At 32.8% G+C, this 60,948-nt stretch overlaps 1 protein-coding gene and 1 long non-coding RNA gene across 3 annotated transcripts; one reads left to right on the top strand and one right to left on the bottom strand.

Annotated features, from left to right (window-relative positions):
• The first annotated feature begins 25,218 nt into the window (after nucleotides 1-25,218).
• LOC107442122 (pancreatic triacylglycerol lipase-like) lies at nucleotides 25,219-60,395 on the top strand. 2 transcript variants are annotated; one of them, XM_087167771.1, is made up of 8 exons: nucleotides 25,219-25,338; nucleotides 29,339-29,634; nucleotides 37,426-37,572; nucleotides 46,283-46,412; nucleotides 50,535-50,645; nucleotides 53,391-53,513; nucleotides 57,137-57,412; nucleotides 59,977-60,394. In XM_087167771.1, the coding sequence occupies exons 2-8, from the start codon at nucleotides 29,467-29,469 to the stop codon at nucleotides 60,009-60,011; spliced, it is 990 nt and encodes a 329-aa protein (XP_087023897.1). In that variant the 5' UTR covers nucleotides 25,219-25,338; nucleotides 29,339-29,466; the 3' UTR covers nucleotides 60,012-60,394. The 2 variants fall into 2 exon arrangements, with proteins under 2 accessions (XP_087023897.1, XP_087023896.1); XM_087167770.1 differs by lacking the exon at nucleotides 25,219-25,338 and adding an exon at nucleotides 25,527-25,734 and having other exon boundaries at nucleotides 59,977-60,395.
• LOC147807048 (uncharacterized) lies at nucleotides 41,992-45,194 on the bottom strand. The gene is made up of 2 exons (XR_015435486.1): nucleotides 44,841-45,194; nucleotides 41,992-42,391 (listed from the first exon to the last, which is right to left on the bottom strand). It is a non-coding gene; the product is annotated as an uncharacterized LOC147807048 (long non-coding RNA).
• Nucleotides 60,396-60,948: the final 553 nt, after the last annotated feature.

The following is a 60,948-nucleotide window of genomic DNA, read 5'->3' on the forward strand; positions in this document are numbered from 1 at the left end:
AAAAAGAACAAAACGTAATTGGCGGTACAGAAAAACAATCTTCAAATTTGACATAGAAAATTCTAAAAACAAATGCTTTCGTCAATAATATTTTTTTATTAGAATCTTCCTTGAACATTTCTCTAAAAATGTGTAAAATTTTATATTTTTTTATCCAATTGTTTTTGCGTTGTAAAGGTTAAATTCCTGAGAGGCGATAATCTTTGAAATACCGGCAGCAACAGTAGAATCTTTTATTTTAATATCGAGTGAAAATTAATTATTATACTAGCTGAATACCCGTTGTTTGTACAGGGATTAATATAAAAATCAATCAATTAAAACTGAGCAGCACTACAAAATCATGTACAAAACTAGAAGGCATATGCCGAGCCAGTTGAGGAGTTTAGCGGAAAAACCAGGTAAGTGACGTTTTTTAGGGATATTTATGAATCAGTGAAAATTACATGAAATGGTTGTATCAATATGGGTATGTTTAATATAACAGAATTGTCTTTACTTTAATTATTGTTCTGTTACGAAGCAGAGACGCCATTTTCAAAAAGATTCGAAAGCTTCAAGTTGGATTGATGGAGAATTTTATAAGATTATTTGCTCTCGAGATTTAGCAATTTTAATAAATCAGAAATTGATTCTTTATCTTTATCTGTTCAGAATCTTCATCTTTAAGCTACCCGAATAAATTTTGCCGCCAAAGAAATTTAAATAACGAAGACATTGTTTTATTTTTTATTTATTCTTTATTTACTTTATTTATTTCTTTATTATTTTGATTTTTATTCTTATCCGTATTTTTTTAATATTGCTAAACTGATGATTAAACAAAAAAGAATTAGAATTTCTTTATTTTTTATCCAATAAGTCAAATTTCTAAAGGCACACAAATTTTACTTTCATGTTTTGAAAATGAAATCATTTTCGTGAATATCGGGCAACCACGCTTATGCTTGAAAACATCAGTGTAAGGCAGGGTTGTCAAACTCGCCGCCTGCGGGCCGCATGCGGCCCGAGATGAACATTTTTGCGGCTCTGTCAATATATCCGACACAAAGTAAAAATAAAATGGAAATATTAATTAGAATAGAAACTAGCATATAAAATTGTAATATACTTTATTTATAAACTATACGGATCATTTTAAATTGCATGAGCGAAAATGTAAAATTCTAATTGGCTTGCGGCACTTGCCATTCCAGGGAAACTGCATCGTATCAAAAATACGCATAAAAAATTTCTAATCTTAGAACAGAATTTGAAACAAGGTTTAAAGATTTTAATTCTTTGGAAGACAAATTTTGTTTGTTTTCTTCGATTTTCTCAATAAATATAGACTCAGAACCCAGTAATATGCAAATGGAAGTCATTGAGATTCAGTGCGACTCAAATTTGAAGGCAAAATTCATTGAAGTCGGTGTGCCTGAATTTTACAAATATTTACCTGCTAAGTTTGAAAATACTCGAAAATTCGCATATGAAATTTTTTCCATGTTTGGAAGTACTTATATCAGTGCGAGCAATTATTTTCTGTTATGAATGGAAATAAATCTCCTGTCCTAAACCGTATTAACGTTCACGCTAGGTCAATTTTTAAAGTAGTCTCAGCCAATAAAATTTCTCCCGCAATAGGAAAGATAGTAGCAGAGAAGAGATGTCAAATATCAAACAATAATTTTACTTTATATATGTTTATTACAATGTACTATTGAAAATAAAAATATTTGTTTCTATGAACACTGATTTTTTTTTTTTTTTTTTTTTTTTTTTTTGCGGCCCACCTAAAGTTAAGCATTGCTTATTTGGCCCAAGTTAGCTTTTGAGTTTGACACCCCTGGTGTAGGGGAATACTGGTTAAATATATATCAAGGCATGGGGCACTTAATCCTAAAAAAAAAATTTTTTTAACATTTAAAAAAAAAGCATCAGTGTACTGAATACCGGGCAGTCATAGGCGTAGTATTGGGGGAGTGGCACGTGCCTCCCCAAATAATTTTCTAAAACTTCATAATTTTTTTAAAATAATTTACTTTTTAAAACCAAAATCTCCAACAAAATTTAAAAGTTTAGAAACTTGAAAAATTAAGCATTTTCAAAGGTTTATGACGGAAGAAAAAAAAAACTTTCTTAAAAACTAGTTTAAGATTATTTTTTTTAAAGTTATTACAGTTCGTACTCAGTGAGATAAAATTTAAGAACAATCAAACAATTTTTCAGTGAAACATAATTTAAGTATAATTTTTTTTTTACATAATAAATGTAGGCAGTGGTATAATTTAGTTTACTCACAATATAATTTTTTTTAGTAGTAATTACTATTTATCAACAATTTACATTACGGTCAAAAGTTATTCAGTACCATTTTAATTTACTAGGAGGATAGGCTCACCAACCCCGGTAGTTGCCTTTCAATCATCTTTGTTTTTTATTATTCTTAAAAAACGATATTTAAAAAATCATTTTTTAATCATAGTTATGTAATGTATAAAAATAACAATTTCGTGTAAGAGCATTTTGTTAATATGTTGATCGCAAAAAAATGATATAAAAAATCTTCAACTGGACTTGGAAAAAAAAATACAGAACGTGTAGGGTAAACTAACCAGTAAAGGAACACTTAAGCTTCGCTTGCCTTTTAAAAAATCATATCAATTTCAAAATTCGTAATTTTAGTTAAATGACAGTGTCAACATATTTGCTACTAATTGCAAATTATGTAAAAAATTGTAGAGAACTTACATAATATTGTTTTAAAGTTTTGGAGGTTCAAATAACAAGTAGTAAAAAGACCAAGTGAAAGAACAGCTCTTACCAGTGAATGAACACCCAGTAAAGGAACACTTAATTTTGGTTATTTTTTAATGCTCTTTATGAATTTATAAGTCATACAAATATTTAAAAACAAGCCTATTCTTGAAATTATAACGTATAAATACTTGGAAAATGTTAACTTTTTTTGTAATCATGAATTGAAAATTAAAGTGTCAACATATTAACACATACTGTTCATTCACTGGGAAATCTATGTCCAGTAAAGGAACATGCCTGTTCCCTCACTGGTTAGAAGTTGTTTTTCGTATTTTTAACATACTTTTGATGCGGAACATCACTAAATGTACAAGAAAATTTAAAGTTTATCTTTTATTTTCATTAACTTAGAAAAAAAAAACAGTAAAGGAACACTTGTTCCTTTACTGGTTTTTCATCGTTTGGTGATCCAGTGAATAAACACCCCCATATTTCAGTACTTTATTATGCTATGATGCTTAAAAAAAATAAAACGTAACTTCAATAACTACATTTTGAATTCTCTTTCTCACAGTGAGAAAAATATAACTATTACCTTCAATTAATTCCACTTCAAACATATAAATACAAACACTCACCTTATAATTTTTTCAAAGAAACAAGGTGTTGCAGAGATAATAACAAATTCAAAAAATTTTTCCAGAGAAGTCTATTTGACCAGGTAATCCAAAGCATTGCTAGATGACTTCCTATTGTTTGGCAGTAAGCTATTGTTGCCAATCAATCTAAAGAAAAACTTTCAAATTCTTATTTTTAATCAATATATATGAAATGTTCCTTCACTGGTTGGTTTACCCTAGCAAGCTAAGAAGAAATAAATGTAAAATAATTTTACTTGTTAACTACATATAATGATAACCTACAGAGATTGGACAAAAATATGGAACCACTTCTATAACTCAAAGTAAACAATCTTTCGTTTAGCAGCAAATGTCTCTGAAGATTTTCTGTGACAAACTTTTCCGGCGCAGTTTGAGAGATCAGGCTTGAAGCTTTCAGAAATGGCGTCTTTTTTACGCGTTCAAAAGTTGCATCGAACAAAATAAGCGTAGGAAGTTAAAATCTAGTTTCATTTTTCAAAACCACTGTAATTTCAAAACCATTCTAATATGAATATCACAATCCTATACTGATTTCAAAATTGCTGTTATTAAAGCTAGAAAGAAGAACTTCATCTCCTCATTTTGATCAATCCGAATTTGGCATCTGTAAAAAGGACATTTCAAGAAGATTCAAACATGATCTTTCAAACTATATGTCAACAGTTTTGCCATGTAAAATCTTCTAAAGCATTTGCTGCTGAGAAGAATATTGCTGAAAGAATATTATATAACTGCTTAAATTGGAAACGGTTTTTATCTCTCTAAAGTCTTCAATGTTTTTAAAAGTTTCGATACAAATATTAAGATTTATATCTGAAAACATCAAATGACTCTCGCACTCATTTTTGCTTTAATATTATATTTATTAGCTTTTCTATTGCTTTTGAAATCAAGTGAAGTGTGAGCTTATAAAATAAAAATCTCGAGAGAGATAAATAAGTATTTCTTCAAAAAGAGTAAACAGTTATTAATTAAATCAACAAAAAAAAACATAAAATAACATTTGTAATTTCTTAAAATTGCAATAACTTTCGAACAAATTTTGAATTTCTAAAACATTTGCAATACATTTATAAATAAGAGTAAACCTTTCAACACAAATTCAAATTTAGCAATTGATCATTCTTGAACTAATAACAGAATTATTTTTAAGTTGCATAATTTGCAAATTATTTTTTAATATCCTTCAACATTTTTTACCCGATTTCGTAATTTAAATTTTCTTAATCTTTCAGTTTTTGAGCAGCAAAACTAAATGAAACGTAAAACAAAAATACAATTTTAAAAAAACCATAAAAGGATTTAAAACGAATTGATTTTTTTTTAAAAAATCTCGTGTTAAGTTTCTAACTAAAAATGATAGTTCTAGAACAAATTTCAAATCTGTACCTCAACAGTTACATTCCCTCGGCATGTGCGGAGTGACGAGCATGGTGTTTTTCGCCGCTGCAAGTTTAGCAGTTTATAAATCTCGGAAAAATTATAATTTTTTTCTTTTTATTCTATGGCAAACTTTACACAACCAACACACATCGTGATTCCAAGTTTCTTAGCCAAAATATAGGCGTTAGAGGCTCTCACAGCTTTTTAACATAGGGAAAGCCTGATTTCATAGCAGCAAACAATTTTTGCATATTTTAATCTCGAAGTTTAAATTCTGATTCATTTTTTAAAAAAAAGTTTTATTAAATTTTGAGAGATTTTTTTAATATTTCTATAATTATTACGAATAAAATCCATTTCATACGATACATAATTTTTTCACTATTTAATTTATATGCATCGCTTTTTTGGCATTTTACATCAGAATGTGTGATAAACAATTTTATTTCTTTATCGGACAGCTTTTAAAAGATTGGAAAATATGCATAACAGTGGCAGATAATTCTTGAACGTGCACTTTGTAAACTTAAAAATTATAACTTTGTACGTAAAAATTCTACTATATATATACACACACATATATATAAATATACATACATGCATATACATATATGTGTATGTATAGATATAATAGAATTTTACTTATATATACAGTATTTTCGTAAAGTTATCCAATGATACCAAACTCCTCTCTCTATCCTCGGGACAGAGTGAGGCATTTTTGAAATTTGAATATGAACACCAATTTCTTATTGCAGATTCGGATTCTCCAGAAAAATAATTCTATTTGACAAATAAGTTTATGCATTTAGCTTCACAGATGGGACTGTAACCGAGAAAATTAAAATAGGGTACAAAACGTTTAAAATGCTGAATCTCGAGATCTATCAGACTAAGAATATAAAAATAAACAGGTTTCAAATTTTCTTAAAAATAATTTTTAAAAAAAAACACCGAAAAATTTTTCAATTTTTTTAATTAAAAATTTTTTAATTTTATTTCAATTTTTTCTCAAAAGAGTATTGAATACATTCATTTTATCGGCATATTTGACCGTTTCCAAACGTTTTTTACGCTGTATATATTTCATGCTTTTTCCCATATCGCGTAAAATACCCTCTAACTGAACTCACCAATTGTCTGGAGTACTGTCGATAACTCTTGTTAAACTATTGCAAGTTAGGAAAATCTTTTAGGGTAGGATTTGAATCTTGGTCGGTAAGAAAAGTATCAAAAGCTCCCCTCTTGGAATTTTTTCTTGTTGCCATAGTAGTCGACAATTACAGACTCTTTGACAGGAGGAAGTCTTTTGTTTGACAGACAAACAATGTCATGCATTATAGACTTGGTTAGACAGACCACATAGAGTATACTGCTTGAACATGGAAAAAAAATTTAAAAATGAGAGTGAAATCAGTGCGCTTTCCCAACCCCCGTCCCCAAATTTTTTTTACGCTGCGCCTCGTCTGTGGAAGGGTAGCCCCCCTCCCAAACCAGTTATACTCCTTTTCTAGAATTAGTTTCTTTGAAAGACATACAAATAAAAAACTATACGCATCCCAAGTAAGCGTTTTGCTTTCTAGTATTTTATTTCCTTCCTTTTTCATCTTGCAGATTTTTTCTGCGCCTCGTCTGTGGAAGGATAGTCCCCCTCCCAAACCAGTTATACTCCTTTTCTAGAATTTGTTTCTTTGAAAGATATACAAATAAAAAGCTATACCCATCCCAAGTAAGCGTTTTGCTTTCTAGTATTTTATTTTCTTCCTTTTTCATCTTGCAGATTATTTCTGCGCCTCGTCTGTGGAAGGATAGTCCCCCTCCCAAACCAGTTATACTCCTTTTCTAGAATTTGTTTCTTTGAAAGATATACAAATAAAAAGCTATACATATCCCAAGTAAGCGTTTTGCTTTCTAGTATTTTATTTTCTTCCTTTCTCATATTGCAGATTATTTCTGCGCCTCGTCTGTGGAAGGATAGTCCCCCTCCCAAACCAGTTATACTCCTTTTCTAGAATTTGTTTCTTTGAAAGATATACAAATAAAAAGCTATACCCATCCCAAGTAAGCGTGTTGCTTTCAAGTATTTTATTTTATTCCTTTTTTGTCTGGCAGATTATTTCAGCGCCTCGTCTGTGGTAGGGTAGCCCCCTCACAAACCAGTTATACTCCTTTTCTAGAATTTGTTTCTATGAAACATACACAAATACAAAGCTATACCCATGCCAAGTAAGCGGTTGTTTGATAGTATTTTATTTTCTTCCTTTTTCATCTTGCAGATAATTTCTGCGCCTCGTCTGTGGAAGGATAGTCCCCCTCCCAAACCAGTTATACTCCTTTTCTTAAATTTTTTCCTTTGAAAGATATACAAATGAGAAGCTATACCCATGCCAAGTAAGCGTTTTGCTTTCTAGTATTTTATTTTCTTCCTTTTTCATCTTGCATATTATTTCTGCGCCTCGTCTGTGGAAGGATAGTCCCCCTCCCAAACCAGTTATACTCCTTTTCTAGAATTTGTTTCTTTGAAAGATATACAAATAAAAAACTTCAACCATGCCAAGTAAGCGTGTTGCTTTCAAGTATTTTATTTTATTCCTTTTTCGTCTGGCAGATTATTTCAGCGCCTCGTCTGTGGAGGGGTAGCCCCCCTCCCGAACCAGTTATACTCCTTTTCTAGAATTTGTTTCTTTGAAAGATATACAAATAAAAAGCTATACCCATGCCAAGTAAGCGTTTCGCTTTCTAGTATTTTATTTTCTTCCTTTTTCATCTGGCAGATTATTTCTGCGCCTCGTCTGTGGAAGGATAGTCCCCCTCCCAAACCAGTTATACTCCTTTTCTAGAATTTGTTTCTTTGAAAGATATACAAATACAAAGCTATACCCATGCTATGTAAGCGGTTGTTTGATAGTATTTTATTTTCTTCCTTTTTCATCTTGCAAATAATTTCTGCGCCTCGTCTGTGGAAGGATAGTCCCCCTCCCAAACCAGTTATACTCATTTTCTTAAATTTTTTCCATTGAAAGATATACAAATCAGAAGCTATACCCATGCCAAGTAAGCGTTTTGCTTTCTAGTATTTTATTTTCCTTCCTTTTTCATCTTGCAGATTATTTCTGCGCCTCGTCTGTGGAAGGATAGTCCCCCTCCCAAACCAGTTATACTCCTTTTCTAGAATTTGTTTCTTTGAAAGATATACAAATACAAAGCTATACCAATGCCAAGAAAGCGGTTGTTTGATAGTATTTTATTTTCTTCCTTTTTCATCTTGCAGAAAATTTCTGCGCCTCGTCTGTGGAAGGATAGTCCCCCTCCCAAACCAGTTATACTCCTTTTCTTAAATTTATTCCTTTGAAAGATATACAAATAAAAAGCTATACCCATGCCAAGTAAGCGTTTTGCTTTCTAGTATTTTATTTTCTTCCTTTTTCATCTTGCAGATTATTTCTGCGCCTCGTCTGTGGAAGGATAGTCCCCCTTCCAAAACAGTTATACTCCTTTTCTAGAATTTGTTTCATTGAAAGATATACAAATAAAAAGCTATACCCATCCCAAGTAAGCGTGTTGCTTTCAAGTATTTTATTTTATTCCTTTTTCATCTGGCAGATTATTTCTGCGCCTCGTCTGTGGAGGGGTAGCCCCCCTCCCAAACCAGTTATACTCCTTTTCTAGAATTTGTTTCTTTGGAAGATATACAAATAAAAAGCTATACCCATGCCAAGTAAGCGGTTGTTTGATAGTATTTTATTTTCTTCCTTTTTCATCTTGCAGATAATTTCTGCGCCTCGTCTGTGGAAGGATAGTCCCCCTCCCAAACCAGTTATACTCCTTTTCTTAAATTTTTTCCTTTGAAAGATATACAAATGAGAAGCTATACCCATGCCAAGTAAGCGTTTTGCTTTCTAGTATTTTATTTTCTTCCTTTTTCATCTTGCATATTATTTCTGCGCCTCGTCTGTGGAAGGATAGTCCCCCTCCCAAACCAGTTATACTCCTTTTCTAGAATTTGTTTCTTTGAAAGATATACAAATAAAAAACTTCACCCATGCCAAGTAAGCGTGTTGCTTTCAAGTATTTTATTTTATTCCTTTTTCGTCTGGCAGATTATTTCAGCGCCTCGTCTGTGGAGGGGTAGCCCCCCTCCCGAACCAGTTATACTCCTTTTCTAGAATTTGTTTCTTTGAAAGATATACAAATAAAAAGCTATACCCATGCCAAGTAAGCGTTTCGCTTTCTAGTATTTTATTTTCTTCCTTTTTCATCTGGCAGATTATTTCTGCGCCTCGTCTGTGGAAGGATAGTCCCCCTCCCAAACCAGTTATACTCCTTTTCTAGAATTTGTTTCTTTGAAAGATATACAAATACAAAGCTATACCCATGCTATGTAAGAGGATGTTTGATAGTATTTTATTTTCTTCCTTTTTCATCTTGCAAATAATTTCTGCGCCTCGTCTGTGGAAGGATAGTCCCCCTCCCAAACCAGTTATACTCATTTTCTTAAATTTTTTCCTTTGAAAGATATACAAATCAGAAGCTATACCCATGCCAAGTAAGCGTTTTGCTTTCTAGTATTTTATTTTCCTTCCTTTTTCATCTTGCAGATTATTTCTGCGCCTCGTCTGTGGAAGGATAGTCCCCCTCCTAAACCAGTTATACTCCTTTTCTAGAATTTGTTTCTTTGAAAGATATAAAAATGAAAAGCTGTACCCATCCCAAGAAAGCGTTTTGCTTTCTAGTAATTTTTTTTCTACCTTTTTCATCTTGCAGATTATTTCTGCGCCTCGTCTGTGGAAGGATAGTCCCCCTCCCAAACCAGTTATACTCCTTTTCTAGAATTTGTTTCTATGAAACATACACAAATACAAAGCTATACCCATGCCATGTAAGCGGTTGTTTGATAGTATTTTATTTTCTTCCTTTTTCATCTTGCAGATTATTTCTGCGCCATGTCTGTGGAAGGATATAGTCCCCCTCCCAAACCAGTTATACTCCTTTTCTAGAATTTGTTTCTTTGAAAGATATAAAAATAAAAAGCTATACCCATACCAAGTAAGCGTTTTGCTTTCAAGTATTTTATTTTCTTCCTTTTTCATTTTGCAGATTATTTCTGCGCCTCGTCTGTGGAAGGGTAGTCCCCCTCCCAAACCAGTTATACTCCTTTTCTTAATTTTTTTCCTTTGAAAGATATACAAATAAAAAGCTATACCCATGCCAAGTAAGCGTTTTGCTTTCTAGTATTTTATTTTCTTCCTTTTTCATTTTGCAGATTATTTCTGCGCCTCCTCTGTGGAAGGATAGTCCCCCTCCCAAACCAGTTATACTCCTTTTCTTAAATTTTTTCCTTTGAAAGATATACAAATAAAAAGCTATACCCATACCAAGTAAGCGTTTTGCTTTCTAGTATTTTATTTTATTCCTTTTTCGTCTGGCAGATTATTTCAGCGCCTCGTCTGTGGAGGGGTAGCCCCCCTCCCGAACCAGTTATACTCCTTTTCTAGAATTTGTTTCTTTGAAAGATATACAAATAAAAAGCTATACCCATGCCAAGTAAGCGTTTCGCTTTCTAGTATTTTATTTTCTTCCTTTTTCATCTGGCAGATTATTTCTGCGCCTCGTCTGTGGAAGGATAGTCCCCCTCCCAAACCAGTTATACTCCTTTTCTAGAATTTGTTTCTTTGAAAGATGTACAAATACAAAGCTATACCCATGCCATGTAAGCTGTCGTTTGATAGTATTTTATTTTCTTCCTTTTTCATCTTGCAGATAATTTCTGCGCCTCGTCTGTGGAAGGATAGTCCCCCTCCCAAACCAGTTATACTCCTTTTCTACAATTTGTTTCTTTGAAAGATATAAAAATAAAAAGCTGTACCCATCCCAAGAAAGCGTTTTGCTTTCTAGTATTTTAGTTTCTTCCTTTCTCATTTTGCAGATTATTTCTGCGCCTCGTCTGTGGTAGGGTAGCCCCCCTCACAAACCAGTTAAACTCCTTTTCCAGAATTTGTTTCTATGAAACATACACAAATACAAAGCTATACCCATGCCAAGTAAGCGGTTGTTTGATAGCATTTTATTTACTTCCTTTTTCATCTTGCAGATTATTTCTGCGCCATGTCTGTGGAAGGATATAGTCCCCCTCCCAAACCAGTTATACTCCTTTTCTAGAATTTGTTTCTTTGAAAGATATACAAATAAAAAGCTATACCCATGCCAAGTAAGCGTTTCGCTTTCTAGTATTTTATTTTCTTCCTTTTTCATCTGGCAGATTATTTCTGCGCCTCGTCTGTGGAAAGATAGTCCCCCTCCCAAACCAGTTATACTCCTTTTCTAGAATTTGTTTCTTTGAAAGATATACAAATACAAAGCTATACCCATGCCATGTAAGCTGTCGTTTGATAGTATTTTATTTTCTTCCTTTTTCATCTTGCAGATAATTTCTGCGCCTCGTCTGTGGAAGGATAGTCCCCCTCCCAAACCAGTTATACTCCTTTTCTAGAATTTGTTTCTTTGAAAGATATAAAAATAAAATGTTGTACCCATCCCAAGAAAGCGTTTTGCTTTCTAGTATTTTAGTTTCTTCCTTTCTCATTTTGCAGATTATTTCTGCGCCTCGTCTGTGGTAGGGTAGCCCCCCTCACAAACCAGTTAAACTCCTTTTCTAGAATTTGTTTCTATGAAACATACACAAATACAAAGCTATACCCATGCCAAGTAAGCGGTTGTTTGATAGCATTTTATTTACTTCCTTTTTCATTTTGCAGATTATTTCTGCGCCATGTCTGTGGAAGGATATAGTCCCTCTCCCAAACCAGTTTTACTCCTTTTCTAGAATTAGCCTCTTTGAAAGATATACAAATAAAAAGCTATACCCATCCCAAGTAAGCGTTTTGCTTTCTAGTATTTTATTTTCTTCCTTTTTCATCTAGCAGATTATTTCTGCGCCTCGTCTGTGGAAGGATAGTCCCCCTCCCAAACCAGTTATACTCCTTTTCTTAAATTTTTTCCTTTGAAAGATATACAAATAAAAGGCTATACCCATGCCAAGTAAGCGTTTTGCTTTCTAGAATTTTATTTTCTTCCTTTTTCATCTTGCAGATTATTTCTGCGCCTCGTCTGTGGAAGGATAGTCCCCCTCCCAAACCAGTTATACTCCTTTTCTAGAATTTGCTTCTTTGAAAGATATACAAATAAAAAGCTATACCCATGCCAAGTAAGCGTTTCGCTTTCTAGTATTTTATTTTCTTCCTTTTTCATCTGGCAGATTATTTCTGCGCCTCGTCTGTGGAAAGATAGTCCCCCTCCCAAACCAGTTATACTCCTTTTCTAGAATTTGTTTCTTTGAAAGATATACAAATACAAAGCTATACCCATGCCATGTAAGCTTTTGTTTGATAGTATTTTACTTTCTTCCTTTTTCATCTTGCAGATAATTTCTGCGCCTCGTCTGTGGAAGGATAGTCCCCCTCCCAAACCAGTTATACTCATTTTCTTAAATTTTTTCCTTTGAAAGATATACAAATCAGAAGCTATACCCATGCCAAGTAAGCGTTTTGCTTTCTAGTATTTTATTTTCCTTCCTTTTTCATCTTGCAGATTATTTCTGCGCCTCGTCTGTGGAAGGATAGTCCCCCTCCCAAACCAGTTATACTCCTTTTCTAGAATTTGTTTCTTTGAAAGATATAAAAATAAAAAGCTGTACCCATCCCAAGAAAGCGTTTTGCTTTCTAGTAATTTTTTTTCTTCCTTTTTCATCTTGCAGATTATTTCTGCGCCTCGTCTGTGGAAGGATAGTCCCCCTCCCAAACCAGTTATACTCCTTTTCTATAATTTGTTTCTATGAAACATACACAAATACAAAGCTATACCCATGCCATGTAAGCGGTTGTTTGATAGTATTTTATTTTCTTCCTTTTTCATCTTGCAGATTATTTCTGCGCCATGTCTGTGGAAGGATATAGTCCCCCTCCCAAACCAGTTATACTCCTTTTCTAGAATTTGCCTCTTTGAAAGATATACAAATAAAAAGCTATACCCATACCAAGCAAGCGTTTTGCTTTCTAGTATTTTATTTTCTTCCTTTTTCATTTTGCAGATTATTTCTGCGCCTCGTCTGTGGAAGGATAGTCCCCCTCCCAAACCAGTTATACTTCTTTTCTTAAATTTTTTCCTTTGAAAGATATACAAATAAAAAGCTATACCCATGCCAAGTAAGCGTTTTGCTTTCTAGTATTTTATTTTCTTCCTTTTTCATTTTGCAGATTATTTCTGCGCCTCGTCTGTGGAAGGATAGTCCCCCTCCCAAACCAGTTATACTCCTTTTCTAGAATTTGTTTCTTTGAAAGATATAAAAATAAAAAGCTGTACCCATCCCAAGAAAGCGTTTTGCTTTCTAGTATTTTTTTTTCTTACTTTTTCATCTTGCAGATTATTTCTGCGCCTCGTCTGTGGAAGGATAGTCCCCCTCCCAAACCAGTTATACTCCTTTTCTAGAATTTAGTTCTTTGAAAGATATACAAATAAAAAGCTATACCCATCCCAAGTAAGCGTGTTGCTTTCAAGTATTTTTTTTTATTCCTTTTTCGTCTGGCAGATTATTTCAGCACCTCGTCTGTGGAGGGGTAGCCTGTCAGACTATGAATTTCGATGAACAAGGTTCGAGTAAGAGTCAGAGATCACGAGTTCGAAATACCTCTGAAGGAGGGAGTTCGAACATTTAAAAATAATTTAACGACAGAATTTGCATAGTATTAATTTTGAGTGTGTAAGTACCCTCATTATGCAACTGTTATATTGTATATATATGACAAATCAAGATTGGATTTGGAGTTTTGTTTCTTTTGATTTTCATGACTGTATGTACTAAAAACGTTACCTCATGTTATGGAGAGGATTGTTTTTCCCTTATGATGTTTCAGTTAAGTTATGATTTTTCTTGCTTAATAAAATTTATGATTAGTTAAAAGATGACTTTTTCATTATGCTTGCTGGGCATTTTCCACAACGCACTAAACTCTGTCAGCAAGGTTATGGGCCATACCTGCCCAGCTTAATTAAGCTTTTGTCGTCTTTAGAAGCAAGTTTATTACAAAGCTACTGGGGCCGTGTAGACAGATTGAAGATGGCCGAAAGTGACAGCAGCTCCATATTGGGATTTACAAAGCTCAACAGTTTCAATTACAGTAATTGGAAAGTAAATATGAAAGTGTTACTCATCGATAAAGGATCTTGGGAATTTGTTGGTGGTACAGAGAAGCCATTACCAACTGATGCAACAGACAGAGACTTACGCTCTTATGAAGTGCGAAAAGCTAGAAGTTACTCTACTATATTCCAAGGAATTGATGAGCAGTTTCAACCGCTGATAGCCGACACAGAGGACGGAAAGACAGCGTGGACTATTTTAAAAGAAAACTTTGAACCTACCTCCCGAGCACGGTTAGCCGGACTTATTGATGAATTCTTTGAATTGAAGTTTGATCCAGAGAAGGAGACTATTGGCATTTTCTGCAAGTTTGTAAATGAAAAAAGGAAACAGATTCATGACGCAGGTTTTGTAATGCCAGAAAAGCTCACATGTTTCCAATTAATTAGAAGATTGCCAGCAGATTGTGACAACTTAGTTCAAATGCTTTATCGACTAGAAGATAAAGATTTTTCGATTTCTAATGTTGAAAAGGAGCTCCTAATCGAATCTGGAAGGATACAACAAAAGCAGAAAGACAGAGGAGAGGACATAGTCGCCGATGCTTATACTACTTCATCTACTAGAAAGCAAGCCTATCGGAAGTTGAATGGAAATAAAAGCAGTGGTCGCGTCCTGGGCAATGATACAACAACAACAATTATGTGTTCCTACTGCAATAAGAAAGGACATAGTGCGGAAAGATGTTTCCTGAAGAAGAAAACCACGAAACGGAATTCTAAAACTCAAGATTCCAAGGAAACTTTTTACAGTGATTTGACTACGATAAGAGATGCTGAAATTCGCCAAAGGAAAGACAAGCAGTTTGTTGAATTCCTGATTGACACTGCCAGCACAGCTCACTTCTGTACTCAAAGAGACTACTTTAGTAACTTCAAGACTTTGAATCCTAGTCAAGTACTTGTTGGAGATAAAAATAGTAAGTCTGATATTTTTGGTATTGGTGATATACATTTTAATGTTAAAGATAGAGATAAATTTGTTCCCATAAAATTAGAAAATGTATATTTTGCACCGAATATGCGTAGAAATTTAATAAGCGGTTCGAATATGGATTTAGCAGGGATTACTGTAAAATGGGGTAACAACAAAATGACTGTATTTGGTAAAAACCATAATTATTTATTTACTGTACCTAGAATTGATAAGTTGTATATACTTAAAGGCTATGTTGAAAAAGTGGTAGTAACTAAAGAATTGGCATTTAGTACAGGTCTAGATAGGGAATTGGTTCATAGACGATTTTGCCATTTAAATGTTGCAATGCTAAATCATATGAGTCAAAACAATGTTGTGAATGGTTTAGATAATTTGTGTGGTAAATTTGATACTTGTAATACTTGTAAAATAACTAAATCGACTAGAACTAGTTTTAAAGTAAATCACGTTATAATGACTAAAAGTGTATTAGAGAAAGTACATATGGATGTTTGGGGTAAAAGTCCAGTAAATTCAGTTGGCGGAGCTGAATATTTCGTATCTGTAATAGATGATTTCTCTCGTTATGTTGAAATTTTTACTATAAAACATAAACATGAAGTTTTTAATTGCTTTAAACTGTATTTAGCAAAATATGAAAGACAATTAAATGTTAAACTTAAATCTGTAAGGTGTGATAACGGCATGGAATTTTGTAATGTAAAATTTCAAGATTTTCTTAATGAATTAGGTATACGTATGGAGAGAACTTCAGTATACACTCCAGAACAAAATGGGGTAGCCGAATCTTATAACAGAGTAGCTGGAGAGGGAATACGCTCAATGTTAGCCGATAGTGGTTTAAAAGGTAGATTTTGGGCAGAAGCACTGCATTGTTTTGTTCACGTAAAGAATCGTAGTGAACACAAACTACTGGAAGGTAAAACACCGTTTGAAATTTTCTATGGTTATAAACCGTCAGTTAAACATTTCAAAGTATTTGGATCTTTAGCGTATGCTCATATCCCTAAAGTTCAGAGAAACAAACTACAACCAAATGCAAAAGTAGGAATTGTAACTGGATATGCAGTCAATACTAAAGGTTATAGAATTTACTTGCCTAAAGATAGGAAAACTATAGAAACTATACACGTAAAAATTGATGAAAGTAAAAACGGAGTTAAAACACTATTTGGTAAACCTAGTAATGAAAACTTTTTATTTATAAATCTGAATTCAGACATCAATTTTGATGATAACAATGAAAATGAAATAGATAAGGTTCATGCTAAATCTCCAAATTTAAAATTAAAACCTTTAAAAATAACAGAATGGACTAGAGTTGAGAGACCGCGTAATAAAAGTAGCAGAATAGATGTTTACTATTACCCTCCAGGCGATAAAACTAGATTAAGATCAAACAACCAAGCTAAAGAATATTGTGATAAAAACCAAATTGAGTATGATCATTCTAAATTTAATTTTAAAGCTTTAAGCAAAACTCAAAATTTAACTTCTTCCCATAGTGACACTGATAGCGAAAGTGAAGATTCGCCATCTAATTCTTTTGTAGATAATCAGATAAGTGATATATGTGAAGGTGAGGTATATAATGCAGAAATACCGAAAAACTTTTCCGATGCACAAAAACTACCGGAAAGAAATCAGTGGAATAAGGCAATGGAAAAAGAGTTAAATATTATGAACGAAAGAAAGGTATGGGAAATAGTTGATAAACCTCCCAATGCTAAAGTAATAGGAAATAGGTGGGTTTATGCAGTAAAAAGAGATGAAAACAATAATGTTAAACAATACAAAGCTAGACTTGTAGCACAAGGTTTTAGACAACAGCATGGTGTTGACTTTCTTGATGTATTTTCACCAGTTGTGAATTTTTCTGTTATTAGATTACTATTTATTATTCTTGTATCAATGTTATGTTGGAAATATGCACAGCTAGATGTGAAAGCTGCATATTTGTATGGAAATCTTAGTGAGGTAATTTATATGAAGCAACCTCCAGGTTTTGAAATTGAAGGTGAAATGAATAAAGTATGTTTACTTAAAAAGTCGATATATGGACTTAAACAATCAGGTAGAGAATGGAATGCTGAGTTAGATACTACATTAAAATCGATTGGTTTCGAAAAATTCAAATGTTGTAATTGTGTGTATAAAATGAATAACATTATTTTATTAGTATACGTTGATGACATGGTGTTATTTTGTAAGACTAAAACTATTTTAGATGAAACTATTGAATTGATTAAGAGTAAACTTGATATTCAAAATTTAGGAAAAGTCAAATATTTGTTAGGTGTTAACTTTGAGAACAAAAACGGTAATTTGTATTTACATCAAAAAACTTATATTGAAAAATTATGTAAACGATTTAATGAATTACCTAAAACTCATGTTACGTTACCAATTAAAGTAGGTTTTAAATTGCCAAATAAAGTAAATGAAATTGTTGAAAATAAAATAATGAAGAAATTTCCTTATCGTACATTGATAGGGTGCTTATCTTTTATAGCAAATCGTAGCAGACCAGATATTTCATATGCTGTGAACGTTACGTCACAATTCTCGAATTGCTATAATTACCAACATTGGACTGTAGTTGTAGATTTAATGAATTATGTAATAAATACTAAAGAACATAAACTTTGTTTATCAAATCTTAATAATTCTTCTTTGATAGCTTATTCAGATGCAAATTGGGGTTGTCATTTAACAAACAGATTTTCTACATCAGGTTATTTGATATGCTTAGCAGGTATTCCTTTTAGTTGGAAATGTAGCAAACAAAAATGTATTGCATTAAGTAGCATGGAATCAGAATTTATAGCTTTAACAGATACGGTTAAAGAACTTTTATGGTTTACAAACATATGTAATGAGTTAAACATAATATCAAAAATTGAAAAACCTGTTTTGTATTGTGACAATCAATCTGCAATTTATTATTGTAAAAATAATGTTGAAAATTTAAAGACGAAGCATATTGATATAAGATTTCATTTCGTGAGAAATTTGCTTAATGAGGGAAAATTCGAAATTAAGTACATTAAAAGTAAAAGTAATTTGGCTGATTTTTTGACTAAGGCCTTAACTAGGACTGAATTAAATAAAATTAAAGGAATTTATTTTGAAATGTTCGATGGGTCCGCATGTCAGACTATGAATTTCGATGAACAAGGTTCGAGTAAGAGTCAGAGATCACGAGTTCGAAAAACCTCTGAAGGAGGGAGTTCGAACATTTAAAAATAATTTAACGACAGAATTTGCATAGTATTAATTTTGAGTGTGTAAGTACCCTCATTATGCAACTGTTATATTGTATATATATGACAAATCAAGATTGGATTTGGAGTTTTGTTTCTTTTGATTTTCATGACTGTATGTATTAAAAACGTTACCTCATGTTATGGAGAGGATTGTTTTTCCTTTATGATGTTTCAGTTAAGTTATGATTTTTCTTGCTTAATAAAATTTATGATTAGTTAAAAGATGACTTTTTCATTATGCTTGCTGGGCATTTTCCACAACGCACTAAACTCTGCCAGCATAGCCCCCCTCCCAAACCAGTTATACTCCTTTTCTAGAATTTGTTTCTTTGAAAGATATACAAATAAAAAGCTATACCCATGCCAAGTAAGCGTTTCGCTTTCTAGTATTTTATTTTCTTCCTTTTTCATCTTGCAGATAATTTCTGCGCTTCGTCTGTGGAAGGATAGTCCCCCTCCCAAACCAGTTATACTCCTTTTCTTAAATTTTTTCCTTTGAAAGATATACAAATGAGAAGCTATACCCATGCCAAGTAAGCGTTTTGCTTTCTAGTATTTTATTTTCTTCCTTTTTCATCTTGCAGATTATTTCTGCGCCTCGTCTGTGGAAGGATAGTCCCCCTCCCAAACCAGTTATACTCCTTTTCTTGAATTTGTTTCTTTGAAAGATATAAAAATAAAAAGCTATACCCATCCCAAGAAAGCGTTTTGCTTTCTAGTATTTTTTTTTCTTCCTTTTTCATCTTGCAGATTATTTCAGCACCTCGTCTGTAGAAGGATAGTCCCCCTCCCAAACCAGTTATACTCCTTTTCTAGAATTTGTTTCTTTGAAAGATATACAAATAAAAAGCTATACCCATCCCAAGTAAGCGTTTTGCTTTCTAGTATTTTATTTTCTTCCTTTTTCATCTTGCAGATTATTTCTGCGCCATGTCTGTGGAAGGATATAGTACCCCTCCCAAACCAGTTATACTCCTTTTCTAGAATTTGCCTCTTTGAAAGATATACAAATAAAAAGCTATACCCATGCCAAGTAAGCGTTTTGCTTTCTAGTATTTTTTTTTCTTCCTTTTTCATCTTGCAGATTATTTCTGCGCCTCGTCTGTGGAAGGATAGTCCCCCTCCCAAACCAGATATACTCCTTTTCCAGAATTTGTTTCTTTGAAAGATATACAAATAAAAAGCTATACCCATCCCAAGTAAGCGTGTTGCTTTCAAGTATTTTATTTTATTCCTTTTTCGTCTGGCTGATTATTTCTGCTCCTCGTCTGTGGAGGGGTAGCCCCCCTCCAAAACCAGTTATACTCCTTTTCTAGAATTTGTTTCTTTGAAAGAAATACAAATAAAAAGCTATACCCATGCCAAGTAAGCGTTTCGCTTTCTAGTATTTTATTTTCTTCCTTTTTCATCTGGCAGATTATTTCTGCGCCTCGTCTGTGGAAGGATAGTCCCCCTCCCAAACCAGTTATACTCCTTTTCTAGAATTTGTTTCTTTGAAAGATATACAAATACAAAGCTATACCCATGCCATGTAAGCGGTTGTTTGATAGTATTTTATTTTCTTCCTTTTTCATCTTGCAGATAATTTCTGCTCCTCGTCTGTGGAAGGATAGTCCCCCTCCCAAGCCAGTTATACTCCTTTTCTTAAATTTTTTCCTTTGAAAGATATACAAATGAGAAGCTATACCCATGCCAAGTAAGCGTTTTGCTTTCTAATATTTTATTTTCCTCCTTTTTCATCTTGCAGATTATTTCTGCTCCTCGTCTGTGGAAGGATAGTCCCCCTCCCAAACCAGTTATACTCCTTTTCTAGAATTTGTTTCTTTGAAAGATATAAAAATAAAAAGCTGTACCCATCCCAAGAAAACGTTTTGCTTTCTAGTATTTTTTTTTCTTCCTTTTTCATCTTGCAGATTATTTCTGCGCCTCGTCTGTGGAAGGATAGTCCCCCTCCCAAACCAGTTATACTCCTTTTCTAGAATTTGTTTCTTTGAAAGATATACAAATAAAAAGCTATACCCATCCCAAGTAAGCGTGTTGCTTTCTAGTGTTTTATTTTCTTCCTTTCTCATTTTGCAGATTATTTCTGCGCCTCGTCTGTGGTAGGGTTGCCCCCCTCACAAACCAGTTTTACTCCTTTTCTAGAATTTGTTTCTATCGCTTAGGAAAATTTGCCGTAAAAAATGCCATAGGATATTCCTATGGGGTTTTGCCTATGGTAAAATTTTGCCATATACGTATGACAAAATTTTGCCATACATGTATGGCAAAAGTGTATGGCAAAAAATTTTTTTTGTATGGTAAAATTTTGCCATACATGTATGGCAAAATTTTGCCATTGGCAAAACCCCATAGGAACATCCTATGGCATTTTTTATATGGTAAAATTTAGCCATACATATATGGCAAATTTTGCCATAGGCAAAACCCCATAGGAATATCCTATGGCATTTTTTATATGGCAAATTTTTGCCATAAAACTAAGATGTGCTACAGTTTATGAAGAAATATTTTTCCATAGGCTATGGTACACCTTTGCCATACAGCTATGGCAACATTTCTCGTTGATATTTTACCATACATCAAAAAATAAATACTTACGAGTATCTTTCGCAATGGATATGCAAAACTTAATGATTGTAGAATAAATATATATCCAGAAAGCTTTTTTCAAAATTTCTTTGATAAACTTCCCCTGTTTTACTTGCAGAATCCTTTTTGAATGCTGTTCTTATTCAAATAAATTTCAAACGGTTAATACTAATTGTTAGAAAAGGGGTCCGGTGGTCAGAGCGAGTGGGGAAAATATTGGTTATGTTGATTAGGAACAATATATATTGAGTACAGGCAACCAATATTTGTTAAAGCTGTAAAAAACAAGAAAATAGAAAGTGGGTCCGGAGGTCGGAGCGAGTGTAAAAAACGTTAATTTGATTTATTGGTAACATAATTAGTTAGATAAGCGTCAAATATTAGAGGAACCTAAGAGAAAGCGAAGTAAAATAATGGTCCGATGGTCGGAGCGAGTAGGAAATTTTTTTAAATTTTGATATGTGATACTAAGCTAAAAATTAAACAGACTACTAAAACAATAAAATACTATGAAAACTCAAAAGATAAAGAGTGGGGCCGGTGGTCGAAGCGAAATTAGTTTAAAATTGACCAAACGGGACAAAAGCCGAATATGTAACTGTGCAACCAGTGGTGGCAAGTGAACAAAATTTTATCCATAAAAAAGATGGTATTAGACTATGAAAAGCTAAGAATAGAAAACAGGCTAAATTAGTTGATCCCCTATTAGAGAGGGACATAAAACTCAGAAAATTTATGTTGAGTTGTGTTAAGCACAGTTAGAAAAGAGAACGCAATATAGAAACATTGGTAAATACAAAACTTGTTTAAGGCATGATTAAAATAGGTAAAATTTGTAATTGCTATTGACAAATTGACACTTGGTCAGGGATAGTAAATAAAAATTAATTGGGTATAGGGAATCGCTTTGACGAAAAAGTTGTAAGCTTAAGGAAAGATTAAATTATTAAAAAGCATTTTTTGTAACAGCAGCAAATGATTTGGGCTGGGACTGTCCCGTTAATGATATCGAAGCAAAAAAATTGTCAAACAGTAATCCAGCAAATCTAGTTAAGTGATGACCCTAAGGCAGTGATTCTCAACCTTTTTTTTGTTGCGGCACACTTTTAACGATTTCGAAATTTGACGGCACACAATGAAAATATATATATATATGCACTTTTCTTTAATTTAAACTTTACTCATAATAAAAAAAAAAGCATTATAATTTTTATTGTATCATTTCTAAACACGCATTAGCGGCACATTTTAAGAATTTGGCGGCACACAAAAGTGCCGCGGCACAGTGGTTGAGAATCACTGCCCTAAGGTATGTATAAATATGCAACAGAACATTGTACAAATATATGTGGATACTTAAGAAATATTAGTTGTAAGATAGTAAAACACAGAGACATGATAAATAAAAAATTTAATGGCAAGCAAAAATTAAACACCAAATAGAAATATAAAGCCCTAACATATGTAAGATAATGTAAAAAAGCATTGCAAGAACCCAAGTGGAATTAAAATCAAAAACTAATGAGAATGTAAACACAGACTTTGATATTGATATATGACAGCAATAAAATGAAATTGTCACCGAACAAGTTAAAAGAATTAAAAAAATTCTAATTATTAAAGAAATGATGGATCTGGCTTAATGAAAAGCACTTAACTGCGTTTTTCATCATGAGATTGTTTACAAATTGCTATGGGGAATAGAACACCATTAATAATAGAAAAGTGATGTGACTTTAAAAATTTATATAAAATCAGAGGGAGGGGATAAAATAAAAAGCAAAATGTCGTTTAATCAGAAACAGTTGGGAAAAAGAAATATAAAAATTTTAGATAAAAATATAAACTGCAAGATATTAATTAAAGTTGTAACGTATCAAGCTATATTAAGAAACAGTTCTATGTTTTATTAAAAAAACGTTTATTTCACACCACAACACATACAGTAACAAATATAAAGTACCCGTAACGGGATAGTGAAAAGATCATAAAACAACAAGAAAAACCCGTAACGGGATATAATGAAACTCACCCGTAGCGGGATAGATAAAATATTATAAAACAAACTAGATAAAGTGTCCGTAACGGGATATATGAGAACCTAAATTCCACACAAAACTAATTCTAAAAAATCAACAGCTCTCTGGTGTTCTAATTTTATCGTCTGCTTTTATTTTTTTAGATTTATCTCTTTATATGCTTATTTTATTTTATTTATGCTTTTGCCAGCCCGTTATTTTTTTAATATTTTTACTTTTATTCATGCTTTTGCAAACCAATTATCTTTCTTATATTTTCAAACTTTTATAAAGTGTACCAAGTCAGCGTTAACAAACGGCAAAATTTAACACAGCGAAAACCTATACCCAATCGCGACATATTTTGAAAAGATACAAATAATAAAAGTACCAGACCACCGGAAATTAGAAACTTAATAAATTCAGATAGATAATCACATAGGCGTTTGCAACAAAATGTTTTTGACCAAGAATGAGATCGAAAAAATATTAAAATAAGTAGCCAAAGTTAGCGAAAGATTCCACTTGTAGTGGATGACACGTTAATATGGCGGTCTGATACTCTAAGCCTAAATCAATGGAACATCGAACTTCAAACACTCAATGAGAAAATTGGCCATCCGGAGGCAGGAAAAGACTCACCTGGAATGCCTCGTGGGATTACAAGTTAAATTTAATTAACTTCGGGGTGAAAAAAATGGATATTTATTTCTTTTAGAAGATGTTTTTGAGGACTCCATAGGAGTTGTTGTTTCGTTGGTGGGGATATAGATCAGCTTTTCCCTAAGGTACACTGCCATACAAATCTTGATGGTTACCATTGGCCTATGACAGGGATGGGCGAACTTTTTTGGTCGAGGGCCAAAAATTGAGAAAAAAATTGTTTTGCGGACCAAGTAAAAACTTCAAAATTTAAATTTTTAAAAAAACCAATATTTAAGTTTTAATTTAAGTATTTAGTGAGATGAATGAAATTTCGATTTCATTTTTATATGAGTAGTTCCTTATATGAGGTTCGAAGTGAGATATGCTTACTTTAAGGAACGAGGCTAATTGCTTGTCTGTTAGTCTACTTCTAAAATGATTGTTTATATTTAAGATTATTTTATTTTATTTTTAATATTTTATTTTTATATTTAAGATTATTTAAGATTATTTAAGATATATTTAAGATTAAGCAAACATAGCACTGATTTCCTGAGCATGAAATATTAAGATTATAGGTACTAGCTTTGGGTAATGATTTGTAAAACTCAAACATTGGCATATTTAGAAACAACTGTATCAGATGATTGCTAGATTGTTCTCTCGTTGTAGCTTAAAATGCGCAGTCTGCCACACGTGAAGCATAATTCACCTATATTAGATTCCATAAGTTTGCTCCTCGAGAAAGACAAACGCCAATCTACAGCTATTCTATAAAGAACTTCTGCTTTCAACATTTTACCAATTGAAGCTCTCTGTGCTATTTCCATCAATTTATTTGTAGAACAAAAATAGAGAAAGTAAAAAGGTCATCAGTACTTTGTTAAAAAAGAAAGAACATAAATAGCTTTAAAAAAGTCGACAAGAAAATAGATGCATATTTTTATATTTACCCTGGATCGGCAAGTTAAAATTCTATCCGCGGGCCGGATAAAACCTTCCGACGGGCCACAGTTGGCCCGCGGGCCGTAGTTTGCCCATCTCTGGCCTATGGTATACTGCCATACAAATTTCTATGGTTGCCATAGGCCAATGGTGATGTGCCATACAAATCCTTATGGTTTCCATTGGCGTATGGTATACTGCCATACAAATTTCTATGGTTGCCATAGGAGAATGGTGACGTGCCATATAAATGCCATACAGGTCTCTATGGTTACCATAGGGCTATGGTATCTTGCCATACAAATTTCTATGGTAGCCATAGGCTTATGGGGTTTTGCCATACAAATCTCTATGATAACCTTAGGCGTATGGTATCTTGCCATATAAATTTCTATGGTAGTATACCATAGAGCAATGGTAACCATAAGGATTTCTATGGCAGTATACCATACGCCAATGGAAACCATAAGGATTTGTATGGTAACCATAGTCGTATGGTATCTTGCCATACAAATTTCTATGGTAGCCATAGGTTGCCATAGATTACCATAGGCTTCTCTATGGCAAATTTTCCTAAGGGATGAAACATGCACAAATAAAAAGCTATACCCATTCCAGGTAAGCGTTTTGCTTTCTAGTATTTTATTTTATTCCTTTTTCATCTGGCAGATTATTTCTGCGCCTCGTCTGTGGAAGGGTAGCCCCCCTCCCAAACCAGTTATACTCCTTTTCTAGAATTTGTTTCTTTGAAAGATATACAAATAAAAAGCTATACCCATGCCAAGTAAGCGTTTTGTTTTCTAGTATTTTATTTTCTTCCTTTTTCATCTTGCAGATTATTTCTGCGCCTCGTCTGTGGAAGGATAGTCCCCCTCCCAAACCAGTTATACTCCTTTTCTAGAATTAGTTTCTATGAAACATACACAAATAAAAAGCTATACCCATCACAAGTAAGTGTTTTGCTTTCTAGTATTTCATTTTCCCTTTCTCATCTTGCAGATTATTTCTAGCTTTAATACTAAAAACATGATTCAACATTCTTGTCAGATTTTTTACGCAATCGTTGAACAAATACGATTTTTTTGCCGCTGCCGGATTACCTACAATAGACATCCTATCATAATACATCAATTATATCTATATGATATTGCAAAAGCTGCATCTATTTTCTGCTGAGTAATCAATCTCCAGTTCGATTTTTCAATCCAATCCAACATCCAATTTCGTTTTTTAAGAAAAGGATACTACATAAATATCACTCCGATTTCATTTTAGTGTTCGAAGTAAAATTATGGTTACATTTTTACAAATATTTTCACTCATAGTATTGATTACTATTACCGAAAGTAAGTATAATTTTGTAATTTTACTTTAAATCTTTTAAATCCCCCCTTAAAGTCTGACATTAAATGTTATTTTTACGGTTCTTATGAAATTTAAAGCTTGCCGCAGTTTTCTCCTTTTTATTTGAAAAAAAAAGTATTGTTTAATCTAATTAAAGAATTTGAAAATTCAACTCTTTTTTATGCCTTAATTGAAGGAATTGTTAAAAGCCAATTTTACGAATTATGAGATGGAGTCCTTTTTATTCAGCAATTAATCCGTTGCCAGCATTCCTATTAATTAAAATTTGAGAAATATTAACTTATAAAAAAAATCGCAGTTGTATCGCTTTCCCAGTTAAAACCAACTTTAGGTGTTATTTTTCATATGTTTTTATAAAAAGTTAAGACAGTTGCAGTTTTCTTAGTGATATTTAATCCTGTCTCAATGCTGCGATCTGCATCGGCCATTTCTCTAGTTGCTAGACTCACTATCGGTCATTTCTGTAGTGGCTAGACTCACTATCGGCCATTTCTCTAGTTGCTAGACTCACTATCGGCCATTTCTCTAGTGGCTAGACTCACTATCGGTCAATTCTTTAGTGGCACCGGTGGTGTGATGTAGGCCTGTTAGGTTTCTTAAAATTAGAAATCTCACACTTCACTAAGCGCGAAGTTTAAATAAGTGATTGAATAGGTAAAATCGTTCTTCTAGAATAAAATAATGAGTCCTTCCTATTCAAAAACGTTAGCTGTATTTTTATTAGTTAAAAACTGTGAAATGTTAACAAACAGGAAAAAAATCGCTGTTGTATCCAGATATTTTTTTCGTTAAAAACACCTTTAAGTTTATTTGTCATACTTCTTATAAAATGAAAAACTTGTTGCAGTTTTTTAAACGATATTTAATCCAGTAAGAGTATTTAAAAGTTTAACTTTTTACTTTGAGCCAAATTTAAATAAGTGAATGAATAGAATGAATAGTTAAGAGCCTCATCTACAAAGTAAGATGAAGAGTCTTTATTTAACGATTAATACGTTAGCAGTTGACCCTATTGTTGATGTAAAAAAAACTAAGGGGGTGTTGACTAATAAAAAAAAATCTCAGTTTTTGAATAACTTACCCCAAACACCTTCCTCTGCCCTATTTCAGAAAATTTAAGAAAAATGTCCGTCTATAATTGAAACTCTTGCTAAATTTTATTCTAGTTGCAGCCCGCACTTTTTGAAGTTATTTATTTTTTTCTGATTTTGATTAGTAATAGAATTTCTCTTGCGTTTACTTTGTCTTAAAAAAAATAATGCTTTATGGCTGTTCTTAATATTGCACAGAAAATACGGGGTAAAACATTACAATTCATTGCACGTAAAATCTATAGCGTATGGGATGCGTTGGAAGGGCAATAATTCGTCATCGATTTTATTTGTTCGAGAATAATGTTTATCAAAATAATTAAGTAATTTTATGTTATTGGCATCCTTAAGTATTTCTATTATAGATACTTTTACTTAGACTATAATTGTATATTTCAGTTTTTACATTTTTTTAAAAATTTTGCTATCATAAACTCATCAGCAATCAATTTCAATCATTACTTTTTAAAGTTTCTACAGCATGTGCATTAAAAGCTTTTCTCATCAACATATGAGAAGGTTTTTATTATTATAATAGCTTCTCAACTTTAATTAATTAGATTCGATATTTCCTAAAGACGGAATATTATTTACATTTGAGTTTCGATGGTATTCACTTTAATAAAACTGAAATTAAATTTATTTAAAAGGAAAATAAACAGTTCTACGAACAATATTTCTTTAGGTTAGGAAAAATTTCACAGCTGCTCAAATACAACACTCAACACGTTAATTCTTTACGTCATCTTTTGAAACAAAAGATGATATAAGGATGATTTTTGAAACAAAAGATGATTTTGAAAAAGAGATTTAATTTTTACATCATTTCTCAACTACTTTTTTTTTCTTGCAAACGTTTACGAAACAATTAAAATCTCTAGGTGTTTTGGGGATGCAACAATATTGCAATAAGTTAAATAATAAAAATAATGTTTTTTTTTTCTTCAAGTCGTTACTATTTTTAGTCATAGGCTTCCTTGTAAAGAACGTTTTTGATCGTTATTTGTAGGTATTGCTGCTGCTTTAATGTGTTTTTATTTACTTTTCAAAATTTGTTTTTAACTATATTTCTAAATTTTAAGTTAACTGTTAATGTATTTTAATTTTTAGCCTCGAAAAAAAAATCAATATTTTTAGAAGAAAAAACAATTCTTTCTTATTTCCCTAAAACACTTTTAATCTATCAAAAGGCACAATTTAAATATGCAATTAATTAGTCAATGCAGACGATAATCTAAATTGCGAAGTCTGATGGAAGAAAAAAAACGTATTTTCTCTGAATAAACATATGTACCTTTTTTTTCGACGGATTCTAAACTTTTTATATGACGGGGATCATCTTATGGCTCATCAATGGCCCAATAATTTGAAACTGTTGCGGAGTGCTTTACTTTTTATTTAAAGAAAGTAAGTCTTACACCTAACTTATTCGAATATCTGATGTGTGTCTCTGGAAATATTAAGATTGCATGTTTATATTTGAAAACTAAATCATTATATTAGAGATTGTTCAGCGAAACGATTTTTTGTCTTTATGTGAACAAGTAATATGCTATTTTATTTACTTTATATCTTATTTCGAGTCGAAGTAGCTTAAATAGTTCCCAGTTCAGTGTGTAATATACACTCTATAACAAAAAAAATCGACGCACCAAGAAGGAGTTGTCCGATTGAAACGAAAATTGGTGGATAGGAAGACAATGTACAGAATAGTAAATGATTATAATTTCAGAACAATTGAATAATTTATTGCAGAGTTACAGTAACAAGTTCAATATGGTGTTGACCCGCCTCTAGCCTGGATACAAGCTGCCACACGGCGTGGCATGAACCGATAAAGCTCCCGGATGGTCTCTTGCAGTATTTACTGGCAAATTCGATCCAATTGTCGAACGAGGTCATCAACATTCCGTGCCAGATGCAATCGCCTTCCCATCATATCCCAGACATGCTCGATGGGAGAGAGATCTGATGATCTGGCAGGCCAAGGAAGAGTTTGACAAGCTTGCAGACAGTTCATAGCAACACGTGCCGTATGTGGTCTGGCATTGTCCTGCTGAAAAACCAGCCCAGGGCGCAGCAAAAGGAACGGTAGCAAAACAGGTCTTAGGATGTCGTCGACGTACCGCTGTGCAGTAAGTGTACCTCTAATGACGACCAAAGAGGTCCGGCTGTCAAAGGAAATGGCACCCCAGACCATAATGCCTTGTTGAGGGCCGGTGTGGCGTGCAATAGTGAAGGCAGGATCCCCCCTCTGCCCTGTGTTTCTCCAAACACGTCTTCAATGATCGTCAGGACACAGTTGGAAGCGGGATTCGTCGCTAAAGACTATACGTCCCCAGTCTGCATCATTCCAGCCTGATCGAGCGTCGATTTTGCGCGTCTTAGTGCGTTCTTGGTGCGTCGATTTTTTTGTTATAGAGTGTAATAATGTCAGTATCTTTTAAGCCATGCTGAACTTCTGTTACAATGAACTATCCTTTTCCTTCCATAGCGTATGATCCGTTCGAAGGATTCTTCCAACAAGAAGGCCCCTGTTTTGAAACTGTAAATGACGACTGTTGTGATACAACACTAAGACAAGTCTACACACCTCCTTACAAGGGATCAAACATTAACGCTATGAATACAAAACTATGGCTCTTCACTGTTAGAAATCCTGACAAGGCAGAACCATTACATAAATGTGGTGGCAAACTACCAGAAGATAGCGAGTTTGATAAAAATGTAGATACCGTAGTAATTAGTCATGGATATGCGGATGGTGTATGTCGAACAGCCTGGATGAGGGTAAAGTATAATTTTTATACATGTTAAAGTTAATAATTTAATTAATTTGCTACAAAATCACCTCTGTTCATTTTTTCCAAGAATTTTACAAGAGAACTATTTAACTTGTGGTATGTGGATGATCATCTAGAAAGAAAATTATTTTCTGCCAACTTATAATATAAATGTAAACCTTACGATTAAACGTCTGAGTTGTGTCAATTGCACGAAAATGGAGTCTTTTCCTTACATTCAAAAAGAAACAACTAATTCATAATGTAATTTTCCTGAAATTTTTGATGCATTCTCTCGAATATCCTCTAAAATTAATTGGCTTTTTTTTAAATGAATAAAAAAAAATTTTAAAAAAACTAGCTATTTTTCCTAACTGTATTCATTGCTGAGCTAAAATAACTGGACATTTATGAATGTGCTATTCTAAAATCATTCTATAATATTGTACAACGTAAAAAATGTCCGTTCGATAGAGAAAAAAAAGTGATTCATTAAATTTTTTTTCGAAAAATAACGTATATGTAATAATTTTTTGTTTACCAAACATAATTTTTTTTAAAAATCCACATTTTAGCTTGGCGACTTTACGTATTTTAACAGCACACAATTCTAGATGGCAAAGCACGAATACGCCATTTCAGGAGAAAACCAAATGTATTTTAAAATTTCCTGAACGCTTACTTTAAGTCCTATCTTTAGTGTAGTTTTGGGTTCCAGACATTATCAGACCTTCAAAAGTTTTAATCGGTTTTAAAATCAAGACTGAAACAAAAATGCTTTCTATTCCCATGACTATTCACACGTTAATGGTGAAATCACGTGGTGCCATTGGTAAAGCGGGCAGTGGTGGACTGCACTCAGTAATTGCCTAAATTATAACCCCCACCCCTAACAGTATGCTGATTGCTCTTCTAGTTGGCCGAAAAATATATCGAAATATATTATGCCAAGTTCTAAATTTGGGATATTGTCATCAGGATTAGATTTACAATTAGAATAAAATGCATTTAAAAATGCTTTATTTAAGCATTTAACGAACTATTCTCAGCGAATTTAAGAACTGATTTAAAAACTTGCACTTTTATGTACACCGAAGAGCCATTACATTATGACCACACTGCTAATAACACGTAGGATCACCTTTAGCCCTCAAAACTGCTAGCACCCGCCGTGGCATTGATTCCACAAGGTGGTGATAGGTAGTCTGAGGTATCTGGTACCAAGCGCTCACCAACTGGTCCTGCAATTCCCTCACATTGCAAGGGGGTATCGTGGCAGCAGGAATTTGGTTTTCCAAGTAAGACCACAAATGCTCTATTGGATTAAGGTCAGGGGAATTTGGGGGCCAAGACATGACTTGAAAGTCACTGGAATGTTCCTCGAACCAATCCATGACGATTCGACCCTTATGACATGGTGCATTATCCTGTTGGTAAACACCATCCCCCGCAGGAAAAACTGTTGCCATGAATGGGTGAACTATGTTCAAGTAGCTTAGAGCCGTCAGGGATTGTTCTATGAGGAATATGGGTCCTAGTATGCCTCATGAAAACATTGTTCTAGGGCGAACCCATTGTTATAGATGGAGGGTGGTCATAATGTAATGGCTCTTAGGTGTAGATACCTCTACAGAACTGCGAATTCAACTGTTTGACATTAAACCTATTATAATAAAAATTTCGTTGATGAAACGATTATAGGAAAAAAATTACATTTTCCACAATAAATTTTACCAAAACAATTAGTTGTCTTTCTTTGGTTAATATATGCACTTATCCTTATAAATTTTATTTATATATTTGGAATTTCTTTAAAAGATGCTCGATCATCTAGGGTTCCGTAAAAATTGGAAACCGCTGGATTAAGCAATTTGTTTCGAAAAAGTGATAACAAAAACATTTTAATTCCTTCCACTTACACAAATTCCTCATAAAAAGGTGTCATTGATTTTGAAAACTTACTTAATTTTTTCAATTCCTACTATTAGTACACACTCTTCCTATGGGTTATAGTTATTCATAATCCCCTCCGAGGTTTCGAAGCGTTATAGTAAAAAAACGAAGACGAATATGGCAAAAAAGAACATATGAAATTATTCCGAAAGTATTCAAGTTTTAATTTAAGCAGTTGCCGGTAGATGGCAGTAACATGTACTACTGAAGCCAGTTGTAGTAAAGAAAAATTGCGTTTACAGGCGGAGGGAATTGGGTATACTATAGCCTACGTCACAGGTTGTGTTATTCCTACTAAATTTAACCCATGAACGGCATTTTCTGCGAGCCTAATTCAAGCCACAAATAAACAAACTGAAGTGAGTACGAAATGCGGGTTTCTCTTAAAGCATATTTATTTCATGAACACAAACATCAATATAACATAAACTAAATTAAACATTATGGGTCGTCCTGCGACCAAGCTAGCTAGTGAAAAAGTTGAAAAGGTAAGTGGCTGTTCTTCCTCTGAAGGACAGAATATATATCACTAGGATCACAGGGTTGCTTTTACCTGAAGATCTTAAATCGCCAAGCTGGCGGTAAGACTGGTGAGAGTGGCGAGCACCGCACACTCCCCCCGCAGTGTATCACTTACTATACTTTTTTGGAAAACGCACAGTTCTTCCAAACCTATTTTTGGTCTCCCGCATTACAGGAGTACACGGTATTTCAAACTTTAGAGTCTTAGTTATTTCAGAAGGTTGTAATAATTCACTTTCAATGAAGGCAGGTTTCACACGATCTATGGAGATTGTCGACTTCCGACCTCTAATATCAACTTCAAAAGTTTTATCAGTTCTCTGAATCACTTTAAAAGGTCCATCGTAAGGGGCTTGCAAGGGTTTCTTCACAGCATCATTCCTAATGAAGACATGACTACATTCTTTTAAGGCTGGATGCACAAACACTGACTTTGTAAAGTGGCTGGAAGCTGGAGATGGTCTGATAGTAGAGAAATGTTTCCTTAAATCCTCGACTAGTTGAATTGGGGACGAGTCCATTGTTGTTGAGTCAAAAAATTCTCCTGGAAGACGAAGTGTTGTCCCGTACACGAGCTCTGCTGATGATGACTGTAGATCTTCCTTATATGCTGCTCGAAAACCCAACAGGATAGCTGGTAAGGCGTCTGACCAATGGTCTGTACTGTAGGCCTTGAGTGCAGCTTTCAAGGGTCGGTGCAATTGTTCTATCATCCCATTACTTTGAGGATGGTAAGGTGAGGATCGAACTCTTTTGATGCCCAGAAGTTGTGCTAGCGCTTTGAAGAGTCTACTTTCGAACTGGCGACCCTGGTCGGTCGTTATCACTGAAGGTGATCCAAAGCGAGCAATCCAGGTCTTAAGGAAAGCTTCCGCTACTGTCTCCGCTGTAATGTCAGGAATTGGAACAGCTTCCACCCATCTAGTGTATCTGTCGATCATTGTCAAGCAGTATGAAAATCCTTTAGATGGTGGTAATGGGCCAACGATATCAAGATGTATATGGTCAAAGCGTTTGGACTGTATTGGAAAATTAAAAATAGGGGATTTAGTATGCCTTATTATTTTAGATTTCTGGCATGGAATGCAGTGTCTAGACCACATATTACAATCTCTATTCAAATTAGGCCAAATAAATCTATTACTAATCAATTTATTAGTTGCTTTTATTCCTGGGTGTGATAAGTTATGAATAGTATCAAATATTTGTTTACGAAATTGTTTTGGAATAAAAGGTCTAACGTTTTTAGTAGAAATATCACAATATAAAATAGTGTTCGAATCTGGCATATTTACTTTTTTTAAATCCAAACTTTGGGAATTTTTGATTAAATAGTTCAATTCTTTGTCATTTTCCTGAGCTTTTGCAATTTCGCTGTAATCTATAGGATTTGGCATATTTATAGATGCTATTCTTGATAACGCATCTGCAGTTATATTGTCAGAACCATTTAGGTGTCTTAGATCTGTTGTAAACTGCGATATAAAATCTAATTGACGAGCTTGACGTGGTGAAAATTTATCTAACTTTTGCTTAAATGCATAGGTGAGTGGTTTGTGATCTGTGAACAAAACGAAATTTCGTGCTTCGAGCATATACCTGAATTGTTTGATTGAAGCGTATGCAGCAAGCAACTCCCTATCATATGCGCTATAGCGTTTTTCAGTTTCGGATAACTTGCGCGAAAAAAATGCTAACGGCTGAAGATGTTCATTTTCTGTTTGAAATAATGCTCCCCCAATAGCAAAATCCGAGGCATCTACTTGCAGTACTAAATTTGCATCGGGGTTAGGATGAGCAAGCAGCGTAGCGTTCGCTAAAAGAGTTTTGCAGTTTTGGAATTCGCTTATTGCTTGTTCTGACCAGTTAATCATACGATTATCATTGCGCTTTGAGCCTTTTAAAAAATCGTTTAAGAGAGTTTGGTTATGAGCTGCGCGAGGTAGAAAACGACGAAAAAAATTTAGAAGTCCGAGAAATCTTCTCAATTCCTTAATTGATTTTGGTTGTGGGTAATTTAAAATAGGGTCTACTTTATTGGGTAATGGTTTGGTGCCATCCTTAGTTATTAAGTGGCCCAAAAATGAAATCTCTGGCACACCAAACAGACATTTTGATACATTTACCGTTAAACCGTATTTATTTAATTTTTGAAACACGGTCTGAACATGCATTTTATGCTGTTCTTCTGATTCACTAAAAATAAGGATATCATCGAGGTAAACATAGCAAAAAGGCAAATCTCCCAGAATTTCATTCATGAACCTCTGAAAAGTTTGCGCGGCTCCACATAGACCGAAATTTAAGAAAGGAAACTCAAAAAGCCCAAAAGGCGTACACACAGCAGTTTTTTGTATGTCATCTGGGTGTACTGGGATATGAAAATAAGCACGGACTATATCAATCTTAGAAAAAATATTTTTGTTATTCAGCGCGTGTGTGAAATCTTGTATGTGGGGAATAGGGTACCGATCCGGAGTTGTCACGGCGTTTAATTTCCTATAGTCTCCAACTGGTCAAATACTTCCCGAGCTTTTAGTAACGACATGGAGTGGAGAGGACCATGGTGACTTCGAAGGCCGGCAAATACCCTGCTCTAACATAAATTGAAATTCTTGTTTTACAACATCGTATATTTTTGGACTTAATCGCCTAGGTTTATTGTGTATAGGCGGACCAGTTGTATCGATGTAATGCACAGTATTATGACACGCCTGCTTAATTTTTGGTGTTAATTTAGTTAATTCCGGAAAATTTGATAATAATTTATGATAATATGTGTCACCTGAAATTAATTTTACTGAAAAAACATTAGTTTTGGCAGTTATGCCCAATAAAGAAAGATTAGTGACACCATCAATTAATTTACGACGTTTTAGGTCTATCAACAGTCCAAAGTGCTCTAAAAAATCTGCTCCTATAATTGGAATAGGCACCGTAGCAACTAAAAATTTCCATTTAAAGTCTCTTCGTAATCCTAAATTAATGTTCAATAATTTACTTCCGTAGGTAAAAATTTTTGAATTATTAGCTGCAGTTAACTGTAAGGGACCAGGATGTAAATTTTTAATCATTTTTGGGACGGGCAAGCAGCTCACATCTGAACCTGAATCCACTAAAAATTTTAAATGAGTTTTTTTATCATATACAAATAAGCGACACGAACGTACGGCTGTCGGATCTTTTGTCGCTGTAATAGCGACAGCCGGCTTTAGTTTTCCTGGTTATTGTTGTATGAACACGGTGAACAACATTTTCTAGCTTTTTGGCCGAATTTCGAATGATAAAAACAGATTTCAGACGATGTTTTCCGATCCCTAGAGCTAGATGTATATCTACGAAAATTATTATATCTTGTTCGAGAATGATTGCGTGATCTCTCGCGAGAAAATTTTTCAACTTGCTGGCTAAGTGCAGCTATTTGCTGGCGAAGTGCACATACTTCCTGATATAGCGGGTTCGATGTTGACGGATTTTCTCGTGTTTTTGCTGAGAGTAAGGGATTCGAACTCGTGGCGTTATTCGTTGCACAAACATTTGGAAGGGAATCCGTTCTAACTTCGGCTATTTTATCCGCTAGCTTAGCTAAATTTTCTAGCGACTCTGAGCTAACGGAAAGAATTGTTTGTATCTCTGATGGTAAACGCTGCAGCCATAAGGTTTTCAAAAAATCCTCATTTAAAGATGTACCTGCCAGCGTTTGCATTTTCCTCAATAAATGGGACGGTTTGTCGTCTCCTAATTGTAATTCAGAAAGAAGTTTTCGGATTTGCTTACTTTCAGAGTCTGTAAATTCCGCGATAAGTCTTTCTTTAAGAGTATGGTATTTATTTGCAGTTGGAGGATTAAACAAAATATCTGAAACTGCTGATAAAGTCTCTGGGTCTATTGCTGCAATGATATTGTTATATTTAGTTTGGTCGTTAGTAATTCCTGATAAATCAAAATTGCTTTCTGCCTGAACAAACCAAAGTTTGATATTATTTCTCCATATTGGTGGTAGTTTAACAGCTATACGAGCAATTTGTGCTTCGGCAAGATTCTGCTCACCTTCATTTGGCATTTTGAACTTTAAATAGAAGCAAGTTTAAACAGCTAAAACTAATTCATGTATTAACGTAATTTGACAAGTATTTTAAGTTTAGAATTGACTAGTTACCTAAATATAAATACTACCACTGATAACTTAATGACTAAGAGGGAGAAATTGCATACCTAAACCAAGCGAATGACCATAAAAACATACTTGAATCGTCGCCAGCTAGCTTTGTAATGCCATAATTCATACAGTATAATCCAAGGGTTCTTCCATGAAAGTTGATTTTAGCATGTTACGAAGTCCGGGTCACCACTGAAGTGAGTACGAAATGCGGGTTTCTCTTAAAGCATATTTATTTCATGAACACAAACATCAATATAACATAAACTAAATTAAACATTATGGGTCGTCCTGCGACCAAGCTAGCTAGTGAAAAAGTTGAAAAGGTAAGTGGCTGTTCTTCCTCTGAAGGACAGAATATATATCACTAGGATCACAGGGTTGCTTTTACCTGAAGATCTTAAATCGCCAAGCTGGCGGTAAGACTGGTGAGAGTGGCGAGCACCGCAAAACGAAGTGTTTGATCGTTTAAATAGCTGCTCGCCAGATTTTATTGCATTATAAAGAAAAGTAATTGATATTCGATTTTTGATTAATAATTGATTTATGTGGATAGTGGCATTTATGTGGATAGTGGCATAGAATTTAGCATTGCGTCATGGTAAATGTTATTCCTACTAAGTGGAAGTAGTTGTGTTTTTTTATATTATACCCAATTATGAATAACCCTGTATTTATATATCTTGTTCAAATTTTCAATCGTTAATAAAATACTTTTTATTCATCCACTCAAATTCAAATACATTTTTTTAAGCTTGTAGAGGCACTTGAAGTTAATACAGTTTTTTCAAATATCAACTCACTAATTATATTTAATCTATTTTATATAATTCTCTTACGTGGTTCCCAAATTTTGGCTGTATTTCTTTTCCGCCAGTGGCAACATTTTCTTTGTTTTGTTTACGTTTTGAAAACACCAAAGCATTCTGCCTTTTAATGATGTGTTTCTGATCTAATATATATAATTCTCTTACGTGGCTCCCAAATTTTGGCTGAAGTTCTTTGTACAACTAAATAAGCCAGCGAGCGCCAGCGAGCAGGGGGCGAAGCCTCCTAGTTAATTATATTTAATTAATTACTTTTAGTTTTATACCCAAGAAAAAATTTTCTTTGGTGACCTAAAGAATTGACTTTAAATTTTCTTTTATATTGCTTGTTTTTCAGGAAATGAAAGATCAACTTTTCATACGCGGGAAATACAATGTAATATTAATTGACTGGACCTGGGGAAATTTTATTGATATAGCTGAAGCTTCTGTCAATGCTATTGTTACTGGTAAAGATACTGCATTCGTCGTCATGAACATCATGGTACAGTTAGCATTTTGGAAATATTTTGCTTGTTTTTTCAGAAAACAAATCGTTATGAGGCAGTCTAATTTTAATATATATTTTTTTTTAATTATTGCAGTGAAGATAATATTTGAAAATTTTTATTTATTTGTTTTAATTAAAGCAAAGTACTGTTTCCATAAAATATTAACAACACACATCAACGTTGAAAAAAAGTAATAAAAGTAAAAACACAAGAATCATATTATTTCTAAAACAGTTAGATTTTGTTGTTAATTTGGTGAAAGGTTAGCATTAATTAAGATCTAAATGAAGATAGGTTTACTCCTTGAAACAAATATAAATAAAGCAAGAATTCAGCAAGCAGAAATATATCAAAAAATGTACAAACTATAGTTTTGGTTCTATTAAACAGGAGCCTTTCTCAGTGTTAAAACACAAAATGATAGAAAAAGTAAGGAGACATTGCAATGAGGTAAAAATAATTTAACAAATAGATTCAGGCTTGAATAAAATAATAAAAGAAGGGAGATAAGAAACTTTTGAGTGATAGATGAATACATGATGAGAGTAAAATGTAGAAATTAAATTAAAATAGATTTACTTCCAAATAATACGAAAGAATGAAATATCGAAAAGTTCATTGGTTACATTATTAGAATTTTTCAAAATATGGACTTCGGAAAATCGTTCCATATTTAGAAAACTTAGGTAATGATCACACTAGTGAAAATTTCTTTTCAAATGTTTGAATGCCTATTTTAATTTCTACATCTTGCTTACTTCGGCTTCTCACCTACCCCTGAACACGCCTGTTTCTTACCTAGCAGCTTTTATTATCTTGCTCAAGCCTGCGTTCCTCTGCCCTTATTGGTTAAGCCATTTTTTTTCTAATCATAACGTGTTTGTTTCATGTTTTCTACTTTCATTTTGAGCTCAAACTCCGAGGAAAATTCCCTTTTATAGAACCTAAGCTATAGTTTTCACTGCTGAGTCATTATTTATACTTTATTAACGTTGTTCAGATGGAACATTGCAACAGATAGATAGAAGAAAATAATAAATATATCAACGAGAAAAAAAATTAGAGTAAAAATTTTTAAAGATAATGAATTAAGTCACTTGATGTATGGTAAGGTCGAGAAATAATATGGTCGGAAATAAGTAATTTATTTAATCGGATAATAATTAATTTACGTGATCTGGTGATTAGTCGGACTTGCCTAAGAATGGATCTAAATGGGAAAATTGAATGTCAAAACTAGAACTTAGTACAATAACTTTTACTAGTAAAGTAACTTATTAAAGTATTTAGTACTAAGTAATTTACTTTTATTAAGCCTTTTATTAGTAAAGGACTGAGTAAAAAAACTTTCACTACCTTTAACAAGAGTAAAGTATTTATGAAATTGCTTTGTGAAATTTCCATCAATTCTCAAATAGTGCTTTTCTTTTTATGTGGGGCAGGATCTGCAAATATATAGTTTGTCTATGTATGGAGCTTACCTAGCCATTCGTCTAGATCAGTGGTGATGACTATGATTACAGGATTTAACTACACTGCTGACCACCGTAAATGCAACACCCTGAAGGAAGCATGCAAATAACATGAAATTTACATCATGCATTAGCGGAGGTGAGATATGCAAATGATTAGAATTTCAGCGCAGACGCACATTATGCGCGCCTGTGGCGCCACTTCAAAGCGCTACTTAAGGCTTGGAGATTTCGACGATTTCAAGTTCGGCAATTGTGTTTTTCTTGTGGTTTTTTAAAAAAACGATCAATTATGCCTCGTAGAAAACAGCGATCATCTTATGATCAAGTATCCGAATTCGACAGAGGAAGAATAGTGGCCTACCGAGATTGTGGATTATCTTTCAGGGAAATCAGTAGTCGTGTTGGACGAAATCAAATAACTCTAATGCGGATATGTGAGCGTTGGATGCAGGAGGGTACGATAGACCGACGTGTTCGATTGCATCCACCTCAGTGCACCACTTCACGTGATGACAGACGAATTGTGCGCATGGCAGTGACTGATCGCTCAGTCACATCACAAACCATAGCACAGCACATTCAGTCTGTAACGCATCATCCAGTGTCTGCGCGTGCCATTCGTCACCGTTTACAGCAGAGTTGTCTGTCCGCAAGACGTCCATTGCTTCGTGTACCCTTTACGCAGAACCGTACACTCTAAAAACTGTACCGCTGATTTCAGAGGCACATTTGGATCGTTTGTGCCTCTGAATTTTAAGGGCACAACGTGCCTTTAAAAATGAAAGGCACAATGTACCTCTGATTTCAGAGGCACAATTGGATCGTTTGTGCCTCTGAATTTTAAGGGCACAACGTGCCTTTAAAAATGAAAGGCACAATGTACCTCTGATTTCAGAGGCACATTTGGATCGTTTGTGCCTCTGAATTTTAAGGGCACAACGTACCTTTAAAAATGAAAGGCACAATGAACCTCTGATTTCAGAAGCAAAATCAGATGTACCTCTTAGCTTGAAAGGTACATTGTACCTTAGATTTTGCTTTTATGAACCACTCATTGAAATAAGCATTTAGTCGTACCAAAACCTGTTACTTACCAGATTTGAACTCACTTTTTTTTACCCATTTGTAATTTGCTTGCACTTCATATAAAAAGGGGTTTACACTATTACCAAGATATTAATTATAATAATTCTTAATGAAAAATATTTCTGAATTCTTTGAATATTGGCCACTTGAGGTGATCATCTCAAGGGATTCCATCTAAGGCTTTTTCATAGGCAATTATAAAATATGTAAATTTACACAATTTCTTTAATTATGTAGCGTTTAATGATACTTCAACAATTACAATGATGTTTTTCTAATCAGATATAGGTATAAAAAAATAATATTTATTTCTGTTTATTCCAAGTCAATATAATTCATGGATTTTTTTTCCAAAAAGTATCCTCAAAATGGAAATTTCTTATAAATTTAGATATTTTTTAAATATTTAGAGATTTAATAAAATAGCTTTATAAGAATCAAAATTAAACACTAAATATCATGAAATCTAATATCTTTTATTTTCACACATAAAGAACAATATTACATAATTTAGTAACAGTTGCACACAAATATGGAAAAATATAGAACTTTCACAATATTTTAAAATTATAGATGTAGATTTTGAACAATTTGTATGTTTTATAACATCAAATATGTTTAATCAAATGACTTTACAAGTGTAAAATCAAAGATTTCTTTCTACTGAAATGAATTTTTTTTTAAAAGCCTGATTTTGGCGAAGCATATTAACCCATTAGGCGCCATCATTCCTATTTTGGGAACATTAGCTTTCAATTTTTTTAGAACTAACTGTACTTAATATTATTTAATTGACAATTTTATTTGAGCTCTGAATATATGTTTTTTGAAAGCTTGTTTCAGAATTTTTATTTTTTATAGTATTTTAAAAATCGTGAAATTTCGCATTTTTATCCCCAATCATTAAACATGCATTTGTTTTAAAAATATTATTAAAATAAAAATTATTTTAACTTAAACTTGATTACAACAATCTAATGTACAAAATAAAACTAATCCATAGAGAAAATGTACAATGGCTAGTTTACAATTGAAGAAAAAAGACCTTGTTCCCTTTTGGGGGAAAGTATTGGCGAAAGCTGTTTTCAAACGAAAAACAAGATGCAGATTATTTTAGCAGAAAAAATATTTTTTCATGACAATAATATATGCACTAATTTAATAACGCAGAACATAGCGTCGATTCAGGTTTATCTTTATATTACTACACTAATCTAATACGTTGCCAAAAATAAACCTCAATCTATGTTTATTTCCTCCCCTCAAACACGATAAAACATCTGCATTTTTCAATCTCTCCCCCATTCATTGCACGTTTACTCCTCCCCAACAGCAAAATGACTCTAAATTTCTATTTGCATTTTTATAAAATTATTAATTTATAATAAATTTGTATTATGTTTAAAAGTTTCCTACAGAAAAAATCTATCATAAAAAATTTCTAACATTTTCCTTTGGCTAAGAATTTTAAAATCTGGCAAATAATTTGAAATACTTAGTATAGGCTATGTATATATATATAGTAATATCATAATTAAAGGTCAATAAAGAAAAAGTGCAGGTAAAAAAAGAAAACACAACACCGGAGGAAAAATTATAATGGTAAACATACTTAATACAATGAGTAATTTAACCAGTGAGAATAGCCTAAACCAAATTTACAAAAATTATAGTTTAAAATAAAACAAAATTAAAAAAAATTAGCACTATAATGAGAAAATAAAATATCATAGTAAAAGGTGATAACATATAGATAAATTTGCTTTACAGAGTGGAACAACTGTAAGTCAATTTTACTTGGAGATGGTAAGATTTGTTTAATGCAGACTCTTATAAAAAAAAGTCCACATGTTTCACAGAGAAATTTTATTAAAACATTTTCCAAATTTTGAAAAAAATCAAATGACACACATTTTTCTTTCTTTTAGTTTTCACTAGTTATTAATACAGAATCACAATAATTCGGAGAAATAGCAACGGACATTTAAAGGTTGTATCCGGAAGAAAAAATGCTCAAGTTAAACACTTTGCCGGGGGAGGTACATGGGCAAAGCATTTGCAGAGGAGGCCTGATCAAATCCTTCCCACAGCATCCACATTATTTATAGTTTAGCATTGACCACAGTGCTGATGTAAAATACCCTCAGAGGTAGTTGGATCATGGGTTTGAGTCCCCTGGACGCCAGACTAACTGTAGCAGGCTTAGTGGTTTTCCTCTCCGTGTAAGTGTTTTATCATGCATTCAGCTCGGCTAGAACATTTAAAACAGGACTTATCAATGTAAGAGTATTTTATTTGAATAAGTAGTTAAAAGTTTCTATCACAATGTACACAAATACATTCATGAAGATTTTATTACATTAAGAATAGGTTTAGCTAAAATAATTTTTATATATAATATTATTGAACTAATTTAACACGTTGAATGCCATAGGGGTCACCGGTGACTGGTGCTGAGTTTTTTCGTAGTGCCACTGGGGTCACCGATGAACGGCGAAACCTAGATTATTCGAAACACATAATTCGAACAAATTTTTAATGCTCTAAATTTTTTTAATATTATTATTATTACTAAAATGGAATTATATACTGAAAAAATCATTTGGCCAGACAGGCAATCCATGTAAAATTAGTGTGGCATTCAACATGTTGAAGAAAAAAAAAGTGTAAATCTATCTAAGCTTAAATACATAAGAAAGTGCAAGGATTGTTTTTAACACAAAACAAAATTGGAGTCAACAAAGAAAATTCAAATGTAAATTGAAAAGTAATTATTTATAAAAATAATTATTATTTATAGAAATATTTAATAGTTAAAAACATTTTTTTTGCATTTACTGGAACACAGTCAAGACAGAAAGTAACAGCAAAAAAAACTATTAATCATTTAGTTATACTAATAATATAAATTTAGATTACACAAACATTAAATTGCCTTTCAGAGAGCAAAAAAAAAAAAAAAATTTCACTGTATCAAGTTTATACACATATCAATCCTTACAATCAATATATTTTCTTTCTAAATATTGTTATCAAAATTGCTTCGCTTCATATTTTTTTTACTACAGTTCAGGAAAAGCATTAGTTATAGATTAATAAAAGTTTTTTGATAATGTTATTCTAAGTAACACAGGTAAGGTAGCAATAACAATAAAAAAAAAAAGTTTCTTAAAAATTATTATCACTGATGCTGAATTAGAAAGTTTTACTAGGTAGCTTTTCGTAGCAAGAAAGCATGGAGTATAAAGTGTTGAGCATTGAATATGAAGTACCAAATATTTTTTTAATAAATTATTCAGTATATATCGATAAAGCATTAAGAATTTATCTTGGAAAATGCCAGTGACACAACAGCGATTCTGCATATCTAATCCATTTGTGATCCAATGAATGTTATGCAAATAATTTTTTTATATTTTATATATAGTTATTGATATCAAAATTATGTAATTAAACTGCTCTAGTTAACAATACTTTAATATTTTTTAAAAAGTTCAAGCTGTTAAGTACTTGGCATTATATTATTTTAAACAAAGAGCAAGGTACTCATCACCGCCCATCACTCAACCATGACCAAAAATCCTATTTCTAGGGCTTTACTTTTTAACGGCCATGGTTAAAATGCCATGTAATTTTGATACTGGTCAGATAAAGTGGACTCCGCTTGAGCTAGCTCGTTTGAATCTTCTGCATGATAACCAATGAGAGAACTTTCAGTTGTGGCAGAATTTATATGCAAAGTATACACGCCAGTTGTTTTATATATTGCCAGGATCTAACTCATTACCCTAGTTCTCTAATAAGCAGTGTGAAAGATAATTTAACCAGCTGCGCCACAAGAGCACCTTGGAGCAAGCTATTAATCCTTTTTAAAAATCAAATAAATTAAATTTCAATTTGAAATGTTAAAATTTTTAAAAGGAGTTTCACAGTCGTAAATAATTATATATCCCATGTTATCTATTTTGAGTCATAAATTCAAAACTAAAATTTGAAATTATACACTGAAAGCTGTGATGTTAGAATAAAACATTTTTAAACATTACTTTTTCAAAAAAAATAATAACTAATTAAAAATTTATAAATCATTAGAAGATTGCCTTTTTCTCCCATGCTTACACCATATTTAAAATATAAATAAAGCATAATCTTATTTTTTTCTTCAGGTTTATATCAACTGTAAGTTTAGTAACAGTTTGAAATAATTATAATTAGATATCAATGTCAATTGTTTTCTAAAATAGCTAATGATTGAAAGTATACTTTTCATAATTATAATAAAAATTCGAAAACATTCGTTGTTTTTTAAATTATTCAATCATTCTGTGAGAAAATTTCTGTGATAGCTCTCGAATGTAAACTAAGATAAACAAAAAAGCAAATTGGTATTTCAAATAACAATGATTTCTTATTCATAGCAATCGCCACATTGAAAACCTCATACAAAATTATAATCAAACACTACAGAACAAATATAGGGCACTTTAAAAACATTCCTCTTAATATTATAATGATAAAACATAAATAATACAACTACAACAGAACTGTAAACATAACTAGGGTTAGCTCTCTCGCTTAAACATTTTTATAAGATTTGTAGCATTAATAATTCACTAATAAAAATTGAAATGTATTAATAAAAAAGATGCCGTCGTTACTTAGGAATTAATATAAAAATAAGATATAAGTATTAAACTTACCAAATTCAAGCATTTTTATAACATCAATAGAACACATTTGTAGAAAACTTCTTCCATCGGTAGCGTGGATGCGAGGGGACAGAAAACGTATTTCGTCATAAAATTTTTCACTGATGTGCGCATGCGCTTGTTCTCCGTTACATGATCGTACCGAAGAAAAAGAAATGAAGCGAATTTGAGAGGCACGAAAGTCTTTTCGTACCGCGCATTGACTGGCGTTTGCTTTGGTGCCTTTAATTTCTCGTGGTGCCTCTCATTTTTAAAGGCACATTAGTTATGTGCCTCTTACGCGAGAAAATACACGGTACATTTAGCCTGTGCCTCTGAAATCAGAGGTACAGTTTTTAGAGTGTAGACGTCTCCGCCCCCAATGGTGCGATGAAAGAAGGATGTGGAAGACAGAATGGACTGAAATTACCTTTACTGACGAGTCACGCTTCTGTCTGCAACACCACGATGGTCGCATTCGAGTTTGGAGACACCGTGGAGAGAGGATGCTGAACAGCTGCGTTATGCACCCCACACTGGTCCTGCACCGGGTATTATGGTATGAGACGGTATTGGATATCCCTCTCGCACTTCTTTAGTACACATTGCCGGTACTTTAAACAGCCATCGCTACATCTCCGAGGTGCTGGAGCCAGTTGTCCTTCCTTACCATCAGAGCTTGCCCACAGCCATATTTGGACAGTATAATGCACGACCACACGTGGCACGCATTGTCCAAGGATACTTCGTCAATCGCCAGATTGAATTGCTTCTATGGCCAGCTCGCTCTCCGGATCTTTCGCCGATAGAAAACACGTGGTCCATAACTGCTCAATGATTGACCCAGATTACATCCCCAGCTGCCACACCAGATCAACTTTGGCAACGCGTGGAAGCTGCTAGGTTTGCTGTACCCCAAGAACACATCCAAAGTCTTTTTGAATCCATGCCGAGGCGTGTGGCAGCGGTGATCTCCTACAATGGCGACTACTCTGGCTACTGATTTTTACAAGAACCACACTTCACGAAAGTCTATAAATTTAATTATTTGATACTTGGTCAACATGTTATCTACAAAATAAATTTTGTTGTGATATATCTTGCCTTTTTTGGTGTTGAAATTTGGGTGGCCAGCAGTGTATAAAGAAGGGACGTTGGGTCTTTATTTAAGACAGGTTTTGGCTCGAGTTGGTGAGAGAAAGGGAATCTGTAATTCGCTATTTCTTGTTTCCATAGCAGCAGCCAGTTTCAGCCCTCGTTGCAAGGCCAGTTTTATCTATAGACAAACTATGCTTTACTCTACAAAAACAATTTGTTACTGGAAAAATTTCCCCATGCTGGAAAGAATTTTTTGAAACAAAAAATTTAAAAGTAGGTAGCTGTACAATATAATTTAAAAATAATGTTATTCATTGCCATAATAATTCCTTAAATATGTATGCTTAATTTTACAGAAACAAACGAACATGATGAATGGCAATCGATTTCATTTTATTGGCCATAGCTATGGAGCTTATATAATAAACGAAGCTGCAAGATATATATTCGAAAGAGAACCACAAAATAAAATCCGAAGACTGACTTGTAAGTGAAAGTACGACGGTCTTTTCATCAGCTTTTGTGGTGTCTCTTTACTTTTTGAAGCTGATTCTAAATACCAAATGTAAATGCTTAACATGTTCTTCAAGAAACCCTTCGTGAGTTAGATCATTTTAAAGAATGAAGTTTAAACTTCATTAAAAGTCGAATTGAAATAACATTATAATTAAGAATTTTCCCCAAATTTAATTTTGCATTATGAAATAAAATTTAATAACGAATGATGATATGTTAAAATTATCGCACACAATGTCGGGTTTCAATAATTCTTGTTTTAAAATACGAAATGAAATTTGTAGAAAACCTCTTATTGTTTAAAGCTCTCTTTTAAAAAGTACCAAAACTACTTAGAAAATTGTTTGAAACTTTTTAAAAAAGATATTCAAATCAGACTTTTTTCATTTGTTGACAAATGCGATTCGCAGCAAAGCTGTGGAAAAAACATTTTGATTTTTACATGTGCTGTACTACTTTAAATACTCATATTTCGAGCAGTTTTTAGCGAATTTTTTACAAATTTTAAAACAGTAATTTTATAATTAATTTCAAATCACTCCAAAAATTTTGCATAATTTCATTTGCATAAGAGCCATAAAAAAACGTAAAATTAATCTCTTTAAAAGAAATTTCCGTATATTTATAAATATTTAAGGTTTACGAAATTTTATAATAGTTATCCCAAATAACAATCAAAGTAATCTATACAACCTTATTGCCATAGAAATCTTCAAAATTACTTGTTTTCTTTCTTAAACTAATGACATTCAATCAAACCTCTGAAAGCTTTAAATAGCATGGACTAAACAATTTCTAAAGTATTTCTTGAGAAATTTTCAAAAAATATCCAAAACTGAAAGTCTCTCTTCCATTATTGTACGATAGTGTATATTACAAGTGGGCAAATACAGTACAAATAAAATAATTTTGAATGATGTCTGTTAATCAGCCTAGTACGTAGGTATATCCATACAACACAATTCATCTAGTGTCCTTACGGAAAAATTGAGGTAAAAATGAGGCATTTTTCAAAGGTATAAATGGGGTTGTTATATGAATAAGTCGTTAGGTTGAGTAGAGTGCAAATGAATACCCCAAATTTTACCTTAAATATACCTCCAGAGGTATAATAAAGGTAAATTTTGGGGTGAATTTATGTATCAACCTGAGGTGTTTCATCTTATATCAGTGGATAGGTAGATACTTACAACTTTAAGATATTTCGTTTTCAACCTTAAGTTATTTCTTATCAACCTGAAGTATATATTTTTACGCCTGTGGAAGTATTTATTGAACAACCAAAGGTTAACTTAACACTTCAGGTTATTCTGGATCTTTCATATACCTCAATAAATACCTGGTTCTCTTTAGTTGAAATAAGATTCAAAAAAATTTTATACCTCATAAATACCTCTTATCTTACAAGTGTCAGGTAAGCAACTTGGTATACCAAAGAAATCACCTCATCAATCTGATTGATTTGAAGTGAATTTTAAACAACCTGAAAATAAGCTAAGTGTACGTAAAACATTCTCGTACACCTCAATTGCAACCTTTATGAGGTATAATTTTTCTGATTGTTTTCTTACCAATCTTAAATACACCTCATGTATACCTCAAAATTACCTTCACACCTCAAAACAACATCAAAAATACCTTACATTTTCGTAAAGATAGACAGCTGGAATTCGTCCACATTAGAGCCCCTGAATTAGACCTGATAGTATAGGAGCCTTAGTCCACATGATTCATTAGACGCATCGTAACGAATATCAATTTCTACTAGAAGTTTTCCTATAGCTTATTTATGGTTAATCCACAATGGAGTAAGTACAGACACCCTACAGATAACTATGGTGCACATAATGTGGATAAAACACAAGGTGAACCTTAGAAGACGTCTACGAAATGAGGTGAAAAGGTGAACCTTAGAATGTTTCAATAGTCGAAAATTGGACGTAAGATGAAAGCGAAATGTTTGCTTGAGGAATCAACACATTAAATAAATACTGTTTAGATTTTATACATAATGCTGTTTATTTAAATTTGGCATCAAATATTGACGATGCTTATGGCACAAAAACAAAATAAAAGGAACAAGAAAAGCAATACCTGAATTACGAAAGAAAGTTGATGATAGAAATTTCAACCTTTTTTTTCTAGGTTTGGGTAAACAATATTTACTTTTCACGTAAGAGTGAAGCGTAATGAATGGTTTGAAGAATAAACACATTAAATAATTACTATTTACATTTATTTACAATTATACATAACTCGTTTACTTTAAATGCGGCATCAAATATTTACGATGCAAAAACGCAAGGATAAAAATAAAAGAACAATATTAAAATGCAATTCTAAAATGCAAGAATTAAAGTTGTAGTAAAAACAAACTTAGAGTTCGGAAATAATAGGAACAATTTATGCAGAATATGATGAGTGATGTCATGCTGCTTCAAGAGCAAACGATTTGCTTCAGTTCATTTTTTGTTCCAATAGCATAATTATTTTTGGGTGTTCTTACAGCTCCAATGTTGAGTCTAAATTGTTCCACTCATATTATTCCACTAAGTTCAAGTATTTTTCGAGTTTAACGTGATGAATCAGTAATATACTATTATCATTTATATGAGACGCTTCGTTTGAGCCAATATACCAAATTGACAATCTGAAAATATTGACGAGTTAAAGAAAGCTCGAACACAATAACGAAAATTATTCTCTAAGGCTTGTAGTGATTATGATAAAGAAGAGTCTAGTTTAAACTGCAATGACAAGTTAATGAAAATTAAATTCATTGGAATAAAAAGCGAACTTATTAATAAACACTGAAATGAAACTCTGAGATAATCTTAATGCTAGTGAAGTTGATGAAGCAACATGCGAGGCTGAAGTCTGAATTTGATGAATCGGAAACGTATATTAATCGTTGGCGTCTTTTAGGACAGAAACTTATAAAATTTGCAAGTTCTGAGAAAGAAGATTCCGTATTTTTGAAAATGCTTTGTCAAGGTTTTCGTTGTTACGTTATCCTAAAACTATCCTTCCAATTTTCAATGAAGATTTTCGTATCTATCATTACAGGGGAGTTAATTAAAAGTTTTTCTCCTGGTAGAGATAGCTAGGAAAAAGCTATCGGCCAACTTAAAAGTAGATCTTGCCGACCGGTCTGTGTAGGGGGCAAGGAACTGTCCTTGCATCAGAAAGGTCCTGGGTTCGAATCCCGGGCAAGGCAAGGATGTTTCTTTCTCTCTGTGTGTGTTCTATGTCCTTTCTCCTTTGTGTGTGAATGTGACCCGCCCTATAAACGGGTTGTGGTTGTGTGAATGGCGTGGCAGAACTCGAATTCCTGGTCATAGATGGCGCCACTGAAAAACAGGTACAATCGCACCCCCACTGCCTAAACAGGCATACGACAAAAAAAATTAGATCTTGAAGAGAGATTTATTGATTCCAGTTTCTGTGACAGATCGACTTCATGTTCTGTGAAAAGATAGCAATCAAAGAAAATCGCAGAGGGGACATAAGGATTTATTAGAGACTAAATTGCCTGTGAAAGTGTTTTCATGCATATGTACACGTATCTGTATGCATACATTTATGTAAGTATAGTATATATGCATGGACATACATGCGTGTATGGTGTGCGTGATTTTTCTACGTTGATTTTAATTTGGTATTTTTTTATTGTTAACAGTAATAATTTTCTCCAATTTTCCTGTGTAAATACGCTTACTCTAAACTGTGTCATTAGTTTTGAGTTTTATATTTACTTACTATTGTCTAATTTAGTCCTCGTTATTGATGTTGTTTTTAGAAAACACCATTTTTATTATTTTAAATAATAAATTAATGCAATTATTTATTTAATTTTTTGTCTGCTACTATCTTATCACATGTCTTCGGAAGTGCATTCGGTAGGAGAAGCAATAGTGATTGACGAAAATGAATAGAAGATTATTGATATTGTTGCCGATCCAAGGGTACAGAATCCATTTGAGAAATTTTATGATCTTACAATAAGTTCTTCAAAACAGAAAAACATTTTACTAATTTAAACAAATTTTTTTGAGATAAAATTTAACTCATATATTTTTTATGTAACAACAGTCTTGGACCCAGCTATTGTTCCTATCAAAGATGGTGATCCTGCAAGAAAATTCAGAGCCGAATATGCTCAATTTACTGACGCCATTCATGGGGACGCAGGAAGATGCTTCCGTAAGTGACAAAAATTGTATAAGTTTAATAATTCTTACTTTATATTAAAGCTATGTGTCTGGGTGGCGGAGTTGGTTTGTCGTCGGCCTTCTGAGCCCAAGTCTGCGGGATCGATCCCCGGCCGGATTTTCCGGATGCAGAAAATCCTTAGCGGCCATGTCGTATGATTATGTGGCATGTAAAAGATCCCTGGCGTGCCTTATTGGCTCTTGGCATTTCCGGCAAAATTAAATTCCTAGTGAACTTTAGCATCCAAATAGAGTCTCGGTGCTGCCATCTAGTGTGGCAGAAACTAGACGTCCAAATTAACATGGCCACCGGTATCTCACCCATTGTGGTGGTCCTGAAAGAATGGATACCACTTCTGGAGAACGCACTAGATCTGCTCATCGGAAAGACTGATTGTGCATAGGAAATAAAAAAAAACAAATCTTAAAGCTATTGTATAGAAACTTGTATTTTGACTTTCATGAAAACCCGGAAAGTACCAGTGTAAACTTAAAATCTGGAATAAAACTTATTTACAGGTTTTACAGAGCTAAAAGTACGCTGTTCGTAGCAGTTGAATGTCACCTTCTGTTAAAGCTTACCTTCGAATTAACAACATGGGCATTTCATATTTAGATCAAGAAGAACGTCAACACAAAATGAAGATGGGGGATTCCTTATTTCTAAATATTAAAATGAATCCTGTGATTTTACAACAATTAATTGATATTATGAAAAAATGATTTGTTTTTACTTAAAATTATGATTGTATAATTGAATTAAAATCATAAGGAACAAGATATTTTTTCATTATTTTAAAATAGAATGTATTTTATTTTAATTATACTATTCATGTTGGAAGAAGTTCAACTTCCACAATATCTATGTCCATTTTAAAAGTTTGTTTTTATTTTAAGGTCGATAGGTTGTGAGTTTGTATAGTTGAGATGATACTCAACTATACAACTATTTTAACTTAGGGGTTTTCGCAATGTTCAACTATACAACTATTTCAACTTAGGGGTTTTCGCAAACTCTTATTTATTTTAACGTAAGTAATATATTTTTCACTGGCTCATGTGTCTTTTACCATTCGCAATCCCTTCAACGAAAGAGTGCGGAATGTGGAGTAAAAATACAAAATCTTCGTTGCACGAAAAATTAATTTATTTGTACTTAGAATATTTGCTTAATTAAATAATAAAATCCTTACTTTTAAGGAATCATTTTTTTTCTCTATAAGCTGCCATTTTGTTAGTCCGACATCAGTGGACACGATAATTTCTTCAATCATCAATATAAATTGAAAACCTATCAGTAAGTTATCTTAATTAATGCAGTATCCGTTGCACGTGAAATTACTTTATTTGTATTTAGATTTTTTGTCAAATTAAATTTTAAAATCTTTACTATTAAAGCATTTTTTTTCAAGCTGCCATTTTGTTAGACCAGGCACTCGATCATTTATTTCTTCAATCATAGTCAACCAATTGAAAACCAGTCAGCATATTTATTCAGAAATGCAGTGACCATTACACTTACGATAACTTTATTTATATTTTTAGTATTTAATTTAATTTCGAGAAACATTACATACTATCTGTTATACAAGTTTTAATTTTGTTAGGCCAATAACCTCTCGATCACTGATAACTTCGGGTAGAGAATATTTGAGGGTGCCCCTTGATTCTCGCCAAGTTGTGATCGCGGTTGATCGCCAAGCTGGGCGATGTTGAAACCCAATCGTGATTCTGATTGGTTTAGATTTTAGCGATATTTTGAAATGTTAATCTGTATATGTAATTTCAGACGTTCGTTAGTTCTAAGTTGGATACCGGCTGGTAAGGTTACTTTTGAATCTGGTCAATAAGATCGAAGGTATGTGGGCAGTCATAAAAAGGGATTTAAGAAAAAAATGTCACCGCTAGTCCGGTATTACAGACGCCATTTTCGATTCATATTTCGTCGCCATGAATGAATGTCGCCATGAATTTATGTGGCCATGAATGAACACAAATTCTATTCATGATAAATTTAGAAAGTATCTAACTGTTATTAGATAATTCTGTGCACCTAAATCTGAGAATATTCAAGCTTAATGAAGAAATGAGTTTTTTTTTTCCTTTTCTTGCTGGGCCTACCCCAATAATTTTTGCTTCGATTCAAAATCCTTAGTTTTATTAATTTTGCTTATATTAGGTTCATTGCAAGTTTTGGCCGATGTTTTGATGAAATTTTCCAATGTTTTATAGAAATATCATTCTGGCTGTCATTCCTGTTACCACGGTGTTCCGCGCAAACAGGAATAGCGCCAAACATAAGTCGCCAATTTCGCCAAGGGGCACCCTCAAGTATATTTTTCCCATAACTTCTTCAATTATCACCACTTTCTATTTGAAATCTATCAGCAGTTTTTTTAACCTGCTTATATATTTCATTTTAAAAAATCCTTGCTATTAAATGAGTTAAGCTCAAAAAATTTTTTAAAGTTTATGAAATAAGTAACACCTAACTCAATATTTATATTATGCTACTAATATACGTTTTAGGACATGATTTATCTTTCGAAACTATTTGTACTCTGAATTCTCACAGTAAGATAATTATATTTTTGTTATATTGTATAAAAAAAGAAAAGAAAATAGTTATTTTCTTTCTTTCTTCCTGTGTTATTTTTGCCAAGATGTATTACGTTATTGTACCAGATACTCTTTGAATTTATTTTTTTTTGTCATAAATTCATGTATTTTTTTCCAGCTGTCAGCTTAGGATTATTCAATACTTTTGGACATGCTGATTTTTACCCAAATGGAGGTGCTTTTCAAATATCTTGCTACTCTTACGCAGTGACATCTTTATTAAAAGGAGATTTTTTTTACGGTAAGTAATGGAATTAACAGAGTTCATGCGTCACTTACATGCTTTTTTTCTTTTTTAATTTTCTAGCTCTCATCTGTGGATTATTCAATACAATTCTGTTTGAATACTTTGCCTTGAAAATCTGTAACGTTAGATATTTTTAATTTAGCTCAATTCTAGTTTATTTTGATCAGGTTAAATAGGATTTTTTTGCTTTGCATAGTTTAATATTTATTTGCCATTAGAAAAATTCAGTTGATTGTGATGGTAAGCGTATCAAGTAATTTTGCTGCATGGAGTTCACTTTTATAACCTAGCAAGTGAGTCTCATTTAGACATCAACGAGTCCTAAAAAACGTTTTAGTCCTGTAAAACTGTGCAAGCACTCTATTTTTTGTTTTTAGTGACTTTTTTAGAATTTATTAAAGAATGACACAAGAGGGTAACTGCACTGTCAACACAGTGATGCACAAGGATATCTAACTCGATGTAAAACTGTCTGAACGGATAGCAATGAAAATCAGGGAAGCCACGAAAGTTGTTGGTTGAAGTTTTAATTTTAAGGTTATAAAAAGAACTTTAAGAAGCGTTAAACTTCGAAAAAGTTTTAAAATTATTTAAAACCTTTCAATTTTGGTAACAATTATATCCTGATATTTATCGTCCAATATATTGATAGGATTTTTTTTTGTATGCCTTTACAAAGCGATTGTCTGAATAAAAATATAATTAGGTTAACCTATGTTTCCCCTGTTAGTTAGCATGACAAAAAAAATTACAAGGAATGTTAGAAATTTGATTCAAGTAACCTTTTAATGATTGATATGTATACATGTTCGTAAGTTCCAACTATATTTTTCTGGTTGCTTTGGTGCCTTCCTTCAGCAATCACATATTTTAAATGAAGGAAATCTGATTTTATTTTGAAATTTTCTCCAGTATGTATCTAATATGTATTAACTAGTTCGACTAATTAGAAGCTAGTTCCTAAATAGTGGAATACGGAAATATTTTGTGGATAAACTGAAAATTGTTCTAAAAGGGGTGGTTTTGGCCAAATATGGATATCAAAAGTTCGAAACCAACCACTGTCTTGAATTTCCTGAGGGTTATTGGGTGTCTATACAATGGGAAACTTAAATATTAATATCTCTAGATATGTGAGATTTTTTTTCCTTGTGTGTTTTTTTTTCAGCTGAATTAATTGGCACCAAAATTAAGTCGTTAGGGCTAATAATTAAGAGAGTGTAAGAGATTGAGTAGGACCGAAGTATAATAAAAAGTGAAATTTTTTTATTATACTTATTTACACATTTGAAACACCTATCTAGGCATACGAGGTATTATTTCTTAATATTTTTTAAGATTTATTTCCTACTTTCTTATGTAATTTTTAAGAGGGATTGAATGTGATAAAAATAAATTCAATGAGACTAAATAATTCAAAAATTATCAAAGAATTTATGCATAAAAATGACAATTTTGTTCATATAAGTATCTACCCCCTGATACTGCTTTGTAGCAAGCGAAGCAATACAGAAAAGAATAGTATACATATGTAACTTTTAATCTCAATTATTAGACCAAAACCAAGTCGATGAGAACAGTACTAGTTTATAACAGTTTAGAACTAGTCTTTAGGTCCGGAAATTTTGTTTCTTAGCCCCTTAACGATCGGTTAATTTTCAAGAAAACGGTCATAAAGGTGCCTATTTTTTTTTGGCTTTTGTGTTTGTATTACGCATTTGATTAGTGCTAACATCTAGATTAAAATAAACTAACTATCTACAATTACCTTAAAAATATCCTGGTACTGCCGTCTGGTGTGTAAAATGTGAAATAAATTTTTTTCCGGGCAAAAGAAATGAAATAGTTTTATTCTTATTGGTGCGTTACTACTGAACACTCCAGCCCGTCAATATCACGGGAGCGAGAAATAGAGGGCGAAACCTCATCCCGCCGGAAGGGGTTAAGATATTAGGCCATACAAAAAAAAATTTCGCCTCTATTTTATAGCATTTATAAAAAATATTAAAAAAATTTCAAATGTTAGCAGATTACTGAAATAATAAAAGAATATAGGAACATATTTATTGCCATAATAATAATATTACATCAAAATAAGGTTGTCCTAAGACTTTAATGCTACCAGAAATAATAGTTTTGATGGCGAAAAGTGGATAAACCAGTGTTTTTTGTACTAAATAGAAGAAAATTACTGCCACTTGATTTCAGAACGATTTCCAACACCGATGGGTACAGACAATAATATTCTAATCTACATTGTTTAATTTAAAACTTAACATTTTAAGAGATTTAATTTACAGTCATAATTATTTAACTGCCGATGGAGAGCTGGCGAGGGAAAATTTTCCCCCCTGGTTTAGAAATTATGAGTTTCAAGTATTAAAATTATAATTTTTTTATTTATGCCTTTTTTCATACAAAACTCCAAAAACTTTTAAATTATTAGTCTTTTATCTTGCCTCCGGTGACATTCGAATTAGCGCAAAACAATACAATGGAATCAATACCTCATTTGTCTAGAAAGTATAAGTTTTTTCCCTTTTAATCTCCTATGTCCACCTCGGAGCTCACTTCGAGGGATGGGGAAAACCTTAGATTTCAATATTGGGTCCAAGTCGACCGGCCTGCGTAGGGGTCAAAAAACTGGCCTTGCATCAGAAAGGTTCTGAATTCGAATCCCGGGCAAAGAATGGATGTTCTTTTATTCTCTGTACTATCTGTCCTTCCTATGAGAGCAACGTTGGTCTAACTGAAAATGGTAATACTGAAAAAGTGGCCAACAAGTATGCCCTTCAGATGCCTGTATGACAAAAGGACAATTGGGTATAATATAGCCTACGTCACAGGTTGTGTTGTTCCTACTAAATTTAACCCATGAACGGCATTTTCTGCGAACCTAACTTCAAGCCACAAATAAACAAACGAAGTGTTCGATCGTTTAAATAGCTGCTCGCCAGATTTTATTGCATTATAAAGAAAAGTTATTGAAACTAAATACAACTAAATAAACAACAACAACTAAAACAAATAACAACAACTACTAATAACAATAACTAAATAAACAACAACTAAATTCCATTCGTTTAGCATTGCGTCATATGTTGTTCCTACTAAATCGAAGTAGTTGTGTTTTTTTTCATATTATACCCAATTGGGAAAAAAAATATATTGGGCCTAATTCACGACTTTCGAACAACTCCCAACTTTCCCCTTATCATTTCCGTATTAAACTAAACTCAGTGGCTCGACAGCCCATAGTGGGCCAGGGCCTACTGTGCCCATCTCAGTTTTCTTGAAATTGGGCTCTGAGGTGCAGGAGCAAATGTTCCTGTTAGATGGTCAGCCAAACACGAAACCCCCAGTGTTTAGTTCCCAAGCATGCTTGGTACTCATTTATCGACCCACTGAAGGGATGAAAGACTGAGTTAACCTTGCCCGGCCCAAGGATCGAACCCAGGACCTGTGGCACGGGAGCGCGAAGCTGTACCACTCAGCCACAGTGCGTAATCATTTCCGTATTGATCTTTCTTTTTATCGTAGGAACTGGCTTATAAATCATTCTTTGTGTTTTAGTTTTTCAATAATTCCATTAAAACACATCGATTTTGTTTTAATAGCTTTGGCCTCATTCATATACCCTCCACTATGCTCACATCTGCAAGCAATTCAGTATTTTAAAGTATCGATCAACCATCCTCAGGGCTTGTACATTGGAGCTGAGTGCAAAGATTTCCAGAGCTTCCTGTCTGGTGATTGCTACAGATGTTGCAAAAAAGACTTTTCAAAGTGCGCAGTAATGGGAATGGATGCCGAAAAATATTTTCCTCATTTGCATGAACCTAAAAAAAACAGGATTTATTTCCTAAACTTGGGTTTGGAATGTCCATACAATGGTAAGAGGTTTATTTTAAAGTTTAAAAATAAATTCAAATCACAGCGTCACCAAAAATTATGGTATAAAAAAGTGATTGTTTATCTGAATACGATTAGTGATCACGAAATAAATAAAAAAAATACACAACGCGCTTCGGAAACCACCCCGTTTATATAAAAAAAAAATTTTAAATTCTTACTTAAAAATTAACAGATTATAATAAATAAATTTCAAACATAATTATTATTTAAGCAAGAGAAAAAGGACATCAAAAGTCTATGAGAAAAAATAAACATAAGGTTGAAATCTTGTCTCTGTCGAGATGCTAAGATTAAAGCCATCAAAAACCTGTTTATTTGTCTGATAAAATTTCATGTCGTTTCCAATAGCCGCCTTCCTCCACCTCTTATAGTTTCCCTCAGAAATCACACTGTATAACAAGTTTCAACTTATATTTTATCCTTTAAGACCTGGTTTCTTAGGACAAGAGCCTTATCTGGGCGTTAGCGTTAAGTTGACGTTACCCTGACGCCAACAAAATGCTGTTTTGTTAGCTCAGCTTGAGCAGTCGGTCCAACGCAGACATTATCTCGCATTGCGCATGAGTTAATAACGTAAACAAATATTTATTTTAAATTAGTATTGATTTTGTTATTGTCGACCAGTGCTTTAGAGAAAAAATAATGACTTTGTCCAAGAAAAAACACATTATAGCTTAGCTAAATGAAGAAGAAGCTCTGCTTAATGTTAAAATCAAAATCTTGGCTGATTTCAGTGCTCTGTTGGCTGTTGTCCGCCATTGCTTCTGTCGTTAACGTCACGTTGTAATCTAACTGCTGTTGATTTGGACTGCAGTTGTCGTTCAAGCTGAGAGTTCGATGACGTATGCTGTCAAACTCACAAATTAACCAAGCAGAGGTTAGCGTTCGCTTGAAGCTGACGTTTTGCAACGCCAACTTGTCCTAAGAAACCAGGCCTTTAGAATAAACTATGTGGTTCTGTATAAACAAAAAATGGTGGAATCATACATATATAAGAAACAAAATGATCCATTACGTATTATTTTTGAAGGAGGAAAGTTCCTTGAGAATTCTGAGATACTAGTTAATGCATCTAGATAGAGCCTCAAAACTTCGGAAAGACTTTTGTAACCAAAAATATCACCAAGATCGCCAAGATAATCAAAATGTTGGCGACAACCCCATTGTCGATAAAAGCATGTTTCCCTTGCTTGTAATTTTTTATTGTCCCAAAAATGAGGATTTTGTGGGAAATAGTAGTAGTACATGTTAAACAGAAGAAAAAAATTTCTGATTCGTTATTTTCAGCTAAAAGTTTATGCAAAACGCATATTTTCCTCTAAAGGACATTTTTCATGTTGTACAATAATAATAAGTAAACAGGTTTTCTTCTTCTATCTTTTTTCTTTTTATTTTTTTGCTTGATTTTTTTGATTTCATACTTTTCCCGTTTGTAATGTGTCGTGTTTTAATGACGTTTTTGCTCATTTTTCGCTTAGGTACTAATTTTCGACTCAAAATGTCTCCCACTCGGCAATATCTTTCGCAGCTCGTAAAATGCAATGTTGCCATAAGAGATATGGAAGATGTCCAAAATATATCAACAAAATTAAAGATAAAATGTCTCGCAAAGTACTCTAAGGATACAAAAATCTAAATTCACACATGATATACCCCTGGGAGGGTACTTATAACTCTTAAGCAAAATCCTCTAATTTTTTTTAATTTCAGATTAAGAGTTTCCAGAAAAAAGTAGTACCTTTAATTTGATAATAGCAGTGCCTCAAGGGATTGAGCATTCGCCTCCCAATGAAGTGAGACTGGTTCGAATCCCAGCGATGGCTGGTTGTAACGAATTCCGCACCCGGCTCGCACCAACCACAGTGGTGACATAAAAATATTATCAGTGGTAGACGGATCATGGTTAGAGACCCCTTGCAGTCATGCTAACCATGGGAGGTTTTCGTGGTTTTCCTCTCCATGTAAATCAAATGCGGGTTAGTTCCAACAAAAAAGTTCTTCAAGAAGGCAAATTTCTCCCAATACTTGATCTACAACTTTCCTTGTTTTCTGGATTGGGCTCAAAATTACAATTCCAATAAAGTGGCCCCTTAATTTTCTTTTTATTTTCAAGAAAGGTATAATGCGATTGAATCATATTTTATCACCAAATTTTACAGACCCCAGATGATTTTTAAAAAAAAACTAAGCATAAAAATTTTTATTAAAAAAATTCAGCATAATGCACAATTTTCTGTTCTCAGATTTTTTTCAACTAAATAAAATGTGAAAAACCCATAATGATATCACGGTTACTCAGTATTTTGAGTTACGAAAAATAAACGCAAAAATAGACACAAAAGACTAAAATGTTTGATTAAATATGATTTAACAACTTAAATTTTTATTCCATCAAAATTGATATTCTATGTTCAATCAATTATATTTCATTCAATTATATCACAATTGTTTTAAGAAAATTAATAAATCATTAAAAAAAAGAATAATATCATAATTTGTAGAAAAACGAAATATTCCAGTTTATTTTTCTTTTTTATTTTAGAAGATTACGAATTCAGTGTTTTCCGTGACTGCTAAGGAAAATATTTTTTGAGAAACTCAACTATGGCTTAGATTGATGTGTGTAAGTTACTACTATTTAAGAAAATTGTAATGTTTTATATAATATGACATTTTGTTATGTAATTTAATTTATAATATGTAATATTATGAATTATGTAATTTCTGGTATTGAAGTGTATTCTTATTTAGAATAAAGTGCATCTAATTATAGTTTAAAATTTTTTCAGTCAAATGTCCACAAGCTCAAAGTTTAAAATGTCTGTGTTGTGAAATGACTGAAATGTGTAACTCAATAGTGTAAATTATTCAAATGTTCATGTATTTATGTGTTAATTTTAAATCATTTTATAGCGTGTAATATAAACGTAATGCAATGCACAGAAACTATTTTTTTATGTAGATAATGTTATAACATATGCTGGAATTTGCGATTTAAATTATAGAATTGTATATTTCTTTTAAATAGTAGTAACTGTTACAAAAGAATTACTTAATAAAAAAAATAAAAAAAATATTTTTAAAAACCACGTTTTTGTAGTGGAGAATAATAATTAAAAAACAAAAATTTGAAAAACGAAAAACGCGGGGAGCATGAAATACATAACAGTAAGTGTGGTCATGAGAATATGTGTATGTATATCCGTAATTGTATCTGAATGTGGATGCGTATATGGTTGTGCATGTGTATGAGTAAGAAAATGTGTATATATATTGTTATGTATTTCATGCTCCCCACGTTTTACGTTTTTCAATTTTTTTTAAATTATTATTCTCCACTACAAAAACGTGGTTTTTAAAAATATTATTTTTATTTCGATTTTCTTTTATACTCACTTCCAAAATCTCAATTTTTTCACTCACTGTACACAAAACTTATCAACTGACATGTGACACTAATTTGAAATAATCGAATCGACAACAAAGGACAACTGTGGAAATATTAAATTTTCTT

Source organism: Parasteatoda tepidariorum, chromosome 7 (assembly GCF_982258835.1).
Source record: "Parasteatoda tepidariorum strain Cologne lab strain chromosome 7, Ptep-v5.0, whole genome shotgun sequence".
Lineage (NCBI taxonomy): Eukaryota > Metazoa > Arthropoda > Arachnida > Araneae > Theridiidae > Parasteatoda > Parasteatoda tepidariorum.

Bases quoted from the DNA above. Each gene is read 5' to 3' on its own strand.
- LOC107442122 (XM_087167770.1), top strand. From the start codon at position 25,680: ATGGTTACATTTTTACAAATATTTTCACTCATAGTATTGATTACTATT. The intron at 46,413-50,534 runs GTAAGTGAAAGT...ATGTAACAACAG, and splicing joins TAAAATCCGAAGACTGACTT to TCTTGGACCCAGCTATTGTT. The intron at 50,646-53,390 runs GTAAGTGACAAA...ATTTTTTTCCAG, and splicing joins GGACGCAGGAAGATGCTTCC to CTGTCAGCTTAGGATTATTC.